General features: G+C 42.5%; 1 protein-coding gene across 3 annotated transcripts; it reads left to right on the top strand.

Moving 5' to 3' along the window:
• The first annotated feature begins 32,918 nt into the window (after positions 1-32,918).
• slc39a10 (solute carrier family 39 member 10) lies at positions 32,919-69,560 on the top strand. 3 transcript variants are annotated; one of them, XM_008289781.1, is made up of 11 exons: positions 32,919-32,983; positions 45,456-45,537; positions 49,964-51,319; positions 51,819-51,996; positions 58,568-58,743; positions 62,220-62,384; positions 62,580-62,688; positions 62,787-63,095; positions 64,221-64,301; positions 66,478-66,668; positions 66,863-69,560. In XM_008289781.1, exons 3-11 carry the CDS (start codon positions 49,985-49,987, stop codon positions 67,013-67,015), a joined length of 2,697 nt encoding a protein of 898 aa, XP_008288003.1. In that variant the 5' UTR covers positions 32,919-32,983; positions 45,456-45,537; positions 49,964-49,984; the 3' UTR covers positions 67,016-69,560. The 3 variants fall into 3 exon arrangements, with proteins under 3 accessions (XP_008288003.1, XP_008288005.1, XP_008288004.1); XM_008289783.1 differs by lacking the exon at positions 32,919-32,983 and adding an exon at positions 40,719-40,785; XM_008289782.1 differs by lacking the exons at positions 32,919-32,983; positions 45,456-45,537 and adding an exon at positions 45,964-46,088.
• Positions 69,561-72,089: the final 2,529 nt, after the last annotated feature.

Below are 72,089 nucleotides of genomic sequence, written 5' to 3'. Positions count from 1 at the left end.
GTAAAGAGTTCTTTCTCTCCACTGTTGCCAATAAACTGCTCACAGGAGTAGAGGATATATCATTTTGTAGAGTCTGAACTTCAGGTTTTAAATTGGTACAGCAATTTGTTAGAGTACACATTGTTGTTCAAACTTAACAAGTTAGTCAGATTATTTGTATTATATATTATACTGCAATGTCTTAACATCCATCCATCCATCCATTATCTATACACCGCTTAATCCTCACTAGGGTCATGGGGGACTGGAGTCTATCCCAGCTGACTCAGGGTGAAGACAGGGGACACCCTGGACAGGTCACCAGTCTATCACAGGGCTACACTTAGAGACAGACAACCAAGCACACTCACATTCACACCTACGGACAATTTAGAATCACTAATTAACCTCAACATGTTTTTGGAGAGAACCCACGCTACACGGGGAGAACACGCAAACTCCACGCAGAAAGATCCTGGGTGTCCTCACTGGGGCGTGAACCGAGCCACCTTGCAGCCCGGATGTCTTAGCAATAATATTTAATTTAATCAGTTAAAAGAGTTCAACATAGTACTATAGTATTACATATTTCAGTTTATTAGGTAATTTCGCTCTGCCAGTTTCATCTCTCTACTGGAAAGCCCATTGGTTCGATTGCTGTTGTTTTGACGTGACTTGTCTTAATGAATAATGAAAACTATTATATAAAGGGACAACTACAGAACATAGCTGAACAGCTGTTGTTGAATAGATCCAACAACAGGGTGCGAGTTCGTGGAAAATCCCATTATGAGTTCCATCTTTAAAGACTGCAGTCACGTACACGTTTAAAGATACTGAATGACAACCATCGAGTAATGATGTTTTCCTCTGATAGACAGTGTTTTGTAAATAGCAGCCCGTCTCACCATCTGACACGCTGTTTATCTATGTGGAATTTTGATTTGACAGCCCATAAAACACATAATTGTGTCTGCCAGTGTGTACCGATTGTAAATCAGTTTTTATCAACTAGACCTCGTGCATTTTTATTCCTCTCGCCCCCTACCCCACATCTTCATCCCTGTTATGCTTAATCAGACACCAGTATACATTGTTAGAGCCAGACAGTTGCATACATTTGCTTCATTTATTGTTTCATTATTTTTCTCTGTTTATTTACATTCAGTTTTTTTTTTTGCATTTTCATTATCTTTGTCCTTTTCCTGCTGAATCCTATTACTGCCGCCGCAGCCATCTAAATCCCCACAGGGCTCAAATTAAGTTTCGTCTTATCTGACGTTTCACACTTCATCTCATTTGTTAAAGCCATGTGTCACCTCTGCAGGAGCGACGCCGCAATGTGCAACATGTAAGCAGAATACAGCTGCACCGCTAGACTTTGATAAACAGGAGTCTCGGTGGCTTCATATGCACTGAAATGAAGTGAGCTTCATTTTAGCGATTGGCGTTAATGTGGTTCTGCGCAGGTGGTATGCAGTAAGTCAAACCAAGGGCGACAGAAAGTGCCCTCTAAAAATCTATTGTTTCAGACAGCACAACAAGCTTTGACTGGGTCAGGGTTTGTGATTAATCACTATGGCAACACTATTAATGGTCGCATTACTGCCGTGGTCAGCTGGGAGGCATCATCACGCAAAGCTACGGGAGGATGGAGAGGGTTTGGGGGATTGAGGTTGAAGAAAATTAAGTCTCTAGACAGTGGTCCGCAATGCATTAAAGGAGCCCCGGTCACCACGCAAGACGAGACAAGGCATTAATCAAAGAGATGCCAGAGACCAGGAGAGCTCTCTTTGTTGCCACATATGCCCACCTTCCCCACCGGTGATTGATCGGTATTCATTATCCATTGATTTGAGCTTTTTCCTCCGTTATCCCTCGTCTCCAGTCCTGTCGCGGCCTCAAAGGAGATCATTGTTGTGAGCCACCAGACGGGGAATCATGAGAGTGTAGCGTAACAACCTCGTGAGAAAGATGAATGTGACAAACGAAGCCGCTCTCACCAATCATTTACCTGCAGACCTCCTAATGTACCGAATAGTACAATTTACGAAGCGGGAATTTGTTGTTTTTGTTGTTTCTTGCTTAACATGTGGTCGGAGGAGGAACCGAACGTGAAGCGGCGACAGAGCGTTGATTGATGGTGGCTCAGACTCACAACTTAATGGACCTAGAGAGTCTGTTGTTAGTGCCTCTGAAGGTCACACAGGGCACCTTCGAAGGCCTTGCAGTGGTCCTATTGTCCTGACTCATTAGTGTATGTATAGATGTATACAGAAGAAGTCATATTATAGCGCTGACTGACATTTTTGCTGAGTTCACTCGTCTTTTCATCGCTATAAAAAAAAAAAAACCTGTCAGTTTTATATCCTCCAAGTCGATTCAATAAAAGCAGCTCAAGGTAACTTATGCTGCACAGTTAACCTGGTCTGGAGCAGGTTCTGTTGAGAGTTTCTGATTAAAATAGGCTGTAAGGAGAATCTCTTCTTTGCCAGTTTTTTGTACTTGAAGTACTCTCTGTGAGCGATACTGATTCTCAGCTGAGCGAATTTGTTATATCTGAAGTTGAGCTGCACATTATTAACTGTAAAAAGTCGTGCTGTTATAGTTGGCAAACTGTATGAGTTGTGTTGCCATGGGAACCTATATGTATTGTTGATGCAAAAAAATGTAAAAAATATGTTTCTAGGTTTGGTCCTAAATTGCCTACTGCAGCTAGCAGAACACAAATTAGAAAATTCATCAGTGTATTGGCATTTATCACATAGAATGTTCAGTCAGTAACATTAATTTCACTTTGGTTTATTTAAATCAACCAGAATTCTCCTTTAATGTGAATTTTATTGGCCCGATCACCATCCGATTGCTCTTGTCTCATTCTTTTCGTTTTATGAATCACATTAATTCAACAATCACCACAAAATAAAATCCGGTAAAAACCCCTTTAACAGCCATTTGAGGCACTGGATCCATTACAGTTCAAAACTGTGGAGTTTTCATGCCATGAATGGTATGAAAATACGTGTATATTCCCCCGCTGAGCAGCTTACATACACCTGTGCTTATGCCTACGCAAACCTATAGTCTAATGTGTTTTCAGTGCGTTAACATTTTATGTTGCAAATTATTGAAAGCAGTGTTGTTTAAAAGTTTTTCTGTCATGCTCCACTTTCATGCCTGTTTTTTTCCACCAATGTTTATCATTATGTTCTGGTGTAGGAATTAAAAATTGCAGCTTCTTTTGCAGTCTGGTAATGTTTGAGTCCAAGAACAAGACAGGTTTTGTAATATTTTGGTTTGTGTTTGGTGGATGATGGTGACCTTTCTTTCTCTCCTCGTTTGTTCCTCTTGGACTGTTCATGTCATTTGGCTGTCTGAATTAATCTTAAATCTTGTTCTTTTTGTTATTGTTGCTGTTCATTCATGCATGAGATTCATTGAATTTTACATGTGGGTCACATTTTTCCACATTTTATTTTATTTTTTTAATGTGTGCTAGCTCTGCAAATATGCCGATGCTCCCCAGTTAGGTGAGCACTGAATTAGAGCGTAAAATGTTCACACTTGATTTACACATAAAGTATGTACAAATCCTGACTTGTTCCTGAGTCACCTATGTGTATTAATACAGTCATTTACATTCATCGGGACGACATCTGGGCCTGGATGTCTCAAATCTCTAATCGCGTGTAAGGAAATTATCCATTAGATACACAGAGGATTAATTTAATTTTAGGATGAACATCACCCGAAAGGTAAAAGGATTCTGTGTGACTAAAGTCAGCTAATGTAGGCAACAGGATTTTCCTCTGTACTTCTGTGTAATCATGATGTTTGGGTGCTTGGGGGAATTTTTTATTTTTTTTATATTAGCTCCACATCTGTCAGTGTTTTGGTTCTAGTTACAGACTAATCTTGTAAAAAAAAAAAAAAAAATGCAACTTTGGACACTTTTAGATAAATTCAATCACATTTCCATTAAGCAGAGAAAATGATTTCTTTGTGCAGCTGCTTCTAGTGAATGAGTTCAGAGGAAATGGTTGCACAGGTCAGAGAAAATGTAGGATTTAATGAGAATACTAAACGCTCATACCAGCCAATTAAACGTGGGGAGGAAAAAGAAGCTCTGTTTTCTCTTTAAATTACTTAAAAATCTTTAAATGAATCCGGTTTTTACTCCTTGCCAAACATCTGTGCTGAACACAATACATATTTTAAAATTAATTTTTGTCCTGTGCGGGAAAAAAATCATTGTTTACTTTTCCTTCTTGTTAAGTTTTAAATGCCAATTGTGACCGATGTTGCATTATAGCAGATCTAATAGATTGTGATGACAAAAGAAATTGCTGCGAGCATCGCTTAGATCTGCTTTGATTACTAGAAAGCACGGCCAAGGCTCGAATCATGGAGGGGGTTTTAACCAGGATTTATTTTTCCTCTCATTCCCAATTTTATAGCATCCTTTCATCTAAGATAAGATCACAACTTTAAGAAAGCTCCGCTCTCGAGACAGCTGTTTGGTACTCGACACAGCCCACCGTGGCTTTATAGTTATTTACTCAATGTGCCTCTGTCAGTTGATTATCATTTTTATTGCCACAGAACTCCCCCAACTCCATTATGTGACAGCCACTGTCACAGTCTTACCTGGAATGGAACGAGCGGAGCACACAGACATGAATTAAACATTGCAGCTGCACACCGAGTTAGCTATGAGATGTCGCCTGTGAAACCATGTATTTTAAGTGTGTGACTGAACGGGCCGCGTCTCAAAGAGTGCATCGTAATTGTTTTTAAAACACTGTGAAAGGATCGCGCGCTTAACACACCTGACACCTTCGCTTCACGGGCGAACGTGCACTCGGAGGGCCGGAGCGACGCTTCTGTGCGGTAGCTCTGCAGCGCTTTACGGCAGGAAGTAACTAAGTACGTTTAAACTCGGGCAATGTAGTTATGGAAAGTTATAATTCGATTTATTTCAGTGTTATTTATATAGTGGTAAATTATAACGTCACAAGTCATCTCAGGGCACTTAGTTAGGTCAAGACCTTACAGAATTAGATTAGAGAGATGAGATTGTCATAAGATTATTTGTAATTATATTTTGTGCTCCTGTTTAAAAAGGCTATTTAAAAATTAACAGGCTTCTGCACAATGATATGTCATATTTATTTAAAACTATGCTTTGTTGTTAATATATCTGTTTGGGGTCATTTTTTGATGATCAAACCTTTACGTTTATTTGTAATTTTTTAGGGCGCAGTTGGGTAGCACTGTTGTCTCGCAGCAAGAAGGTTGCCGGTTCGTGTCCCGGTGGGGGCACTGGAATCTTTCTGTGTGGAGTTTGCATGTTCTCCCCGTGCAGCGTGGGTTCTCTCCGGGTTCTCCGGCTTCCTCCCACACAGTCCAAAAACATGTTGAGGTTAATTGGTGATTCTAAATTGTCTGTAGGTGTGAATGTGAGTGTGCTTGGTTGTCTGTCTCTAAGTGTAGCCCTGTGATAGACTGGCGACCTGTCCAGGGTGTCCCCTGCCTTAAGTCAGCTGGGATAGACTCCAGCCCCCCATGACCCTAGTGAGGATTAAGGAGTGTATAGATAATGGATGGATGGATGTAATTTTTTACATTGCAGCGTATTAACTTGTACTATAGATGAGAATTTTAAAACTTCCTCCATTTCTGGTGATAAACAGTGCACATGGAGCTGTCATAAGCATTAAATGGAAAGCTCCATTAGTAAATACAGTGTTTCTATGTTGACTCTTTATTAGGTGGGATATGTGAAAACCGTGACAACCATTCCAGAGACCCGTTTATGTGGAGCATTTTAGCGTCTTTCAGCTCATTATTCTGGTTTTGCGTCACACCACCTGTTACGGTTTAGTCTCCCCCACTCTCAAATATCCTAACCGGATCTCATTCTCTGAGCACCAAGTACTGCTATTTTGTCAAAACCACTGGTGTTTCAGTGATATATCTAAGAGGTCCTTGGATGTTGGTGCTACCTTGACGCAAACACATGAATGGAGGTTTTTGTGGTTTAAAAGAGACTCAAAAGGAGGTTGAAGGAGCGGAGATGGTCCAAGTCAGAGGACATTTCATTTAGTTTCATTTTAATTTGTGAGCTCAGTCCTGTTTTTTACTAGCTGACGAGTTTATTCTTCATTTGCTCTTTGGTCCACTTTAAAGAAAAAGGTTTAGAAACATATTGTGGGTTGGGTTAAAATACTGTCCCAATATGAAGTACATGTAACAGGACAAACTACTCATTACCTGAAAGGAAACCACACATTTATTTCTATCAGATGCTGAGGAGTAGCCTCTGTATTCAGATGTGATGCTGAGGGATCTTGATAAAGCAGCAGCAGCATATAATAGGCTAGAAGTATACCTCCAATAGCTGCAGCTGTTACTGTAAAACCTCTAATGAAGCCAGTGTATGCAGCTGCCCAGCACGTAGTGACACAAAGCTTAGCAAGACTTTGTGTCAATGACATCAGTAAGCTTGTTCATATTTACTAGTTAGGTGTTTTGTCTTCTTGTAAGAAAAATACGCCTTATTGATGTTATAAATATATTATCCCAAGAGCTTCCTCTACAGTGGTGCAGCAGAGTGTTTTACAGTTTCTTATGCTTAATGATTTCTTCAGGGACGTATTCGGACTGCTTTAATGTTCAGCTCAAGAAACCAAATTCTTCTTCTTACCAGAGTGTTTCCAAAGCAGAAGTATGTATATTACAAAAAAAAAAAAACAAAGTGGAGGAGTGTTTTCTCTTCATGTATGTCTCCGTCTCTGATGTCAGAAATCCTCCCCATGAGGTGTTAAATCACCAGCGTGGACCCAGTTGCTCTTATAAATTGTTGCTCTGAATCACATTGTGCAATAAAAGCATACCATGTTGTTAGCCTGGACTAATCTGTTTCCCACGTAATTTAATACTTTCATAGATGGCAAACGATGAAATATAGCCAAGACGGGAAGGCAAAGTGCGTTACACAGGCCCTGGGTGGCGATTTGTTGCCTAATGAAGCCATTAACCTCACACTACCAAATTTGATACAGGCAAAATAATGGCTTCATTAGAGGAAAAAATTGCAGCCCTGTAAGGAAGAATTTCAATGCGCATGTGTTGTGGGTGCAAATTATCTTGCAACCCAAGAGAACAAAGCTCTCAGTAGCAAACACAAATCTTAGTTTCCGTTAATAGCAAAACATGAATGAACACGCGGCGGAAAAACAGAACGTTAAAGAACAGCTGTTTGGAATAATGATCCATTTCTGTTCACTGATTCATTCAGGATGATTCATCCCTCTGTTGTGCATAGAAGTCACAACCATTATTATTGGGAATTATTAAGTTTATCTGCAGAGAAAATTGGGTTTGTGCACACAATGCTCATTACGGATACAGCTGTGCGACTGTTGTGCGCCGCGGTTCAAAGAGCAACAACTGACGGCATCAAGTGTTATCCATCTTCTCCTCTCTTCTTTCTAATATGCATGGCCCGTCACTCAGTTCATTATAATTAAGAGGTGTTAATTAGCAGGAGACAGAGTTGGCCTTTGCATTCCAATGACAGACAATCACACACACACAAAAAATAGAAAAACCCCTCTTAGCACCCGAGTCCCCGTTCGGCTCGACCAGAGGTGGCGAGGTGACGGCGTGCAGCCTCCTTCCCTCCCTCGCTGCACCCGCACAGGTCAAGAGTTTCCCAAGTAAATTACGGGCGGTGACTTTTGTTTGTATCTCCCAGCTCGCGCCTCCAGTTCGCCAAGGTTCCCAACTCAGTTTAATACATCATTCATTAAATTATGGAAAGCCATTAGTGTCAAGATTGGAAACTTGCAAATTATTTGTGGCGTCTCGCTTAGCATATAAAGCAGAGCGTGCCGGCTTTTATGCCCAACTAAATATCGATGACGGTCCTTGTTACAGTTGATGGATGAGCTTCGTAATTAGATGGTGCCACTGCTTTCGACTATTAATGAGGGCTGTGAATCCAGCCCTCCCCCTTGCACTGCCAATATTTGAGGCGGCTCATATTTGCCCGTCAGAGCCGACCTGCACACAACAGTCTTTCTTTGCAGGAGGCATGAATAAACATCATGGTGGTCGCCGAAAACAGAAACACTTGAGTCATTACCGCACATTGTCTCTGGTGTTTTTTTCTTTTTTTTTGTTTCCTGGCACTCGGTCAAAGTAATTAAAGCCCATTAAGAAGACTTATCTTTAATAAATAACCCATCTAATCATGTGAATTAAATTTGATTATACTTTATATTAACTGACCAAAACAGTGGATCTTAAGAGGTGCAGGTGGTTGAGAGAATTCAACTCTGGGATGTACAGAGTTTGTTGAAAGCAGTTGTAGAAAAAAAATCACATTTGCAATTATGCGCCACTAAACGCTGCAAAAACACTCCCAAAAAAAAATCCCTCTATGGAACATAACCTTAATGGGAATTCAGAGCAGAAACAGCCCTGCAGTCAAATAAAACAAAATAAAATCACAGAGCTCTGGAAGTGGGAAGACGAAGTATGAAATGTGATTCGAGGCGTCCACTTTGAGCCAGAGAGGCTTGAGTTTGAAGGCTATAAGATGACACTGCACAGCCATCTATAATCGTAGCAGAAAGCTGTTACGCTGCTACGAAGTTATCACATCACAAGAGCCCAAAGTAACAGATGAATCTTTGGAGAAAGTGCACTTGGCCATTTGACTTTGTGCTGTATCGCAGCAAAAGTTGAGACACTTTCTACTTTTTTTTTTTTTTTTTAACTAGACAGCTTTATTTTCCCTGCTTGAATTCAGTGTAATAGATTCAGTGAAGGGAGAGGGGAGGTCTTGTGTCTTCTGCAGTGCAGCATGACTTAAAAGTTGGTAACTTTCGCCACAGAGCTTGCTCAGAGGGAATCTCTGGATTTGTTGGCTTTTCACTGTTATATTATTATCTTTGCGCTAATGTACATATACCTTTTTCTACTAGATGTGTAAATTCTTGTATATATTTGTCTTATTATCTTGTTTTATTGTTTTATTAATATTTATTGTATTTTATTCTTTTCTTTCTTTAGTTATTTTACTTTATTTTATTTTTTAATTTTCCTATTTCTATCATTCGTGCAAATTCCTAGGGCGACACCAACAGCCAAAACAAAATTCCTTGTATGTTGTGTACGTACTTGGCCATTAAAGCTGATTCTGATTCTGATCATAAGGTCTTTTTGCGAGTAGGTAAAAGTCCCTGAGATGACTTATATAGTGAAATGGCGCTATATAAATGATACTTGATTGAACTGAATTAAATAATGTTGTGTGGTTGGCTCTATTTGTGTAGATAAGGATGTTTATTTAAAAGAGAAGTCGAGTATAACCACCTGACACTTTGTGAGCCCAGGGGGCAACCTGAGGCCCTTTCAATATGTAGGTAACAGCAGGATGAAGAGGCCAGATAGGGCATGTTTTTTTTTTATAGCAGAGATTACAAATACACTAGAAGAGAGCACTTGTAATAATTTGAAGAACCAAAGTAACGAGAGAACATGTACGTGTGTTTTTCAAGTCAGTTTTTGCTAACAGTAATCATTACAGGTTGGAATGAAAATGGTTTGAACTTCGAAAAGTGCTCCAGCAGATACACATTGACCTTTCAGTATGGATAGTTTACCCAAAGAAAACATGCTTTACACAAGTGTGAAGACAGATAAGAGAAATATTGAATGAGAGATTGCAGTGACTGAGTTGAAAACAGTTGGCTTGAGTGCTTTTTAGGGATGAATATGTTAAAGTCTCTCTCAGGTCATTTATTGAACCTCTTAAAATTCATCATATTTAGCAGCTTTTCCCATAAAAACAATCCCTTCCTGCCTTAAAATGGCTTAGATGTAGCTCTACAAAGTTACCTTCATTCAGAATGTGCAACTCTTTTTTTTTTCTCCAACCACCTTGAGCACACCAGCTCACCTACAAGTGTGCTCAAGCACTGTGAGATTACTCTATTCTTCACAGCAACCAATGGTTATATTACAGTCACTCAGCCAGAGGGTCCCACTGTGTCATCGATATGCTGCAGTCATAGCGTCGACTGTCTGTTTCTTTCATGGTGTGTCTTCCAGCATGTAAAACAAACCACATGGACGTGCTAACAAGCTACAAAAAATAGATTTTCACTGAGGGGGCCTTTCACTGATTTTGTGAGCAACACTAAAATCAGTTTTCATGATCAAGTGCTAAGCATCTACATTCATCAGATTACTTTCCGTGTGTGACTCCCCTGCCTCTCTGCCTGCAGCTCGTATGGCTGATTTGGCTTAATGACTGAGAAGTCAATGGACAGAGTTGGCAGCGATATCAGAAAACACCATGAGTTATTTAGGGTTCAGCCTATGCTAATCTCTAACCACTTTTTTTTTTGTTAACTTCCTCCCGCTTCCTGTTTCTTCTCTTTTATGTTTGGTTTGACTGTGAAACTTTTTGATGATTAGCCTGGTAAGTTCTCTTTCTCATTCAACTGACAGAAGCTGTCCTCTTCTAGAATAAAAGGAAAACTACAGCAGTCGGTGGCTGCTAACAGAGGCCCTCGGCTCCACCAACAACAAGACCGCAATCACTCACTTCAGCCAATTTTACGTGTTTCAAAGCTCAAAATATTGAAAACCATCTCTCTTCTGGGTACATCAGCGTTTTCTTATTTGAAGATGGTGCTGTCAGTTTGTCAAGTTAAACATGTAGAGCTCTGTCCTCTGCTCTGCACATGAAACACGTCTCAGTTCCTGCACCGAGATGTGACAACTACTGTACAGACGTTCATCTTTTCTTCTTTTTAATCCTTTTTGAAGTCAGCATTGTCTTTTTGACAGATGAGTTGTAGTTGCATAGCAACACGATTTATTATTCCTACAGCACAAATTCAGTCTTTACAGCTTTATTCTTCCAGCAGTGTGTCTTCTGTCTGATATAGTTCTCATTGTTCATTTCCTCATCCTAATTGCCCCTCAAGTGAACCTGAATGACGCAGGTCTAGATCCATCACTCACTGTCTACTGTATACAGTACGTCAATCAGTTTATCTGTTTAACATCATTGAAAGATTTAACGTACGAAACTGACATTAAAAATAACATGAAAGCGTCCACTGCTTTCTGTCACATACTCTGACAGACAAGGACCACAGGCTGCAGTCGAATCATACTGTGGCTGTCGAATCGCTCTGACTCATGTTGAAAGGATTAACATGATTCTGGAGACCCTGAGCGTAGAAGGTTAGTGATGTCTGCACTGGGCAGGAATAGTTTTACAAGCATCAAAGAACGCAAAAGCACATTGGGACTGCAGCAAACTGTGTGCTGGTACAAAATATGGACGTTGAGATGAAGCATCTCGCACTGATGAAGAGTATTTTCTATTTTGTTCACGTTGTGTTGAACGACACAAAAAAAGAGCTTTAAGCTGGACTTGACTTGATGGTCACTTCATTCGTCAATTATGACCTGAAATTGTTGTAGGAGCATAAAATTAGACAATATTGGAACATATTTTAGGTAAAACAAATCTGATGGTAATGTGAGGAAAATGAGAAAAGCATCAGTCTGCTCATTAAAGTCCAAAAGAACCCAAGCAGATGTCATCATTACATGCTTTCCAAAATGTTCTGCCTTGTATAAAAAGCATCTCCCGCTAATAGGAACCGCAGCACCTGCCGCCGATTTCACTACAACAGTGACCACAGGTGAATGGAGAAGCCTTAAAACAGACGATTTGCCTCGTATTAAAGAGTTAGACTGAGCGGAATATTAATGTTTGCTGCATTAAAAATGTGCGTCGCTGCCTCGAGCCATTACAGTGGGAACCATTTCCACACTAGTGGGAACAGTTTCATTTATTTTCATGATCTTTTAGAATTGCCACTAGTAGTGTTGTTGGAGTCCCAATTTTAGGTCACAGAACAGGGCTGCAGGGATGAAATATTCAGCCAGCTTGTTCTTGCTTTACTCTGTGTCCCATTACTTATTCATTCTGGCCCAAAATGCTTCCACGACTTACAATATGCACAGAGGAGTGTTACTTCCCAAAGGGCCAAAGCATGTGGGTTAGAGAAGGCTTCTCTTCCTGCCTTGCTCTATTCACCAGAGACGCACTGGAGCTATTCTTTGCCAAACTTAGTTTATACATAATAAATAGAGAATATCTTTATCAGAAATTAGCATTTATCAAGTTGGAGCCACTTATTTCATCTCCTGCCACATAAATAAGTGAACTAGGGAGGTCAAGGAACATCCGGTGCTGGATAACATACTTGAACAAATGCAATCAATAACTTTTCACCATCTGAAAAAGTGATCATATAACCGGAGAAATTATTGGATTTGTTTGGGTTTTTGTTTTTTTTTTCCAAAACTTTTGGACCCATACATGTGATTTTTAGTCAATCTAGCATTATAGCCCTCGGTCTGTAGGTCAGTTCAACACTTCCACCCGCTAGAATATTTAAACAGCTCTCTCAGGCGTTGTTACTACATATTGCACCAACATGCGTGGGTCCACAATGAAATATCTTGTACACTTTATTGATGCCCTGACCTCTGCTCTAGTGCTAACATGAGCTTGATGTTTGTGTTTCCGCTGTTGGATGGATTGGCATGAAATTAGCGAACATCAGTGTCCCTCTGTGGATAAATTAAGCAACAAAACAACTTCAACCTTTTATTAGGCGACAGGTGGCAAAAATATTTATAGGGACAGCCTGGTAATCTTTGTGTTTGTGTTGCAGTGCGGGGTCCGACAGCCTCGACCATGAGATTTACTCCAAGTGCACCAAAACCGTGATAAATTTTATAGCTCCTGGATGTAGCTCCAGTTCTATGCAGAGAGTCTGTTATGCTAGCCTATATGGCAAATTTTGCAAAGACGATGGTGCCGTTTGAAGGGAGAAGACCACAAAGCAGAAATATAGTGTGTGAGTCCTCTCTGACTTTAGCCAATCAGCATTTGTCTTTCCAAGTTTTACCGATTAGCATTAAGACCATGAAGTAGGTACTAGGTATGGCCCTGAAGGAGGTTCTGTAGGGGCCGTTCGTACGTAAGAATGCCCAAAGTTTCAACAGGTTCTACGACTGAGCGTAAATTTGTACAATGGAAAAGGGGCTATTTTCAAAATTGGGCCAAAATTTAAAATGTTTGTTTATGACCAAATGCTTGTAAAACTAATGGCAGTAGCCTCATTTGTTCTTTGTGTGTTATGCTAATTAACGAGTCACCTCGTCAACATGTGATAAACATGGTTAACATGATAGCTGCTCCTCCGTCAACAATTATCCGTATACCTCGCTAAAGCCTTTCTTTAAAAATGGACCCCATAGGGGCGCCTCTATAGCTCACCTGGTTGAGCTGACATCCCATGTGCAGGGCTACAGTCCCAATGTGGAGGTCATGAATTCGAATCCCGCTCATGACCCTTTCCCACATGTCCTCCCCCCATTCTTCTCCCCTACTTTCATGTCTCTCTCTGACTGTGCTATCCAATAAAGGCACAAAGGCCAAAAAAAAACTATATATATATATATATATATATAAAAAAAAATGGACCCCATAGTGATGCCATTTATCTGGAACTATAAACTCCATAGGATAGGATTAGGAAGGGTCATCTGTGAAGGTGTAAAACAAGTGGACTGCTGGGTTTACTGTATTATATGTGTTGTTACTGGATGGATAATACCTGCTGTATGTCCTGTTGGCTGCATGAGGTGATTGTGTTCAGCAGCTGGTTGGATATGATATGCGAGAACTGTTTATTCTAGTCACTTGCATTGTCCCCCAAGTCAAAAAAAAAAAAAAATCATGTTACAATTACAGCCCTATTATTCCCAGGACTATACAGATCTGGAGACGAGTAGAAAAACAATTTAAGCTTAGAGCTCTCTGGTATCAACAAATCCTCCTTCACCTGTGGATGGAGCGTTCAATCAATGGAGGGAATTAGGGTTATATAGCGTTGGGGATTTATATATCACTGGTGCATTTGTATCATTTTGGCATCTTCAGAAAAATAGTAAAACATTTTTTAGATGCCTCCAGATTAGACACTTCTGAAGGTGCAGGACAGGAGTAGTGTCTGAGTGGCTATGTAGACGGACAACAAGAAATTTCCTATACACTACATATTGCAAGGCCACAGACAAGTAAATTTGAACTATATAAAAAAAAGATGTCTGGGGAAAAAATAGAGCTGGAGATAGCAGATGACATCAGGGACAAGGGTTGAACGTATCATAATATGTGAATGCCAGGCATTGTTCAATACAGTTGTACTGCTCAAGAGTAAAACTACATAAAACCTTCCCAGAAATGTCAGCAGTTTATAGGAAGTGTAACCAAGTAAAAGCAGACTTTCTCTGCCGCATGTCCTTCTCACAAGAATTCTAGCTTGTTGAGTCTAAGAAAACCAGATCTGGACTTGGTTACACTGGGTTTGTCTGAAAAGTCTACCTGTGGAGCACCCAGCATCATCTCCTGTTGCCTCTATGTGCAAAAAAAAAAAAACACAACATTGTCTTTTGTTCTGGAAAAGGTGCAAACTTTTAGACTCTGGATAACAAGTGTGACTGATACCCTCCACTTGGAGAGAATCTCACATACCCACAATGACAGACTGTCAGAGTTTGACAGGAGGCTGGTGGGTTTTTTTTATATGGAAGGAATGGATGAACGGTTTTCTTTAACCCTTCAGATAGGACTGATTTATATGCACTGTGGTGTTTCTTGTTTTTTATTTTCTGTCTCTCCCTCTGGTACTGTTTGTCTCTGTTTTTTTTGAGGGTTTTTTTTGTTTGTTTGTTTATTTGTTTGAACAGAAGCCTTCTATTCATTCCAGGAAGTTATGTGCTCTCTCTCTGCTCATATGATTTACATGTGAGCAAAAAGCTGGCATGTTTGCTTGTTGTTGATTCCCAGAACAGAGTCTAAAGTGTGTGTGTGTGTGTGGGTGTTTCCATGGAGGATGTGAACCTGGTCTCCTGGGTCAAAGTCCTTTTGCAGACTTATGTTTCCATTCTCAACTTTTCCTGGACGTTATGATAAATTACATTTATCACAAAACATACATGACAACGCAATTTACTTTGACTGGAATATCATCTTTAGAAGACTCTCCAGAAAAGTTTCCTGCATTGTTAAAACATATCTGTCAAAATGTTACTCACAGTTCAGATATGAGGAATAGATATCAGGAAAACAACAATGACAATAAGTGCTTGGACACCGTGTGACCATTTTGCAGTAGTGAAGTCTGCTCTGTGTCCAGTATAAATGTTTCCTTGTTATTGCATTGCGCTGCATTTTCTTTCAAAAACACACTTGCTATTTCAAATCAATTGGACATGAATGTTATTTTTAATCGACGTGCTTTAGTCCTAGTATCCGTTCTATGTGTTCCGGATGACAACCTGAGAATGCCTGCAGGAACACTGGCGTGAGCTTGCAACAAGCCACTAGTAGGAGACTTTGATGGGTCTTGACAGCGTGCCAGTAACAGTGGCGGCGACGACAGTTCATTACCACCCTGCTGACGGAAACTGCACCCCGTGATATGTCCTTATTCACCAACATGACATTATATACAGTAGAGAGCTGCTTCAGTCCCATCAAATGTTCAAAAGAGAAGGTGCGTGCTTCATGAAGAGAAAAAAAAAGAACACTAGAGCAGGTCAAAATGAATGTTAAAAGACTTTTATTAGGAATTCATATGTGGCAAGCGTGAGGTGATTTTTTTTATTGCGTGAATAAAAGCCACGCTTCATGCTGCATGAGCGCCATTCTTTTGATAAAGACAGAACGATGTGAGCGACTCCTAAGAAGGTCATAGGGAACTGTTCCCTATTAAACAATAGCACATTAATTCAGTAGCAGCTACGCTTTTATTGCGGGACCACTGACTTGCTGTCTCATTGTCATGTCTGTGCTGGAGGTGTCAGAATCTGCAATATAACACAGAGTCCCATGGTGCTGGATGACTGGTAAAAGTTCTCCGTGCTCCGACACCAGAGAGCTGCTGGTGGATGGAGGATAATGAGAGGGAGAAAGAAAGAGAGTCAGAAAAAGAGACCGAGAAAAGACTCGAGTGTGAGATTCAGCCACTTAATATTTTCACCGAGATAAAAGTGAGGCCTTACAAAAAAGGTTCCTCATAAATAGACACAGATCGTAAATTAAGGGGTTTGCTTGTTATGAAGGGTGTACGTCTGACCCGGGGAGAGCTTAATCATGAACCGCTCTTTTCTCCTTCACACTGTCTCCTCCTCTCTCTTTCATACGGCACAACAGAATAATCAAATAGGTCACATAACACACTCAGCCATGTCTGCAAAACAGAAAGCAGAGGGGTCATGAAGAAGCCACTGGAACACTGAGCACAAACAAAAACTGTCAACTACTCCACTTCATATTGAACATTTAAATGCCAAGCTGTATTGATGTGGTGTAAATGGCCCAATAATAACATCAGTGTGTGTGTGTGTGTGTGTGTGTGTGTGTGTGTGTTGAAAGGCTCCATGTCTGCCTGTACAGTATGTGGTGGCTGCCAACGTGAGCTTCAAAATGAAATTGCCCTGATTTATGTGATAGAAGTAATAATGGGAATAATGGTATAAACGGACTACATTTATGTCGCACTTTTAACCAAACTGCTGTACAGTTTCCTCTTCATTCACCCACTCACTCTCAGACACTCAGGACAAACAGGAAAGAAAAACACATTCTTAACAGTTGCTAGTATAAAAAGCTTCATGAGGTAATTGCTTACCAGCCGATAATACACAAGACAATGGCATGTTAATGGTTTCTGAGGGTGCACTAAGGCGCAGAGGTGTTTAAAGCTACATTAACCGCATGCAAAATAGGTTCACAATGACAATACTAACAGGGTGCTGTTCAACTGGTCTGATGTTTGCTATGTTTTACCATCTGAGATTAGAAAATCTGTATTCTAAAATTTGCCAAATTGCCATCTGACACAGGTATAGCAGAGGTTTATGTCATTGGTTTTGCGAGTATTTGGTTGTAAACCAAAGTGCGAGAGAAATTCCAATTGTCACCTGGAGATGGTGCTAAGTTTGTAATTAAGAGACTAGAAAAGTTGATATAATTTATTCTAAAGGAGATGTGAATGGGCTGCAGGGTGGTGCAGTTGGTAGCACTGTTGCCTCGCAGCAAGAAGGTTGCCGGTTCACGTCCTGGTGGGGCCACCGGGATCTTCTGCGTGGAGTTTTCATGTTCTCCCCGTGCAGCGTGGGTTCTCTCCGGGTTCTCCGGCTTCCTCCCACACAGTTCAAAAACATGTTGAGGTTAAATGGTGATTCTAACTTGTCTGTAGGTGTGAATGTGAGTGTGCTTGGTTGTCTGTCTCTAAGTGTGTCCCCCGCCTTCGCCCTAAGTCGGCTGGGATAGACTCCAACCCCCCCATGACCCTAGTGAGGATCAAGCGGTGTATAGATGATGGATGGATGGATGGATGGATGGATGGATGGATGGATGGATGGATGGATGGATGGATGGATAGTTTTCAAAGTCTGGCACTCTGTATGACTGCTACCTTCAAAGCTTTGAATAAAACAAGACAAAGACAACTCAGACTACTGGACTTTATTAAGATCATAGCAAAAATTTCCACAACAGATGGAACAAGTCAGATTCACAGAGGCCTCACCCTGCAACACACAGGACACAAAGGGTCCAACATCCCAAAGCTACACACCAACAGGACATTACAGAACACCGGCAGAGTTTATGTGTCAATGCCCTGAAAGGTCAGAGGTGTTTGGCCGGCATGAGGGTGGAAACATAGGTGGTTTTAACGCTGTGATTAATCAATGTATGCAACACATTTCACTCAAAACCGCAGATGCCAACCTGCTGACGCTGCTTAAGAAAGTCGAGGAACCTTAGAGTCCTTAGAATTCATACTCCTATGAAAATCTGTAGCCGGTTCATCTAATAGGTATTGACATATTTCATATTTGTGAGAACTTTCACCTGCTGGTGTGGCCAAGAGGAAAAGTCAGATCATCACCATAGTCAGGCAGTTTCCTCTCACGGGACCAGGTCTGTCTTTTAAATGTGTCACGGCAATCCATTCAACAGTTGTAATAGAATTTTTTTTCCATCCAAACCAAAGCCTGGCCAACACTGCTGTACGTGGAACCTCGTTGTGTTTACAATGTGCAAAGCTAGCTTTTGCTGAAATTAGCAAATACACCAAATATTCAAAGGTGCACAAAGAATCCACACACAGTTGATTTATAGTTTACAAAACCGAGTATAAGCACTTCTTTTCTTTTCTGTCTTTTTCAATTAATTCCAGCGCATTCTGGATTTGGCCTGTCACTCAGTAATTGCACGAGATTCACTTGACCTTTAGAGGGAATAACTCCAAGTTATCTGCCTTCACGTTGTGTTTTAGACTTTTATTAATGAACTCAAACAGAGAGCCCTTTGCCTCCTATCTAAATGTCATCGGACATCATGAAACACTGGGGAAACTCGATCCCACGCTTGAGGACTTTTAAAGCAAGTTTTTGTTTTCTTTTTTTTTTGTTTTCTTTTTTTTTTGCCTTCCCCAGCTGTGATGAAGTCGACTTTGCTTTGGAGGATACCCTGGCACAGTCTGCCTCAGACATAAGCCAACTAAAGCTGCTGCTGAGGGCCAGCATGCAAATAACAATGTGAGCTCTCTTTGGCTTTTTCTGTTAATTTTTGGGCCTGTTTCCAGAGCAGGGATTAGGCCTGGCACTAAAAAAAATAAATAAATAAAAAAAAGTGGCCTTTGAAACCAGATTAACAAAAATTAGCTTTCTTGGAGATGGTTTAAATTAGTCCTGAGTTTAGCCTATTATTACATTAACTGTCTTGATTCCCTGAAGGAAGATTAGAATAATTCTGTGAGAAAACGAAGGTTTAAAATAAACCTAAATTAAAAGGTTGCAAGAATGAAATTAATACTGTCTGACGGTGGATTATTTGCTCTACGAGGACCAAGTGCTCAGTGACAAAAGCAACCTGCCAGTAGTTTTACTTCAGTTTTCAAGAAGAAAACGCAGTGAAGGTCGCTTCGCTGCTGCCGTCCAGACTGAAAACAGTTTGCTGCTAAAAGAACCTTAGAATAAAGTTAATATTAATAGAGAGATTCATTTATGAGTTGACATCCCGATGACACCTACTTGAGCTTGATTCAGTCCTTGATTACGGTTCTTTTGTGTCTTTTTGTATTCTGTAGTGTCGCCTGCATGCATGGATAGACTCTGATCATTTTTCATTCTGCAACATTCTTCTCTCACGCCTTAAGACAGTGTTCAACATAATGTGTTGAAAGACGCACGTGTGTCATGAAGGTAACCTTTTAACATTTAGAAAACTGTCAGCATTCCCTTGACCTCATAGCCACAGATCTCTGAGTGGCAGGTCGCGTGAGGTAGTCGAGTCTGCTCAGGATAAAGAAAGGGAAGATGCATTCCTCTTGCACTTTTCTCGCTGTTTCCCTGACGGATGAAGAATGAATCATGGCCGTCTTATTGAATAACAGCATCGATGCTTGTGGCTAAGTACGCTTGTGATCTTTCAAATTAAACTGATGGATCATGACAGCACGTGGAAAAACGGATTTGGGATGTCAGGGTAGCGGCACGGCACGGCCATCAGACGAACAGTTTCCATAACAAATGTGACGGAAAACTCGTAAAATTATGATAATGATTGGGTAGTGTAATAAAATCTGTATATATCAAATCACCTTTTCAATTGCTATGCTGAGCTGTGGGCTATCTGCAACTATGGAAGACTGCGGAATGGGAGAGACTGTGCATTAGCAGCACTGTGTTTTAGGGGTTTTATTCCGGAAGAAAAGAAAGGATAAAAGGGAAGAATTCCCATGCAAGTGAAATGCATATGCCGGCTATTATTTCTGTCATGGGGTGTAAGTCACAATCTGTCCTCCATGGGCTGACTGGCATACCTGGAAGATATAAAAGGCAAAAGAGAAGGTTTGTGTCTTACATAAGCTTTTTTTTAGTTTTTATTTTTTTATTATTTTTTTGTGGCACTAATGGAAAACTACCACGTGTCTGATCGCATATAACAATGCTGCAAAACGTGTGCATTGCATACAATGAGCGGGAAGACTTCTCAGTCTTTTGTGTGTGGACACGCAGGAGATGAAGAGAGACGACAAGAAAAGGAAAAAATAGTGCAAATCAGAAAAGAAGGAATGAAAGAAAGAGAGGCAGATGAATAGGGGATAAAGAATGATACCCAGAACAAATGCTTCATCTGAGTGACAGGTCTCATAAATTTTTCTTTGTGATCTCCCGAGAAACCAAGTCTAGGCAGGTGGCAAAAAATAAGTGCCAGAGATGGAAAGTGGAAAGGTGACGGAAAAGAGCTGAATTCTAGTAGAAACGTCCCAGCGGTTTAACTATTGTCAGCTAACAGACCCGAGGTTTTCTGATGGTTGCCAAACTTGCTCATGGAACAAATCAGTTAAAGTCAGCTGTTGTTATTTTGCACTTTAGTAAGTGATTCGATCAATTTGTGCAATTACCGCATTTCAAATGATTGCAGTATGGCAGTGTTTTGAGACACCAATTTTAAAATGTTTTGCCTTGGAACTCTAAATGCCAGACAAGTGAAAAATGTCAAAGACAAATACACACATCAGCCATTAGCATTACAAACACCTGCATAATATTCAGTAGGTTCCCCTCACGCTGTGAAAGCAGCTCTGGCACGTTGCGGCATCGACATGGGACCTCTGAGGGCGTTCTGGGGTAACTGTCACTACGGGCTTTGGCTCCCGTGGGTTGCAGACTGAGGCCTGTGTAAATCTGGATTGTTCCATTGTATCATGCAGATGCTTTATCAGTTAGGGATCTGGAGAGGTTTTGGTTCTTGATTGTGTTCCTTAAACTATTCCTCAGCAGTTTTTTGCAGGGTGACGAGGGGGGGGGTTAGTCCTGCTGAGGGAGGAGTGCTGTTGGCATGGTGCACAACAATGGTTAGGTTCATGATACATGTAAAAATAACACCCACATGATCGCCTTGACTCAAGGTTTGCCAGCAGAACATTGCACTGAAACAAAATAATCAGTGTTGGTGTTTTAAATGTTGTGCCCGATCAGTGAAAATCTGTTGACTCATGAATGTAAATCTCTGGAATGTCTCATGATCCATCCATCCATTGTCTATACACCGCTTAATCCTCACTAGGGTCATGGGGGGCTGGAGTCTATCCCAGCTGACTCAGAGTGAAGCCAGGGGACACCCTGGACAGGTCACCAGTCTATCACAGGGCTACACTTAGAGACAGACAACCAAGCACACTCACATTCACACCTACGGACAATTTAGAATCACCAGTTAGTTTTGGGGGAGGAGAGAGCCCACGCTGAACAGGGGAGATCATGCAAACTCTGTGCAGAAAGATCCCAGGCATCCTAACTGGGTCGTGAACCGGGGATCATCTAGGTGCGAGGCGACGGTGCTAACCACAGAGCTACCATGTGACACAAAACTGTGAACGTTACCGTGAAAAGTCAAACAACAAAATACAGGGTTAGTCCACGTCTTTCGGAACAACACAAGACACTATCGATAGAACATCACTGTGGGTGGGTCTAAGTGACAGACGAGGCTTCGGTGGTCACTCAAAATAGTGGAGCTGCTGTGATGGAACATTTTGCATGTAAGGACACAAGCCCGAAAAAGAAAAGCCCTACCAAACAATAACAGTTACACACAGATAGCAGAAGGGAAGAACTAAATCAGCTGAAATGAGCAGTCAGTGGCAGGCTTGGGGGTCACGTGGTGGTTGACTTCCTAAGCTCTCATGCTACATCTTTTTTTAATGACATGACAGTGACAGAAATCAGATGAAATGATACAACTCTGACTTAAGCTACAGTTTCTGGGATATACATTCTATGTTTCTATGATGTGAACTTTCAGGGGAAGCATTTGAAATTGATGTAATGTTCAGTTGAGTGGGAGTTAGTTAGTGTTGACATCCAGTACATCTCTACCGAGTCTAGTTTTCATAGTAGGCACTTCACCAATCTAGTTCTTGAGTTACTAATCTATGTACTTCCTTAAGTCTTCTCATACATCTATGTGGCCAGTATGCCCGTGTTAATTACATTTTTAAGATGAATGTATATCATTTACAGGGCAGCCTTTAGCTACACTCCTGTAATACACTGCTATAGATCAATACTTTAGCTCACCTGGTGCATCAACCTGTTCAGTCAAAGTTTAAAGGAAAACCTAAATCTGTATATTTGATATTGTTTATCGAATGCTCTTATAGTTGATGTTGGGGAAACACCTGGTAATTGGTTGCATCCGATCGCAATCATCTAGGTATCCAAACTAATGATCTGGGCAGTTATCTCTCATTTACCACAGCACCTCAAGACCTCATAAGGTTGGTAATTTCATCAGCTCGGAATCAGATTTACCTCTCGGCTATTAACTGGGGCTCCACTGGAGTGAGGAGTAAGACGACTGAGGAAAAACATTAGAAGCAGTGCAATTAATGGCTGCACTGCAGCAGATCATCAAAATGTTCCACTGACTTATTATATCAGTTTAACAACCGTATAATGTGTGCATTCTACAACAAGTACAAATGGCACGGGCAGAGCGCTTTCTTTTTTTTTTCTTTTTTTACAGACAGTACAGTGTTGTGAATTGCTTCTCCTCATCTCTGTCATGTTATTAAAGCAAATGAAATACATTGTACTGTGATTGGCCCTGGTATGTAGACATGAAATTTTGAGCATCTTTGAAATTATGTTTCACGGCGGGGAGCCTTTGAACATGCCCGACTCCTTCCCTGTAAGATCTCACACGGGGAGAAATAGCACCACAGCTGCTATTGACAGGACGAGCTGTGGCTGGATTTAAGAAAATGTCAGAGCTGTCAGCAATCAAACACGCTCCTCTGTGTGTGGAAAAAGACGAGGTTTGGCTTGAAAGAATGATTTTCTTTTATTGTGAACACTTGATCTTGCACAAAAATCAGCTCTTGCTGCTCGTGAAAGGAATAACACTTCATATAGCATACCTTAGAGACCTTGGAGACAGATCGGTGTATTTAGGAGAATATAAAAAGCTGTAAACAAAAACGGCTTCTCTTCTTACCCTTAAGGGAATCTGAATCTAAACCTCTATTTGTCATTTAGGGGATGCGTCAAGATGTAAGTGATGTGTAAATTAATGCGCATATGAATAATAAAAATCAATGCATGCAATCATTTGAGAGCAGTTTACCTATCAACCACGCTAACATAATATCTATTAACATGCGGCCTTCCAAAGCCTTCATGAATATACATAATAATAATGGCATCAACAGACAATTACAGTAAACAATGGACACTTTATTTAATTTAAGTCTATTGTGTCGCACGATAATGATTCATTGATGGTATGCAACTCTAAAAATAGCCGATTTATATACCGCCGAATATAACTATAAGATGCTAGCTGGGTATAAGAAACACATACAAGTAAGAGATTCCACCTCGGCAGAAGAGAGGACTCCTCCACAGTCTCTGATAGCTTGTTGTAAATTTTAACCCTGCTGTTTCGTGAAAGTGTAAGTATAAATCAAATGACTGTGTTTAATGTGAAAGTGGTCAATCATAGTCATGATCCCCACAGAGAATTATGATCCAACTCTGCAGCTCTGCAGGGCTTTTTAGCCTCAGTAACACCCAGCTCTTCATTTTAATTATAGCCAGCTCTCATCAACCTTGGTTTCAGCAGCAAAGCAGCACTTCATAAAGCTACCTGCACACGGATGAAGTTAGTGACTAGCTGGGAAGAAAAACTAGTATCTAGCTGCTACGAAGCCCAGAGCTGAAAGAATCAGACTAATTTTATCATACGACTAGCTTGAGCTTATAATATAATATAATATAATATAATATAATATAACTGAACTGCAGGTTAAGGTTGAAATTTTCAGCCATTGGTTTATTTTGATGTGAAGAAAACAAGAAGAAAACATATTTTCCCAAGTCTTTCAATGAAATACTTTGTAAGATTGATGAAATTTGAAATTCTCACCTCGAGAGCGAACAGTTTTGAGGCTCGTACGTGTTGTTGCATCACACCAGAAAATTAAAGGGAATGTGTGAGCTCACCTAACCCCGGCTCTACGCTGAATGCAGACATAATTCAGAGTTGTAGTTTGCATTGCAGCTGGTCAAAGTGACGAGCAAAGCAGAACATTAGAAGGATTACTAATTACTTAACAGCTAAATGGTCTACACATAGCCTTCCAGAGAATGAGGATTTACATCTTTAAAGTTCTTCAAACACCTACAATGTGTCTGTGTTAGCAGCATGCGATGCTAATGCAAAGGCAACAATCGCCCCAAGAAATACTTTAAGTTGGACACTGTCTTATCACGCTGAAATCCTGTTACAGTCTCTACTGCATGTTCTACCACTACTAATTTAGGACCAAACTCCGGTTTTAAACCTCCTGCAAACAATGGCCCATGATGTTATTTAAAATCCTGTGCACAGGGAAAAGATTTAGAAAAGAATATTTTCATTAAAAAAAAAACAAAAAAAAAAACCTTCTCATCCACTTCTCAAAAATTACTTCAAAGAAACTAACCAACATGGTGCACACACGCCCCAAAACTTAATACATATGCTGGTAAAACCTGATCTGACCTCTGTAAAAAAAAAAAAATCATCTATCTTTCCTTGATCTTCTGTGTTGATCCATCGTGAATCCAAATACTTTGGGTGAAGCAAAGAACAATAGTTTCCAGATGTGTAGGTGCAATCACAGTTTTGATTTAACATGTGAAATAAATTAAGATTATTTGCTATTTATCCCGTTAAACAGTCATGTGACGTTGAAAATTCTGTGTTTTGACTCACAAAACTACACTTATCATGAAATGGGAGGTCACCCAACATATTCTGGACACATTTCTGAGTGTGTTTGAGATGAGTCAGTCTTAGAAAACGTGCTAACATTGTCATTTTTTTAAAGGATTGACAAAAAAAGAAAATAACCTCCAGTGACCCCTGATGATTAAAACCGCCAAGTAGTCAATCATCAGTGGATATTCCATTATAGACCAACTGCAGCCTAATGGAGCTCGCTGGCCGCTCTTCTCCCGCTTGCATCGATCGAGGATGTGTGAGTCGGGGGAGGCCGGTGCTGGTTGGCTTTCAGAGTGGTACGTGTGTGCATTATAGCCTTGGCAAGTACAACAAACCTGAGGGGAAAACAGGCATGTGCCCTCGCCTTTCTTCAACCTCTACCCGATTAAAGGGAATGAAAAATCCATGAGTGCTCATTAGATTGGTTTACAGGTGGCTAATGAGCTGATATTTAAAACTTGTCACTTGTCGTATCTCCCCCTCTCTTCCCACTCTCGCTCCCCTTTTCTCTCTTTTTCTTTCGGTCTTTGGCTGCCCTCCAGAACACAGATCCAGCAGGTCTGCAGGGGTGCCAGCATTGCTCTGTATCAGCAAAATGTCAGCCAGGAACATGCACACACACACACACACACACAGACTGCATATCCCCAATGCTTATTTCCATCAAGTGGAAGGACACGTTCAAGATGGATGACCTTAGTTTGACTCTGGTAATATAGGTTTATAATGGGTTATATAACTCGAATTTCACTCGGGTCCGTAACTGTGCACGGTCGCTGTTCAACCCCTTACGGCCGCAGGTTGGTGTGAAAAGTTATACTAGTTGTGCTCATTAAAAATCACCTCACTTTTTAACCACTGGGTGATAAAAAGGGCAATTCCACCACGAGTCAACGCCTCGTCTTTCATGCCAGTCGTAGCTCCATGGGCAAAAGCTGCGTCAGGTAGATTGCCTGCAGACCATAACCACTCTTGTTGCAGTGCAGGAAATATTACCTCAGTAATCTGCAGCAAGAGGCATTTCAGCAGGAAATGGCTCCCTGTGCTGGGTTGTATATATGGCCGGGGCTGAGTCGAGCTCATAATTCAATACGGTCGTTGGCACTTTTCATCCTCTGTCTGCTGGGGCTGGGTACTGGCTAAATGACAGTGAAAGCCACAATGGCACTTCCACCATTGCTTTACGACTGGCAGAGACCCTGGGGCGCCATGACTGGAGTGCTAAGTGAGAACATGGCTGCCAATCACTTGATATTAATCTCCCTCTGATCACGAGAGACAGCCGACATGAGAGGAGAAACCTGGGACGGGGAGGAGCCGGGAAGTGGACCCAGCTGGTGCAAGGCTGACAGAAATTAGCTGCGTGTTCTCTCAGAGTGTCCAAATGCCTCACACTCACCTGCACACACACACACACACACACATCCACCTACACACAGACGGTGAAGGTCAGCTGTGCCTACACCAGACTATATGGTGAGAGGTAACATTTCGGAGCGTATCACTTCGGCGGATTCCTTGAAGCGCTACATGTGGAGTTGCTGATTGCTTAGAAACACCGTAGGAGAAGTCCAGTGTAAATAAATGTGAGGCCCAGAGGAATGGTCAAAGGTAAAATCAGCACAGGGCTGTAAACCCACTCAGTTTTCATTATATAAATATACTTTCCATACCCATCCTGACATAACATAACGCTCTTGTACAGTTATGTTAATGAGCGGTAGTGACAAATCCAAGCATATTTTTACTCCCCCAGACTGTGTCCAGATTTAATTCCTCTTTACTATAAAATGCAGCATATTAAAGTCTACTCTGCCTACGGAGGACCTGCCACTATCAGTAAAAGGCGGTGGATGTGAGAAGAATCCTGCTGAGAGTGAATAAGAGTAAAGCTGCTGGGCCTGATAACATCCCCGTGTGTGTGTGTGTATTAAAAACATGTGCCAATCGGGTAGCTGATGTTATTACTGACATTTGAAACGTCGCTGTCGGAGGAGAGCGTTCACGCCTGCTTCGAGGCGTCTACCTTCGTCCCCGCGTCTGAAAAAGTCTGCAGGGTCTCCGCTAAATGATTGGTCTGCTCACCTCCGTCCTGATGAAATACTTGCAGAATTTCCACTTCGTCAAAGACAGCCAGCCGCCCGTTTGCATTGAGAACCAACAGACGCACAAAGAATCACCGCTGCCTTCTACTCCATCGGCACACAGCTAGAAAATAACACTGGATGCTGTTTGTTGTTTGATTTCAGCTCAGCATTCAATACAATCTCCCTCAACGCAACTAAATGGTAAATGCACTTATACGGCACTTTTCTACCTTAATGGTAGCCAAAGCACTTTACAGCTTCACACATATGCAAGGTGCTCGCCTGGTATCGGGTGCAACTGGGTTCAATGTCTTGCCCACACTTTTCCACGCGGAGCAAGCGGGGATCAAACAGCCAACCCTGTGATTAGTGGACAACCTGCTCGACCTCACTGATCGGCAGATTTAGCACTCTGGGCTTGAAAACCGGCCTCTGCAATTGGATATTGGACTTCCTCACAAGCACACCCCAGACAGTTTGGATGGAGTTTTGCGGAAGTCATCGCCATCTGAAGCCAGATTACCAACAATAATGATGTTATGATCCAGCCTCTAGGGTCAGCTGGATGTAACAAAAAAAAACAGATGGAAATGGTTCAGGCAATGCAATTTATTGCTCAGTAACGTGAATGAACATAACAGAACTGTGACGATACAAAAGAAGATGGTGGAGGTTGTTAAAAATCAAAACAACCAAACGAAGGCTAGCAGAGTGTCGAAAGCTAGCAAACACAACTAAACTCCTTAGCCAAACTTTAATAGCAAGATCCACATATAACAAAAGAAACTGTAACAAACTAGTGCCTCAAAACACGAGTAACTTCTTCATGAAGTTGGGCAGCTGCTAACGGGAGTCGGTCTTCACTAAGACTCTTTCAAAACTCCCACACCGAGTTAGCAGCTGCCAACAGAAGCTATATTACCAAAAACACAAACCGAGAAGCACCAGGACGGACTGTTCACACTAAATCCCGGCCGGCCTTGACTGAAAGGTTGCTGGTTGGTTTTGTCACAAGGTGTGGTGTTTGCTGAGGCGGAGGAGGAGTGGTGGTCCAATCAGATGTAACTGGAGGCGGGAAGAGCAAGGCTGAGAGTAGGGCTGTGTCCGAAATCACCCACTCACTCCCCATGCCTTATATAGTCATCACTATATAGTGCACTATGTAGGGAGCACCTCGGCAAAGTATCATTTCGGACACTACTCGAGCTGTTAATTACGCCGCTCGCCAGCCGCGATTTGTGCTGCAACAGCGTAGTACAAACACATCAAATTGACAGTTTATTGCGTAGCTAAGAAATCAAATTAAATCAAGTTTATTGTCATTTTGCTACATACCAGATGAGAGAGCGTTTCTTCAGGATCCAGTAACTTAAAGCAATTTAAATAAAGTGGTGTAGTCTGTCCAAATCACAACCGAGCGCCGCAATTTTAGCGACGTTCACTGTCCGGGTAAAATAAAATTTAACAAAACAAACATTTCCATTTCCTTTCGCGCAATGCATGACGGTCCATATTGCTCGGCTAGTGACCATCGGCTGTACACTACTTTTTACGGTGCATTGTGGGATATTTTGAGTGCACTATATAGGGTGTAACATTCGGACACCCCTACAAAATGGCGTACACCCTATATAGTGCACTATATAGGGCATAGGGAGTGATTTCGGACACAGCCTAGGTCAGGAGCTCCAGAGCCATCATCACTGACGTCTGTGGCAGGTGTGGTTCTGGAGCACCGTCTTCAGCTGGACCATCTTCACACACAATGATCACAAGTCCACATATCCAAAACGGCACGAACACAAATGAGAATTTATCAAAACCAAAAGAGCTGATTATTGAGTTTAGAAAAAAGGAGCACCTTTGTTGACATCAGTGAAGCTGAGGCAGTTTTAGGTTCCTGGTAAGGAACGCCACAGATAACCTGTCATGGTCGTCACAGATTTTATTTTATTTTTTTAAATCTCCACCCCGGTAGAAAGCTCAGGACTGATTGTACTTCTTAGGTGAGCTAAAATTCCCCTGACAATTTCTCGTTAACCTTTACAGAGCATCCTAACTGGAAGCATCACAGACTGGTATGAAATATGCATGGCCCGAGACGGGAGGGCTCTGCAGCGGATGATAAAAAAAAAAAAAAGGCACAGAAAAATACCCCTGTATCGAGCATCAGCGATGTCGGTGAGACGAGCCCACAGGACACTCAGAGATAATACCCGCCTCGGCTATAGCCTCTTCGCCCTGCCGCTGTCTGGCGAGTGATACAGAAGCATCTGCTTGCCGTACCACCAGACTCAGAAGCAGTATCTTTCCTCTGGCTGTAAGATCACTGAATTCCTCCTCCACACGTCTCCACAAAAAGTAGTTTGATTATTTATTCTTTAAATAATTTATTCTTTTTTTTTTTGTGAGTAGCATCCAGGATCTGCACCTGCAATTTCATTATACAACCGGCTGTTCCGTGTTGATTATTAAAGTGAATTTTGAAACTACATTTACCTTCCACCACTCTGAACTCTGGGTGTGTGAATTTATGCATCCTCAAAAGCACGGTCCGAGTCATGCTTAGATGTGAAAACCACAGTCATGAGACACTACACTTACCAATAATGACACAAAATGATGATGATTCATGAGTGTCCGCAGTCTCTATTCACCGGGGGAAACTCAGCGCGTGGTATATAGGGATTAGCGAATGACTCAAGGGATGGATTTCAGAAACACAGCGTCACTATGAGGTGAAGGCCTGCGCTCTGACTCCTGAAGCCAGATTTCCTTTTATGAAGTCATTCTGTAGTAGATTTACTTCCGTTTTTACGGGTCGTTGTCTCGCTGCGTCACCCAGCGTCTGAGGAGCCGCAGCTGGCAGACGGCCACTCTGACATTATTCTATAAGACACAATGTTAAACTTGAGAATTCATTTTCATGCAGTTCCCCCTTTTTTTTTTTACACCGTACGTAGCCGTGTGTGTAGCAATCAAACAGTCCACTAAATATCTGTAGAGATCTGTGCACGGTGGGGTGTCAGAAACTTATTTGGCAAAATCTTCATTTTTTTTGGCAGTAAATCTTCTGAGATTGTCTTGTTCTGTGTGTTTTTAATTTAGTTTTTTTTGTGAGGTGCACATCAACAAATGTGTATTATACCTAGCTGATTGTAAATCCTAAATGCCAGCATTATTGAAAGTTGTTTTATTGATTGAACTCATAGACTGTATAAAAGATGGACGTAGCAACCGGCCCTGAAAAATGAAGCCAACCCGGAAGTGTCAAAAACCTACGTCTGCCAGTTGCTGGCTCCAAAAAGCCCTGGCTCCCATAGACTTGAATTGGAAAAGAAGTGATCACAGATCATGAAATACCGCATTCCTCCAGCTCAGAATTTTTTTCTTATTAGTTTTCATGGTCAAATCCAGAGATCAGGTGGTCAATCTGAAAATAAATCAATACTGAATTTTTTAAAAATCGTCAACATTTTGCGGGGCAAGGGGCGTGGCTGGCTTGATTGACAGTCGGCAGCGACCATACAGACGAAGCGAGCAGAAGGCGGTAAATGTGGGCGGGGCAGAGAGGGCCCGCCTCTCAATCCGTCTGACCAATCGCTGCTCCTATGGCTCCGCCCCCCTCCTCCGAGGATTTTTGCGTCACTGGCTCCAAAAATCCAAGATGTCAACCAGGAAGTAGCAAAACCCTGGCTTCATTTTCTCAGTGCAGAAACCAACGGGTGACGTCACGGTAGCTACGTCCATCTTTTATACAGTCTATGATTGAACTCCAGGTTTGTTGACTCCGGTTAGCTGTTTTTGAAGGTAGAAGTCTTTGGTTTTACACACTTTTTCCTGTCTTGTTTGAAAGCAGTGAACAAGAACAATTCAATGACGTAATTTAGACCATCACAATTTGGATCATAATCAAATCATATTCAAAACTAATTCATACATATATGCAGATAAATCCAATTTCATTACTTGATTTTTTTTTTGCCACTGTACTAATTATGATCAGTAAATCTCAAATCCATCTATTGAATCTAAACAGTCCACGTTGAGTGTAAAAAGCACCGCCATCAGCTGTACAACCGCACTGCGTGGAATCTGTGCGTAAATGTAGAATGTAAAGCTCTCCCAGGGTAATTAAAATCCCCACATTCCCAGACTCTGCTGAGGACATGACCTCTGTGTCTTCAGTGGCGGCTAAGACTCGCCACTGGTCATGTGTTTGTATGCCCTGGTGGTAATCCACACATAGACTGGGAAGAGGCCTAATTAGCAATAATAATAATAAAAAACCCTGTCAATCTGGTTAATATGGAGCCCGTCTGGTGGCATCGATGAGGAATTAAAATAACTCATTCCCATGCATTAGTATATCGTGGCCACAAGTTACTAATGCGTGGGAATGACATAGTTAAGTCATGACCACGAGGTATCAGTGCGTGGGAACGACAAAATGATCACACGGTGTTTCATCGCAAGAGATCACAGGTTATCGGTGTAGTTCATTCCAAGGTTAAAATCAAATCAAATCAAATCAAAATATTCCATGTTTCATGTAAGTCCGCCCGTTATCCTTAATCTACAGCTGGTATGACCGTACTGTGAAATTTGCTCCACAACTTCTCTTGTTTCTTCATATTAGTAATGCGAGGCCACGACTTAACTATGTCGTTCCCACGCATTAGTAAATCGTGGCCACGACTTATTTTTATTTCTTATCGATGTCACCAGACGGGCTCCATAGTTTAACATGTAGCAAATGTTAACCTTAAAAAAAAGTATTCAGGTATGTTATGAAGAAATGTTATTGTCTTTATTGTAGGCTGACTTTTTAAATGCACTATCCAGAGGTTTGTGTTTTCAACTGCACATTCAGCTTCTGTAATGTCTGATAGATTGTATTGTTTTGTAGACTTGCTTTTATGTGAAGTTTACCTTTAGCTTGGATTGGTTTTAGTGTTAATTCTAGTTTTTATGCACTATCTACATGTTTATTTTATATGCTATTTTATTATTATTAATAATAATAATAATAATAATAATAATAATAATAATAATAAATGCATGTGGATGCCAGGTCTTAAGAGGTTATTATTGTTATTGTTATTATTATTATTATTATTATTATTATTATTATTATTATTATTATTATTATTTGGATCTTCATACAATCTGCACCTTAACTGCATATATGTGTAAATATTTTAGTTTTTTTTGTAGAGGTTGATATTTTTTGTACTTTGATATTTATTTATAGATTACGTTTTATTAATCTTTTAATTCTATATCTTTTATTTTGCTTACTATATTTCTATCTTTTTTCTTGGGCGGGAAACGTGCATGTAACGAAAAAGAATTTCCCGTCGGAGATAAATAAAGTATTTCTGATTCTCATTATTATTATGTTCTTTTTCCAAACACATTATATAATATAAAATTCTACAACATATAACTTTGACTGTCATGGTCAGATTTTTTTAAAGGTGTGCCAAAACGTTGACTGACACAATTAAATATTTGCTTTTCCCACTTTGTGAAACTTTGTGTCCACCCTGTAATTAAGTTTACTGTCAGAGAAACAGCTGATGACCTCATCTCACAAACACAACCTGTTCAGTGTGTACGTGGACTAAAACAACAGGGTGGATTCTCCTGATCCCCGCTTGTGTTGACTGTGGTTGTGGCCCTGACTCTGTGAGAACACATCATTTCCTCAGATGGTCATATGACGCTCCAGACACACTTCGGCGGAAAGGAACGTCAGCGCTTTCTTCAGGGCGTTGCGCACATTGCGCAGACTGGCAAGCGGCTCTTTGGCGGGCTCCGCGGATATTCCGTAAGAGCCGTTGGTGAATGAAAGGACCTGGTGCGTTGACGTAAAGCACACGGTGGGGTTTTTTTTTTTTTTTTTTTTTTTTGGTACCGAGCGGAGAGGAGATGCACACGGCACTCGAGTGAGGTAACTATATAAAAAAAAAAACCCATTTGTTATCATTCACTCCCACAACATGGACCCGGGCAGCGTCTGCCACAACGTGTACTTGTTGTTAACCACCGCGGTGAACATTCGTAGCCGACTTATCGACACCGTATTTTAGTTTTTCTCTTTGTACGCGGCGAGCTAATTTCCCCGCCAGTCGTGTGCTAGCTAACGTTAGCTCGTGTAGTTGTTGCCTCCGTTTCTCCGGCTAGCGTTAGCATTAGCCTGTCCGGTGGGGCCACGCGGCTCTGAAAACAAAAGGAGCCGGGCGGCTTTCACGGCGGACAACTCCACAGGGGGCTTGTGGATATATTTGCGACTAGTTTTATTCTTGGGTGGGATGTGTATTTTAATTGTGTCGGTTTCCACGCCGCTGTGTTGGAGTCACGTTTCAATGACGCGGAAGAGAGCAGAGCTTAGCGTGGTATTATGCGCACCACGTGCAGCTCAGTCCAGTGAGCTGCGATGGGCGGCATCGATGCTCTGCTGCTCTGAGGGCGAAGCTAGCTCACATCAAAAGGCTGTTTTTTACAAATTCCATATTCTTCTACCTTACCGTGTTGTCAACCATCTTTCTGGGAGGACGCTGCATGAGTGGGACCCTTCCTTATGAAGTGATTGCTTGTGCAGATTTGGCATTTCAGGGTTACATGCCCCACTGATATATATTCAGCTGTTGTACTGTGATATAATTTATTCTTCAGTGTGAACAGTTCTGCTTAGAGAAGTATGAAGCACCTGCAGCTTGGTGACAAATTACAGTGAAGAGGATCCGGTTTCTCGGTGATGCTGTTCGGGGCGTTTTGCAGGCGTAGACGGGGAGGATCACTGCAGATCAATACACGTTTGTCCCCTGTGATCACCTTTGTGATTGCACGAAACGCTGATATGATGAAATATTTCTCTCCTGGAGGAAGTGGTCTTATCCAGGATGACAGTGGCCCACATGGATTTGGCAGGAAGGATCACTGAGTAGTCTAGAATGGAAAAGGATGTCAGTCATGTGATGCAGACCTGCAGCGATTAATTGTTTGGTCATGAGATGTTAAATTCTCTGATTCCAGCTACTTTTAAGGGGATTGTTTAATCGTCTATGTTATGAAGAAGTCATCTTGGACATTAGGGAACACTGATCAGTATTTTTCAGACTTTTCTGACTTTCAATACATCAACAAATGGAAAAAAATGGATAAATTAGCAAAAACAATAGTTGTTAGTTGCAGCTGTTACGCTGTGGATGATACAATCACCAGATCTCATCCCAGCTAAACGGCTATGGGAGGTTTTGGAGTAATTTGCTCTCTACCACCATCATCAACACAAGAAATCTGTGGGGAATGCTGTTCATCCTGCCAGTACGGTTCAGTGCCCTGAAGATTTAAAATCCAGGTGCATTGAAGCTGTCGTGGCAGTAATGTGGTGGCTCAACACATTCCTAGAGACACTTGATGATGGTTTTTTTCCTCTAATTTGTCACCAATCTGCATATAGCGTGCTGACAGTGGAGTGTGTGGTGCAAAGTAAGCGCTGTTAGAAGCAGGTGTTGGTTCACACGCAATGAATGTACGTCTGCGTTTTAGCATGAAGCCAGAAATTAATCTTGTATGTGCGTTTATCTAAAAAAGCAACAGGAAAACACATCCTCAAAATGTTCTCAAATCATCCTTAATGACCTTTATGAACATTAACTGTTACATTTGGAGAAATAAGTTCATAAGACTCGCTTACTTGTCTTTACTGTAGTAAAGTACGATCCCATCCTGTAACGTTTTGTTTTATTCTCTAAAAATAATATCTCCCAGTTTTTAAGGCTGGCTACGATAGAAATGTTGGCACGGGGAACACATTGTTGTTACTTTCCACTTTCAGTCTGCCTGCATTTTTTTTCTGTAGAGAAACTGGTTACCTGCTGCCGCTCACCATAACATGAACCCGTACAACCAGAAAGACCAAAGATAATAAAGAAATATGCGTGTTTAAAGGAAGTCCCCCAACCCCTTCCCGACAGTTTGTAGACGGCGGCCTTACCGGTGCTTCATCAAATCACACGTCAGCCATATAAATGTCACCTTAAATGGGTCGTTACTGAATCACATTTTCATTAGCCGTTGACATGTATGCAGCATTTGGATGGAAACCTGTAGACACATATGACTGATTAAGGATGTACAGTAAATTTTTGTAGCTTCACTATGGTCTGGCCTAAAGAAGTCAACTGAATTGCATTCATTCATTCAAGCTAGCTAATATTGGTAGTCTCTCAGAAGCCCCAGTTAAATGACAAGGGTGACAAAAGATGTATATGTGGTGCATGTCAGTGTGATTTAAATGGATTTGTGAGATACATATACAGCCTGTTTCTAAAAGTGGAGGATAATTCAGGTCTCCTATATCTGCTTACCATTGCACGACCTTAATTATGCTTTGAGGACTGTAGAATGCTCACTCAACATGTGTAGTACGGCTTCTAACAGGTGCTTCAGAAAACAAATGAGCTGGAGAGGTTTGCTCATTTCCATTACGCCCCCCGTGCCCTCAGCCACGTTCTGAACCGACCGGCGTTGAGTGAGGGTGGGTAATAAAGCCCTCCAACACAGTCTGCATCCATGCAGGCTTATAGGCTGCACTTCCACACGAGTGCAGCACCTGTGTTGTGTCTGCAACGAAACAAACTCCAGACAAATATGAGTTCCATCCACTTACTGACGACTGCCTCAGTAATCAATGTGCCCAGTGAAAATGTTCTCTAGAAAGATGCTGGCAGTGGTTTGTGTGCTGTTGCAAAACGTGCTAATAACTATAAACGCATATGTCTTGTCAGAGGCAGAAAAGGGTAATTATCGCTTCGTTGTGGCCAAGATGCATATAGAATTTATAGCTTGTTGGTCTTGTAATGTGTCGAGAGAAGAGAACAAGGTACAAGATAGCATCCAGTAAAATAAACCCCTCATCTGTTCTCTGTGCTTCACAGTCGTGATCTGATTTTGTAAATTATTATTGTCAGAAATTCTTTAGTGCAGTTGGAACAGAACAGCAGACATCTTCCGGCATACGTCGATGGAGATAGCAGTTTAAATCACCACAGATGCAGATGGGGGGGGATTCCTGTTTCTGTTGGAGGAAGGAGAGGACTTCCCAAAGCTTTGCCAGCGTGTTCATACCAGACCCCTTAATTAGGAGACCCTCCACAGTCATGAGTGTCACTCCACAGGGTTTTATTTCATGACGAAGTGGGAGGGAGGGGAGATTGGAATGGAAAAAAGATGCTGAGATATCCTTACTTCTATTGCCTAATATGATTCAAGCTAATGACGTGCTAGAACCTACAATTCTAATAATGTGTGAGACTTGTCTTGTCTTGTGCATACCCAGTTTGTTGTAGCTCCATGCCTTCAGTATGCAGCACAGGCTTTGTGTAATAAATTAACAGTCTTACAACCTGGCTGGGCTAACCCTAAATTATGTCACTTGTGCTTCTTTCTCAGACTTAACAAAGCTCCCCCTCAGCAATAGAAAACATTAGCCGTTTACTCAGGCTAAGAAGTAGTAAAACAGGAAATGAAAACTGGAATTCCCCTTTAAAGTATTAAGCAAGCCTTATTTACAACCTCCATGTACAAGTACCACTTTTAACGATTGTGGTGTCCGGTTTGAAAGTGTAGCTTATGGATATTGTGTAGAGACTTCCATTGTGCACATTAAAGGAGCCAAGTGTTGCTTTTTTGGTACAGTAAACAGCCTCTGAAGTTCATCAGATGTATATCTCAAGAGGCGCAGCGGTATTGCGGTGTGGGGAAAGCCTATCGGCAAACACAGATGAGCCCCTATAAGTTCATCTGTCCTCCGCGTTACTACGCGACCAAATTTGTTCTTCGCATCGTATACGCACACTGGCTTGAACGCCGTTGCTGAAATTGTGTTTTGGTCTCAGCTTTGCTTGCTCAACTTCTGAAGTAGGCTTAACTGTATGCGGGGGGAAAAAATACAGTCTTGTATATGTAAATGTTTGCAGATGATTTTGTTGCTTATTTATGGATTACACTGGGATACAAAGAAAGCAAACACAGCGAACACAGGTCATGTCACGGACGGCTTGGGAGTTTTTGTTGGATGGCGTGCAGTCCAAGTGTCCTTGAATTTTCTGTTGTTTAGGACACAGTACAAGGCCATTTTACTGAGCCACATTTATGCTCAAATAAAATGGCTAAAATAGGAATAACCTCCCAACCAGTCGTGTGCTTAACAAGCCATGAGATGGTGATTTTATTTTGTATGTGGGTGAAATTTATTTGCAGCTTATGTTTTATCAATATGTCACTTTTTTGTGTAAAGGATTGTATTGCAATGCTAAAATAGCCTTTAGCATTTTGTGACACTCAGTACCATGTAGCCTCCACACCCTTGTTTTTTGTCTATCTAGTCATAGTAATTATTTACTTTTCATGTTTACTGAAATTAAAATAGTGAGGAGGATTATGGAAAGCTTGTAGAAACCAGTGGAACCACCCTAAAGCGTTGGAGTCTCCTTCCACATTTCCATTAAAGGCTCTCGGTGCAGCCTTTCAGAACTGCTGGATGTCGTTAGAGATCCAGCATTTTGGAACAAAGCATATGTACATCTCGGCCACACCTCTCCAGTCCCGTCACGTTTCATTTACAACCAGAGAGGTTATCTAGAGGAGAGCTAACAGAAGGGCATCCAGCCACAGCCGTTATCCCGTGCTAGCATTGTAAATTCCTTGAATGGCTGCAGCGAGCTGTTGTCAACTCGAGTAACGTTACCTAACCTTTACCTGTCGCTCCGTCTCTCCGTTCATGTTTGTTCTGCTCCATGCGTTTCATTTTTTTCGTGGCACACTGGACCTGTGTTTGGACACAGAAAATCCAGACACAAGCCTCAAAACAGCAGCAGCAGCAGAGACTCTCACAGTGAGCTGAAAAGAAACACATAAATGATGTCGATAACGTAAATTTAATAGATTGGTTTGGATGTTTAGGTGAATAGGGCAACAGCTGAACACATTAGACTGCACTTTGGCTTCTCCAGTGTGGTGTGGGAGGTCACTGTTGGTCTGTTTGTGAGTGCAGGAAGAGCCAACAGTTTCAAAGAGTGGGACTCACATGCATTAATATGCACACATACCCATACCAGCTGCTAAAACATCGAATAGAGACGGTCAGATTATAGCACACGCAGAGGCAGTGTGGCTTCACTCGGATCCCTTTGCTCCACTTTGTCTTTACATAGTTATTTGATGCTATATTAAAGCTAACTTTTTTTTCAAAACCATGCATATTGAGATTCAAGAGTGTTTATTTGTCACACATGTGGGAAGTGACATGCAACGTGACTGTTCTACAAGGCTGTGCACTTACAACGAAACAGTAAAACACATTACTTTGAAACAGAGGAAAGAGTTGCCATAAATAATGAGTAGTAAAGAGACTGTGAAACTAAAGTGCAGTGTGCGTTTTGCAAGAGTTGCAGTCTTCATGTGTGTGTTATGCTGATTCATAGTAACGCGTGTGCATACTTTCGCGTGTTATGTAGAGACTTAGACTTTGCCAGCGTGCTGTTGCTGCTCCTTTATTACACCTTTAACCACATCTTTGTTGAGGTAAATTAAATGTTTTGTTCTGCGGCGGCGTCCTCACGTCTTAAAGCTAAAACGACCATTAATTAGAAGTCCCAAATTAATGATCCACTTTAACTTCCCTTAAAAACCAAAAGCATTTTTAAGAATTTGAGTTTGGTAAACTTTCTCTACTTTAAAAACGAAAATCCAACCCATTTTTTATGCCTTCCAGTGCGGCCCCTCGCTGAAAGTCACTGTTGTTGCCAGCTGCTGGCTTCTAATAAGAATTTTGTAAACACAGACCTGACTGGTGTGTTTGTTTTACTGCTCGCAGTGTCCACAACCTGCCCTTCATGTAGCACCATTCCCACACTAATGCTGCGTATTAGACAGCCTTTATGCAGACACGGAATTGTGAACTGGACCATAATGCTGTCGTAAATTAAAATTTTCTGATATTTTTAAGAATAATGTTGTTATATTCTTCATAGACTTGGCAGATTTTGTGTCATTTTGTGCTGAAAATAATAATTGATTAGATCTATATAGCGCTTTTCTTACTCACAATCGATTATTCATTCACACACATTCCTTCCGGTGGTGGTAGCTACGATTTTAGCCACAGCTGGGGCAGACTGACAGAGGCGTGGCTGCCATTCTGTGCCTACGGCCCCTCTTAACCACCACCTCAAACAATCCATTCACACCAAGGTAGGTGAATGCGTAAGGACACAATGACCATGACACAGGTTACAGGGTGGAATCGAACCGCCGACCAGCCGATCATTGACCGACCCGCTCCACCACCTGAGCCGCAGCCGTCCAAATAAATGTTTGAAGACAACCAGTAGAAACTAGTTCAGGTGATAAACACTCCTGTGACAGCTTTTCCCTTTTCAGTGTCTGGAGTAGAACCAACACTAGTGAAGCAACACCTGGCGTAAGAGCAAAGTTTAGACATTTGGTTACAGTAAGATCAGTATTTCAAAAGCTTTCCTGTCCGCTTTGAATTTAGCCATGTTGTAACTGTGAGAAGCGTCCAAATGCAAATGCTGGTAGTCCTTCATTTCACCGTCATAGACTTGAGGTGGTCGTAGCCTCGGGTCTAGAAAGGGAAGCCAGTGTAGAAATGCCTGAAACCTACATTCTCTTAGATGGACAGCAGGGAGTGACTTCACCGGCTCCAAAAATGACCCAACTAGTTAAATCAGAAAACATTCTCCTAATGGGTTTATGGTCTCCATTGCTAGTTTCGAGTTTCCTTCAGTACAGCAGGGTGTTCGTTCAGTAAATTGTTGTCCTAGTTAGAGTAAAACAAACAATGAAGCAGGATGTGTTACGGGACATGTTCACCTTCAGACTAACAAGTTTCCACCATGTGGGCACGTGTTGCGTTCTCGGGTTCTTACCCAGATCCACCTCGTACACGTCTGTTCTGGCTCCAAAAAAAAAAAAACAAACGCTGACAGCCAAACGCCAATAATTAGCTTCACCAGTTCACTTACTGCAACTTCTGTTGTCTTCTTAGTGAACATTCAGTTACTGATAGTTATTCTAACCTTGTTTCCGTAGGACTTGAGTGGGTGTAACCTAAACAGAAAGCCTCATCGATTCAAACTTGTAGGATAAAGCCTGGTTCAGTGCTGACATTAGGAGGTGGCTGAGCTTAAAAAGGTTTCAATAGATTTAGTTTGGATGTTTAGCAGGTAGCACTGTTGCCTCGCAGCAAGAAGGTCGCCGGTTCACGTCCCGGTGGGGGATCTTTTTGCGTGGGCTGGGATGGGCTCCAGCCCCCCCGTGACCCTAGTGAGGATCAAGCGGTGTATAGATAATGGATGGATGGATGTTTAGCAGGTCATTTCAGTGTTTTTGTGAACATTAATGTCTTGGATAACACTGTCATGAAGCATTTTGGTACATATTTTCGCTTTTTATCATCAAGATATGCCCTGACAATAGTACGCATGGAGCTCCACATGCACACACGTGTACACCATGTGTTGTCGGTCAGGTGCTTGATCTTGAACTCAGCTCCCTGACTGCTCAAACATGCAGACACACACATTCCCTCCCTGCGCCTCCCCGCCTCCCTGTACAAATTAGTTAAGTCACTGGACTCAAAAACCTTACAACATCCAACCTGTTAAGATATGTAAGTGCCGCCGTGAACGTCTGTCCTTCTCAGGCTTTCCTTTCTGCTTACAGGTAAGTATCCCTCTGTGTTTTTTTTTTTTTGCCAAGGTGTTTCTGCTTTGACATCTGCACGGTGTATTCCTCAGCTGATTGTTGTGTTTTTACTTGCCTCGCGGTCTTAAACTCTTTTGCACTGTGATGAACACGTTTCCAGGCCACAGAGCATCAGCCGTGCACCTGCGTCTCGCCACAGCAATCTTGCGTCATTTTGCATTCTTCTGCAAAAAATTCAGGGCTACCACAATCAGCAACCCTGTGTAAGTGTGTTGTTGTGGTATTTGTTGTCACACAAGGAGCAGTCTTAAGACGTTAAGGGTAGCTGCAGCTTCTTCACATCGATTTTTTGTTTGAACTTGCATGTGTCATCGTAGCCCACAGCCTAATTTTAAACCCCCAGAGGGATGCTGGGTATTTGCTTAACCATATGTATTCAGCCTTGTTTTCTCAGTAGATTAGTTTGACTCGCACACTTAGACAGTGTCATGGACTTTTAAGGCGGTTTGGTCGAGCTGGAACCAGAACGCTGTGGAGGTAGGTGTGGCTGCGCAAGACAAATTTGCTTTGTAGCTCAGCGGATGACAAACACCTCGGGATCTCCTGAAACATATGTGTCTTCACCTACCACCTGCGCTTGAATCTGCTATATTGAGCGCTGATATCAGGCTGACTGCTAATGTGAATATGTGAAGTGTTTGCGGGAGACCTACCGCAAAGCTTGTGACAGATTCCACAGAGTAGCCAGCTTTGATCAGAGGATTGCTGGTTTGACTTGTAAAGATGATGATCAGTGTTGTCCATCTCTTGACAAAGGAACCGTGTCCGTAACTGTTAAGCGTATAGCAGCTGTGACGGTCGTGGGCAGATGAGCTAAATAATAATTCCCCCATTATTGCTGGAGTTGTAATGTTCCACTGTGCAGCTCCACCACTGTTGAATGAATGCTTAGGATGCGTAAGAGCTGAGTCTTCTTGCAGAGATGTGTCAGTCAAGCTCAGGTGTGTCGTACGTTTCTTCCCGTCTTGAATCTCATCACATGACGGCAGATTGCGGTCTTTCAAGATTTCCGCAGACCATCTGCTGGGAGTTGGGTCCATGTGGCAGCTGACATCTGCCCTCTCTCTTGCGAGCCTCCGGCCCTACTAAGAAAACCTCCACTGACTTTTTTTTATTTTTTCTTTCTGATGAACGAGTTGTGTCCTCGCTCCCCACTTAGTGCAAGCTTTTGGTTGTATAGCTTTCTGGCTTAGCGGTGTGGATCAAAGAAGTGGAGGCCTAATCCTTCCTGATGTAACAATCACAGGTCTGGGAAACTGCCATGCCTTTTTTTTTGAGAATTTATCACATTTCAGGAGCTCGCAATATTACAATTCTTGGGGAACCATATGCACATTTATTGCATTTTAAGTCGAACTGAAATTCTTTAGGGTTGCAGTTAAGCTCATAAGGTTTCAAAATACTCATGTGAGACTCCCAGAGTTACAAATCTCTTCATTAAATCTTTTTTTGTCTTTCAATGCTTTTGTTTTATTGGCAAAAAACCCCCAGAACGTGTACTTGTTTGAAAACCGTCGACACAAGCTGTTTGGCTGCATAACTTGAATACTAGAATAGATTTATTTTTTAGCCCGTTCCTCTGCCTGCCTCCCTGCAGACACCGGCCTGATGCCGAGATGAGACGGATGTTTATGGTCGTGTGATAATCATATGAAGCAGCTAAGAGGTCAGAGGCTGTTTTTTTCTTTTCCCCCCATCAGAGGAGTAACAGTGGTCCTTTTGTCGACAACAACTTGGGAACAATATTATGAGGGAATGCTGTTTAGGAGTAGGGATCGGTGTCAAATGAGCCCAGGAGCAAAATGTTTAATCGATGACCTCTGACGTTAGCGGTATTGCTAACTGTACTTTAGAAAGAAGAAGATCATTGTGTTGCATATTCTAGCTCATCACCGTGAGACGCGTGTCTGATGTGGATGTGTCTATGATGCACTTTCACTTCCTGAATCCATCTGTCTGTCGGAGCCACAGACTCCCAACAGACAGAACTCGGGTGGGTTTTTTTTGGGGTCCGAGCAGCTCTGTCACTCACCTCAAAGTTACTGATTTTCAGCCATTTGTTAAACTGTGATTTCAGTCTGTTATTCGGAGCATTATGTAAACTGATCAGAGTTTCAGTTTAACTTTTGGAGCCCAGAGCAGCAGGATTTAGTGATTTAACAGCTTAGTTTTTCTCTAACTGAATGTTGGTGTTAGTGGTAGAACTGTTTTCTTCACTGAACTATTAAAATCATACTGTCAAAGTCCTGCATTCATTTTATCTTCAAAAGTGAAGAGTGACATATGTCTTATCAGGCCAGTGTACTGACATTTACTTAATATCTGTTCACAGTGGAGCTTTTAATTCTGGTACGATGCTGGAGTTTAATGAAACACAATGAACCCTTATTTTTGACGAGTACAACCCGTGACACTGTCCACAGTCAACACAACACAGCATTTACATTAATTTGGATTTCTATACAGTATTTATGAGAAAATAAATCAATTTTTATTCTGTTCTTAAAACAAAAACAAGTTAAAAATTTGCAATAAGAATACTGTTAACATACTGGGCCGATAAGTAGCATCAGTAAAAGTAGTCGTATCGTTAAAATCCCAACGATACCCATTCCCATGTAGGACAAGTTCCAGAAATGTCAAATCATTTGTTTTGAAGTTGTTTACAGTTCGGTTTTCCAGCGGTACAGTTTGTCAAATTAACAATGACACAGCACATTCATGGTCATGTAACAGTTGTAGCTTGCAAAAAAATAACCCGGGGACTTTTAGATCAGCTGATAGTAGACTGACCTGATAAGATTCCTCCATTCTTTTTGTGCAAATGCTCACACTGGTTTGTGTGTACTGGATGTTTGTTTTTTTTTTCCACCCTTATCTTTTTAGAGTTATTTGAATACTTTGTCAAAACAGCCATTCGTTGACACACTGAGCCACGTATTCCCTGATTCACTCTGACATTTTGTTTGCAGGGGAAACGAACCCTAACGTACGGTTTCTCAAGTTTTATCAAGTCTTGCTGTGAGTGAATCCACTTCCAGTAGAACGCAATGATATTGTGCAAGTATATGGGATTGACGAGAACGTTTTTTTTTCTCCCCTTGTTTGTTGTTGCACACTTTCACTGTTGTTTTGTAGTGTTGCGGTTTCCAGCATGTTGCCAGATCTGACATAGGGCTGAATGATTTGTGGAAAATAGCTAATTGCGAGTTGATTTAGGATATCTTTTTTCAAATTTAGAATTCACCGTTTGATACCTTTAAAATGTTCTGCAGCATTATTACATGTGATGAAGGAAGGCAGGAATGTGTAAAGCCAGTAACAGTTCAAACCCTGGTTCAGAAGCACTGTGAAATGCTGTAGGTGTGGATTTTAAAAACACTGTCTGTATATACAGTGATCAATGGATGAGTTTCAACATTTGTCCTATTCTTTAGCAGCCACGCCTTATATATTCCAATATTAAATTGTATGTTGTCTCAAATGACACTCTTGATATGCAGCCCTACTGTGGCATCACACCTGTAACATCAATACAACTTGTTTTCCCTGTAATATGACTTCGCTAGCTGCTCATACAGAATCCTCGCATGCTGGTACGGAGTCATCGTCATGCTTTCTAGCTTTTAGTGAGCGTCAGAGCTGTACTACGAAGCAAGTTTGACATAGCCAGGCTTTCTTTGTGTAAGCCAGCTCGACACAAACTGAAGCCCCAGTCAGAGATCACTGAACTTTCTCTTTCAGCTCAGACTTTCTGCTTCAGACTCTGCACGCGTTGACATGAAAAGGAGGCGTTTTAACGCGTCACGTGACTCTTCTTCTGCACTAAGCGAAACGATCGTGTGCAGCTGCTTCAGTTGTTGTTATGGAGAACAATGAGGAATATAAAAATGCGTGACGGTAAAAAGCGTCGCTTTTGCAACACAGGAGTGCAGGTAGAAAACTGTCGAACATGTTAATATGTAATGTTTTACAGATGCAGTCGCTTATTCCCAACTGATAGTTAAACTTAACATATGTAAACAAAATGTTGTATAGAAGTGCATCTAGGTCCGACACTGTCCCACAATGCAGGAAATCACTTTAGTTTTTGGCCAAATCAAAGCCAAATCAGTGTTATTGATTGAATATTCTCTGTGATAAATACCAGTAGAGTAATCCATTTTCGCGGCAGTGTAAACGGACTTGACAGCAAATCAGAGCCAAACATAAAAACATATTTGTGTGATTTCTGCATTGCGAAATAAATACTTATGACTGTATAATAGTCAGTAAACGGTTTGGTTCAAGGGAGACTCTCTTTCCAGCCAATTCAAATCAGAAACTCTGAACGTAACCTGCTCCAGACCATCAGGTGAAAAGAGAGCCTCCTTCCTGACACTGAAAACCTTAAACATACCTCACAAACCCACTATCTCACTTTGTAGTACAGCCCTCGAGTGTTTCACACGTTGCTGCGTCATTTACATTGACTCCTCTTTTCAGAATTGATTGTTCAGGACACTTAAGTACAGGAAAGTCCACAACCTGCTGTGATAACACACTGGTTACATTACTGACCTCTTGACAACCTGATTTCTGGTTCTCACAACCACTTTTTTTCACTTCCACTTCATTATTTTTTCCAGAGTACAAGTTTCAGAAGAGTTTGTTAGAAGTCCCGTAAAGAGCTGAACCAGGACTGGGGGCCACGCAGGAGGAAACGTTTTGGTAAGTGATCAAGTTAATGTGTCATGATGGGATTATTTGCTTGCCTTGTGCTTGTGATTAAATCTCTTGGCAACTACAGTGAGATCAGTTGTTTTCATGTATTAGAATATTGTCTTGTGTGCAAACTAGGTTCACACTCAGTTTCAATTCAGAGGAAAAAAAAAGGGAAAGAAAAAAAACTCCCTTAAAATGAATTTCTTATGCTTACTTTTTACATTAGCTTGTGTAACACACAATAAAACTCTCCAGTTAAATAAGAGATTCCTTTGTTTTCATTAAAGAGCAAGCACAACAAAGACTGTGATTAGAAAACACTGCAGGCTCTGTTGCTGCTTGGAGGGTGTGCTCTTAAAAATAGGTCCTGGTTTTGCCCCAACCTATCTGCTGTGAGGTTCATAGGTCACTGCTGTCTCATGTTAATAAACACTGTCTTGTCGGCAGCGTTGAAGTAGGCTTGTAACCACACTTCACGTCCACAGCTTTGAGTCAGAGCGCTATCATTCACTTCTTGGCCAAATCTAATTTGACACACCACTCATTCAAGAGCAGTGGTAAGTAGACATGCTTCTAGCTTCTGGTTTTAAACGAGAATGAAGTCAGTGTCAAGTGTTTTGCTTTTAATGCAGTTGAAGTCTCTTTGCTGTGTTTAAGGCATTTTCGAAGATGTTGTTTAAGTGTGAACACGTTGCTAGCGGGGCTCCTCGGCATTTGTTTTCCTGTGATTTGTGCAGAAATATCCGTAATCTTTTTGAATTAAAAAAAAAAAAGTGCCCATTGTATAACCCGGCATTACATTACTGAGCTACTGATGAGACTCTCTGCTTGTACACAAGCTTTTGATCTTGTTATATGGGCAGAGGGAACTCTATTATGAGCTAATAGTCATCAGCTGATTAGCTATTGATGTCGTCGGGACAGTGATCAACCTTTGATGAATAAACTGAGGCTTTGTTTTTTGTTTTTTTTTCTCCTCTGATGAATCTTATCTCAGTGTTTCCTCTGTGTAGAAGCCGGGTAGATAGAAATACTGTGTTCATATTCATTCACAAGGACTCAGTGGCTGGAATAAGTTATCATCTGCTCTGTGTTAAATACATACGTGTAGGTATATTCTGTGCATCTTGTGTGCGAACAAACTTTTCCGCCAAGACAATAAATTCTTCCATATTGTCGGATAAGTTGAAAGTTTTAGTTGAATAGATCAGTGAAGATTGGTAGATTTGTTTGCTGTTTTTTTTCCCCACACTTAACCAAAAAAAACAACTTTAAAGCTTTAAAGTAAAGCTACTTTTAAGTGAGTCATCTTTTGTGCCCTTTCCTCTGGGTTTTTGTTTTGAATTTTTTTTAGGGGTATCCAGAAAGAAATCGCTGTAGTCATATTGTTTTTTTGTTGTTTTTGCTGCTCACATAAGCCTACAGTTTGCAATCTGTTCTTTCTAGCCTTGACAGCTGTGAGGAGGATCTATCACCCTCTTTGTTTTGTAGCAGTATCTGTGGCCTGCACAACACAAATCTATTCCCTTATGATGTGCATGCTGTAAATCCAGTATAAACTTTACTAACAAGCTGGCTGCCAAAGGCATGTGTGTCCGTCTGTGTGTGTGTGCGTACATGCGTTCGTCTGCTGTGTGTCATCTTGCCATTTTCCAGCACTGTTCCTCCTCTGACCCTCTTTACTCCTCTCCACCACCCCCCACCCCACCCCTCATGCATCAGCCACCCACGGGCTTCACAAGAGACCTTATGAGGATCATTTGACTGGAATGATATTGCTGCTTCAGGCTTTTTAAAGTAGGGGGGGGGAAACAAGCAATTTGTTACACAATTCTCAGTAGAGTTTATTGTGCTCCAGAAGGCTCTCTGATTCAGTTATTAGATCTGTTATTCTAAGCTAAAGGTAGCAGCTTTGAACGTTGTGTTTATCCGTGACTCGCAGGGTTATTATCCAAATCAGTTGGTTTCTTCAAAATTCTACATAACCTGCATGTGTGTCAGTGAATTATTGACGTGGCCTGATCTGATTCAGTCGGCTCAGTATTGATCGCTGATTTAATCAGGACTGTTTATCACTCTGATATGAGTAGTTCCTAGTCATGGTGATAATTATTGTAGGTTATTTGTATACAGGGTTCCCCATATGAGTCAAGGTGACATCCATCGTGAGTGTGGACTCCAGAGAGTTTGTGTTTTTTTTTTTATATTTAACCGGACCATAATTTGCTGTTACTTTTCAGTTACTGTATGATTTAATCATTGTGATTCTGTTGCACAACTCAGCCACTCGGGGAAAAAAAGCAAACAAAAAAAACAAAGTTAGCTGAGTTTAGTTTGACAGAAAGAGAGATATATTGTTATGAAGGTCAGTGAAAACATAACACATTGTGTGATATTTTCATTTTATTTAACAATTTCCACATTTCCTATATTAACATATGAGTGAATATTGCAATATTTAAGCTCAATCTTAAATAAAGTGAGCATTCAGATGATGACATAGACGTTTAAGTTCTTTAAATTTAAAATTACGCTTTATTGTTCAGCCAAAAGAAAAAAAAAATTCTTTTGTTTCAAAAATTAATAATAATTCAAGAAACTAAAAGGCACTCTCCTTGCAAAACAGTTTAAAAACCTTTATGCAAATGACAAAATTACACAAACATTGACGATGCTTTTACAACCCACGGATAGCGACATGAAGAAGCTCCTTCTTCCGTTTATTTTACGAAGTTTAAAATTATTTGTTGTAGCTCCAGAAATTGTCAGTCTGCCAGCCTACTGGACAACAATAATCCAAACGCCTGCCACTACTCACTACTTTAGAATTCTCAGATTGTCGAACCCCACATGCTGTAACAACACATCGTATGGAGTCTGTGAAACGATATTCAGAAACTCGAACCCACCAGGAAAAACAGCCTGACTGATGTTGTTTAAGTTGTTTTCCTTATTTATCTGTTATACACTGAACAAAAATATAAACGCCCCATGTCAAATATTGTTGCCATGTGGAGTTAACAACTGTAAATGAGCATTTGCTGACATTTTATTGTACAAAAGTTGTATTTCTCTTGATTTGTGTATAATTTTTAATCCAACTTGCTGACAGTGAGCATTACTCAGTGAGTTGTTTCTTTACTCAGTACATGGGTGGGGCATGTCCAGTGGGTGATCAGATGTCCATCAGAGCAGTCGCTGCACGGCTCAACGTCTGTTATCGGACCATAGGCCGTTTAAGAGTTTGTTTCCAACAGACTGGCACTACTGCAAATCGACCTCATCCTCGTCGGCCACGTGTGACCACTCCAGCACAAGATCGCCACATCCGGCTCGTCCATCTGCGGGATCGGCTAAGACCAGCGACACACACGGCTGATGAGACTATTGGTCTGCACAACAGACACATCACACCTCAGACTGTCCGTAACCGCCTACGAGAAGCCAACTTGCATGCTCGGCTCGTTCTAGATCTCACTGCTGTCCGGTGTAGGAACCAGCTCGCATGGGCGAATGCACATGTCCGATGGCCCTTGGCACGCTGGAGAAGAGTGATGTTCACGGATGAATCCAGGTTCCAGTTGTATCGTGCAGATGGAAGATAGCATGTCTGGCGACGCGTGGGTGAACGGTTTGCAGATGCAAGTGTTATGCCCAGGGTTGCCCATGGAGGTGGTGTCATTATGGTGTGGTCAGGCATCACATACGGGCATAGAACACCATTGCACTTCATTGAAGGGAACCTTAATGCACAAAGATATCAGGACGAGATTCTCACACCAATTGTTGTGCCGTTTGTGCGCTAGCATGACATCACCTTTCAACATGACGATGCCCGACCTCATGTTGCCTGCATCTGCATGGAATTCCTTCAAACAGAGGACACTGAAGTTCTGGACTGGCCTGCATATTCACCAGACAGAGCATCTTTGGGATGTTCTGGATAGGCGTGTCCGGGACCGTGTTCCAGTTCCAGGCAATGTGGGTCAGCTCCATGTGGCACTCCAGGAGGAATGGAATAACATTCCTCAGGCCACCATAGACAGTCTGATCAACTCCATGCGAAGAAGATGTGTTGCTCTGAGAGATGCAGCTGGCGGACACACAAGATGCTGAAAAATTAAATTCCTCAACCTGAACATGTTTAAAGGACTGTCAATCCACTACAAATGGCCATACCACGATGTTATCAATGCCGATATGAAGATCAGTAATTACTGAAAATATATTTTGAGTTTCTCTATATATTGCGTAACCCAAATGCTCATAAAACTCTTATATTTGACATGGGGCGTTCATGTTTTTGTTCAGTATATGTAGTAAAATTAGACTCTAACAGTGCACACAAGTGTTTGAAAATCCCTGTTCATTCTCACCAAGACAAAAGAAAAGTGGTACAAATTCTAAAGCTGTTGTTGTCTTCTTTCTGCAGGGGACCAGAAGTTAGGGGACAATGCGAGTCCACGTGCACACGAAGTTCTGTTTCCTATGTGTGCTCACCTTCCTCTTCCATCAGTGCAACCACTGCCATGGAGACGGACATGGCCATGGCCATAGCCACGGTGGTGGACATCACCATGATGACCACACAAACGCACACAGCGACCTGCAGATTTCTGAGGCTCCATACGTGAGAGGTACCACGGTGTCCCCGGCGTCCGATAGTCCTCAAGGGGACAGCCTAGAGGAGGAGCAGCGCTTTTATATCCAGCAGTTGTTCAGGCGCTACGGCCAGAAGGACCGCTTAGATTTCCAGGGATTTCAGAGTCTGCTGATGAGCTTGGGTTTGGGAGAAGTAAAGGTGGTAAGTGTTGATCATGAGGATCTGGGTCACGACCACGTAGCCCACCTCGACCTGCTGGATGTGCAGGAGGGGCTGCATTCACATTCATCCACCAGTGAAGACCCCAACCATGGCCACCGGCACGGCCACGGTCATTCTCACCACAGGCCAGGCTCCCACCACTCACACACAGAACGAGCTCCCACAAAGTGCAGCCAGACTACTGTTGCCAGTCCGGCTGCTGGTGCTCCCACAAAACACGATCACGACCATGACCACGACCACGCTAAGGTAGAGGATAGCCAACATAAACATTCTGAAGGACATGTGCAGGATACACATGTCCACGACCACAGCGATCACAGCAGTGGGGATCATGGACACGACCACAATCATACTCATGAAGCGCACGCCGGCACAGACAGCGCTCCTGTCGACCAGGAGCAGCTGCCCTCTGCTCATCTGGAGCCGTCCCAAGTACCTCAGGAGCTGCGGTCCTCTCCCGCCCCGACACAAAGCCGCCCCAAGAGGCCCAGGAAGACAACAAGGGGCAGAGGACAGCGAGGTCGAAACAAACCTTCTCCTTCTGTCACACCTCCATCTAATGGACACGACCATGGACACGACCATGGACACGACCATGGACACGACCATGGGCACGACCATGGACACGACCATGGACACGACCATGGACACGACCATGGGCACGACCATGGACACGACCATGGACACGACCATGGTCATGACCATGGACACGACCATGGACACGAGCCTGGACACGACCATGGACACGACCATGACCACGACCATGGACACGACCATGACCACGACCATGACCATGGACATGACCATGGACATGAAGATGGACATGATTCTAATCACAAACATGACCATCCGCATTCTAATAAAGATAAGAGAGAAGCACCAGGAGAACCTGCTGCACCCACTTTGCCGGCCCCCGCGCTGCCTGGACATCCAGGGGGACTGTCGCATCAGCATGAGGAGGTAGGAGTTTTGTTAGGTTTCAGGGCAATTCAAGAACTTGTTTGTCTCGTTTCTATAAACAAAGCAATAGCTCCGTGGTTCCTTGTCCTAGCTACCTGGTAATACTTCTGGCCAGTTCAGGTCAAATGTAAGTCAGATGTATAGTGTAGAGCATTAGTCTTGGATATTTTATTAGTCTGTACCTCCCTGCCACAAAACCTGTCTTAACTACAACACTCATTCTCTGATGGGTTACAGTGTAGCTTTCCAAGAAGAAAACTTTTTTTTTAAATTTGAAAGATAGACAAATTAATTCCAGTGTTGAAAAGCGTTCAGATTTCCCTTCCCCCATCTATATGTTCTAGTCAGTCTGATGACTAGCTGACACTTTTCCACTTTACAGGAGCTGAGTGTTCTTTCTTTCGTGGCAGATCACAGCCTAATAGTTCTGATGTTCTTATACGGTCAGAGGTTTTGTCCCCCTAATGTTTGCTTTTGTACTACATCCTTCTGCTTTCAGTGTTTGAACCTCACCCAGCTCCTCACCTACTACGGCCTGAATCCCGACGCGCTCATCTCCCCGAGCCAGTTCACCTATCTGTGTCCTGCCTTGCTCTACCAGATAGACAGCCGCGTCTGCATCCGCCATTACCACCAGATGGACGTGGAGCAGGAAGCCTTGGAGCCCGTTAGCTCCGGTAAGAGCTAAATATCCCGTTGATCTGGTAATGGAGAAGGCAGCGAAGTTCAGTTTTTTTAATTGTGTCAACCACGTAGAGTCAGTCAGGAATACTTGAGATATAGGATCACCCAACATGTAAAGGTAAAGAGACTGTTTGCCTGCCGGGTAGTCGTTCTTGTTTAGTCATTGGAAAGCATGTGCTTATCCTTACTATGGGGTGTAAGGTTTTCCCAGTGTGCATTGAGAGCCTCTTGACCGAACCAGTTTTCTGCAAAAGATAACAACCATCAGTGCCTTTTAACTCGTTGGCATATCACCACATTTTACTTACAGTCCACTCAGCGCGTTTGATCTGTTGTATGAGAAAACCTTAATTGGCCAGTGATAGCATCATCTCCGTGAGCGTACCTCAGACCACACCTTTATCTCTAAAACCTAAATGGCAGAAGATAGGTTTTAAAAAAACAGGACAAAAAATCACTGAGAACATAAGATTATTGAAACACAGAATGTAATTAAAATTAAATTGAAATAATGGGGTATCTTATAGTAAAGTGATAGGGATTTGTGGCCAACTGTTATGGTCTTTATCTGGTGCCATCAGCCAGAAGGAAAATCTTCATAAGTGGGGAACCACTGGGACGCCACCATAAAGGGTTTGTAAACGTGATGATGATATCAGGACGTATAACCTGGAGCTCCTCTCTTGGGGGAAGAGTGGCGAGCCCGCATAATAGAGTGTTTACTTGGAATAATCAAGCTGTATTTTACACTAATAAGAACTGAAGCCAACCAGGAATTATAACCACCGTCCCCTGGGTACGGCCACTATTGTTGCCTTCATCCGTTCTCATTTTCAGTTCACTGATAGGGCAGTCCCTCTGCGGGTGAGGATCGCTTTTCTTCTCATTTGTGCCATCCAGAACTGCGGAGTGAGCGCTCACAAGAGGGCCATGAGCACTGACATTAGTCTGGAAAACAGGATATTGAAAGTCAGCACAAGCTTGTTTAATTTGAGAGCACATCTAAAGCTGTCCCACGTCTCACCCGATGAATAGGCTGCTGCGAACTTATCCCGTGTTTCTTGTATTTCTACAACGCCGGCGCTTAATTAACTTTTATTTACAGATAAAAGAAGAGCAAACGAATGTAAGACTGTAGAATGGGAGAAGTTCTAGTTGGAGCATTGTTTGTTTAAGCCTCCACGGTGTCACAGGTGTAGCACAGGCATGGCTGTTTAACAGTCACACAACACTGAACTGTTATCATATCACAAGCGGGCCTTTTTTTTTTTCCTCCCCGTTTGCTGTAAACGGTGCTCTTTGATCTTGATAACACAATCACACTTCCACGAAACTATCTCAGTCCACTCGCGCATGTGTAACCTTTATTCGTGCTCAGAAGTTTCGCAAAATCACATGGCATGCAGTTCGTTTTTTTTCAAAAAAGGAAATCCTGTTTCACATTATCACTTTAGGTAAATTGTAGTTAAATGGCCTTTGAGGTGTGGATAAAAAAACAAGCATGGCTCTGTTGGTGAAAGCATCTTGATTCATTTACATGTGACGCTTGATGCAGCGAGCGTTTAACATAATTATTAGTTAATTGATTCTTTCAGTCAATCACCAGTCCCAGTGAGCATACGCATGACTAATGGCCATCAGCGCCAGTTGATGGACAGCAGACGTATTAGGAGAGCTGATAGGTGTGAAAACTGATGTGGATGCGACGCTCAGGTACCCAGAAAGTTTCCGAAGCAAAACTCGTGTTCAGAAAAGTGCAGCTGGAATGACAAAGCTGTCGGTTTGCCGGGTCACGCGCCGCCGTCGTTAAAACCGTACATCATGTGCTAAACGCTCAGGATCGTCTCTTCATGTAATCGCTCGTGATTTATTTTTGAAGCTTTGTGTTTGTGCCCTTGTTATTAAATTATGTTAGTTGCCATGGCAGTGAAAGAGCGATCCCATCATGTGCTGACCATTTTTTTTTTGAAATCGCAAAAAGAACATGTTTGTGTCCTTCCGACTCTGTTAAAACTTTCCTTCAGTGAGCTCTTGTCGTCTCCGTTAGCATTCTGATCACATCCCTGAAACAGTAATATTCAAAAAAAAGAGGGAGAGGAAAAAAAAAGCTGAAATGAAAGAGACTGAAAGAGGAGCTATAAAGCACGAAGGTCAGTGTTAAGTCCTGCTCGGGGACCTCGCACTGTTTCTAGGTTTATGAGAATGCAAATTCTACACTCACACTTGTTTTAGGGTTAATGAGTTACAGGGCATGGCAGGAAAACTCATAAAGCCATAAAAGCTTCAATACAAACCAAAGCAGGACCAGTAATCTCACTTTTCTGCGCGCAAAAATGCAAACCGTAGCACATGCTGCAAGTCTGAGGGGCTTTGTGTTTTGTGCTACATTAGGTTTTGTGTATAAGTGGGATGAGCATGGAAATCTTTCACTATAGATAACACAGCTTGAGATGTATCGTGAACCTGTGTGGTCATGTTGCATTCATACCTGTTTATGTTCTGTATCATGCCTGCAGTGTTTTAGTTTTAATTTATGTTGTGCGAGATAGAAGTTAGGGAGCTACACCTGCACACAACGTAGTAACTTCTGCAAAAACTAGGATTTATTTTTTTACTCTAAATATCGAGTAATGCTTTTATTTTATTTTTTTAGCTGCAAAAAAGACTCACACCTTACAGCTGTGCACGTAATGTGTAGCAGCACAAGCAGCAGGCACTTAAGTTCAATTGTGCGGCTGGAAGAATTCCCTAAATGTACGCCCTCTTCAATCTTTAATTATTAAACACACACACTCCCCTCTGGAGAAACCTGCATCACATGTGCCTGAGGCTGCAGCGTGCCATCGCCGCAAACGGTCATAAAACGGTAATGACGGCGGCGAGGAAGACGGCGCAAACAAGGCAAAAGGGCAGGAATGGCGCCTCATTAGTGCAAAAACTAGAGGCGCTAGATTTGAAAAAAAAAAAAAAGATGCACCAAGACCCAACCGTAGACATCGCCACACGCTGCAGAGCTACCTCTCATTTACCTCCCGCTCGCGTCCATGGGGGGAACTCGGAAAATTCGCAGTTCATTTCTTTCTGGTCCCCCACCCCTCTCTCTCTTTTTGCGCTGTGCCAATTAAGAGAGCCTGAGCAACACCCTGGGCCATTTTTCTGAGCCATGGCTCACAGGAGATGTGTAATTGGAGAGAAGACACAGGCCAGTTGGTCTCCTTCTCCTCTCTTCTGTTCCCTCATCACCGGCTTCAATCGCCCTGCTGCAACCCCCTCCCTGCCTACCTCCACATCTACATACACACACACAAAGCCACGACTGCATAAAGGTAATGAGATAGAGAAGTAGATGAGCTGCGTGACTGTGAAGGACCTGCAGTGGTGCGCTGATGGACTGTCTTGACTGATATACAGCTTCCTCTCAGGCTTACGCCGTGTTCCGCCTGGTGGCGACAAATAAGAAAGCAGTCGGCTGTAAAACCTTTACTTTTGTAAGGCACTTTGAAAACGGAGGTAGCTAAACGAAAAAGGGAAGGCTTCTTAAAAGACACAACGACGAGGAAGTGAATTCAGCCCTGATGATGAGTCTCTCCTCATAATGTGGACATTCAGTAAACTGGAGCTTTCCAAACAGTCTGCTGCTTAACATAAGAGTTGTTTTTTTTTTGAGAAATGGGCAGAGCCTCAAAAAAAAGAAGAGTACAAGGTTCACATGAAGACAGGCCGGCTCATTGTTCTTACCGAGACACGTGGCTTAAAATATTTAACCTTTACACTCAGTCAAAAAACTGGACTGTCACTTGTCCCTTTAAAGCCTCTTCAAAGACAGAAATCAGCACTCTTGACTTTTCTAATCAACACAAAGTCTGTGTATGTTGCGATTGAACAAAATGCTAAGAGTGTTAGCGGCAACGCACCAAAGAGATGCACGAAAACACTTGCCAACAGATATTAAATATAGACCGATGACTCTATTGTGCGATCACAGTTGAGTACGCGTTGGTATTTTTGTCGGCTGATTCACCTGCCGTGCACGTGGAAGCCGGGTGAGCGGAGCAGCACGGCGTTGTCATTCATTATAATAGCGATCAGCTGCTGTTTCCGTCCCCTTTAAACACACACACAGCGGTTTTTTTCCCCCTCAGAGGTATTGTCAGGGTCACGCTGAGTGTCAAATACAAAAAAGGGAAGAAAAAAAAAGCTCAAGTGTACTGTATGGCCAGGAGCAGAGGAGGACTCTTTGTCTTGAAGTTTTTTAAAAACACTCTGAAGAGCCTGTTGTGGCTTCAGTTCTTTTTAAAGTCGTTGCAATGATCCACAACCATCTGCAGTTTAATACCACCATTCGCTCTTCGGTTTTTCACATTTAATGTTGCATTTATTTGTTTTGTAAGCTGGCCTCTGGTGAAAATCTGTTATTTTACAGTGTTAGTGTGTCCATATTGTGGTTTTTTTTTCATATGCTGGAAGACAAGTCATGAACGGAATAAGCAGTCAGCATAACGGCTGAACATTTCCACCTGGAATCTGCAGTGCATTGGTGATGTTAAAAAAAACATAGCATGACGCTTACAGGTTTCTTACAGAACTCAGGAGAAAGTTGACATTTTCATTTAGTTACACTTGAAAACTAATCATCAGAACAAAAATAGTTCTAATCTATGAATTCGTAAACTGTGATCTAACCGTGATCCTGGTAGTCATCAACAAATACATTACGATTTTTAATTAGCTACACGTTTTATCTGACCAGTTTCAATCGCATCGGGGTGCTTCATCACGAGAGTTGGCCTTGGTTTAAAAAGTAAACAGAGAGAGAAGGTGCTCGCAGAGAAAGAAGCTTTAATTGATCCGTGAGTTTTCATGAGGCGACGTGAACTGTTTCCATAGCATCCAACCTCCCCGTTGATTTGCAGCAGAAACTGAAGTTTAATTAATCAAGCCGACAAGTTTGATGTGCACAGAAGCGAAGGGGTTTCTGAGGCTTTTCACCTTTTGATCTCGCCCGGTTAAGTGAGTGTAAATAAAGAGGCTGTCAATACTTGTAAATATGATGCACCTTATGAGCTCAGAGTGCTCAGTTTTGGCCCGTACGCTAACTTCAACTGCACCATCAAAGCTGCTGTCTTTTAAAAAAAAAGCAGCGTCAACAAGTAAATTCATCACATTCGACAAATTAAAGAAAAGCCTGAATAACCGAGCGCAGATGCTGTTTGACGACGTGTTAGACTGTACTCCCCAACATCATTATCAGAAACAACAAATGCCTCCTGTTTTTTGTCAAGACTTCAGAGAACACATGTAAAATCACAACGAGTGTCAGGGTTTGGGAAACGAGCATCCCAAAAGCTAATGACAAGTGGCTGTGTATTCAGCACTCCAGCATCAGGCCCCTTCCTCTTTAGTTAGAATCGGTCCCCCAGGAGGAACTCCAGCCTCCTGTTTTGTGAGTGGCTGCTGCCTGGGGAGAGTTTTTTTTTTGTTATGTTTTTTTAATCCTGCAGCTGGGTAATGGTACAGTAACAGCTTGATTCAGTCTCTCTAAAGACCACTCTGTCAGGCACAAGACATGTTTCAGATCATCTCTTCAAAAGCTGCACCACCTGGGGCCGATTAGACGAGGAGAGGAAGTGTCTCTGCTGCTGTAATTTTACTGTTATTAGTCGTTTTTTTTAATCCCCCTCTGGCTACGCGTCACCTGTGGTGCTTTTGTTTATATGAATTAAGCTCTATCGGAGTTCAATTGTTCGTCGCACGTTGACCAGTAGAATCAGAAGTCGTACATCTGTGTGTTTTGCTGTAGCTTCCAGTGCAGTGTTTGCTGAGCAGTGGCTGAGTGCAGCACTGAGACATGCTCCTGAAACGCCTCGCTGAAGTCAATTGTCTGTAAGATGTGCATTACATGCGCACAGTATTTTAGTCAATAGATGTCCTTTAGCTGAATGTCAGGCAGCGAAGGAGCCGGCGTCGCTTTAGCAAACACAGCAGCAGCTTTGGTGTGACATTGAATTTCATACTACATTAAGCATTTTGTCATCTTTGACGAAAGAATCACAAACTTTTTCTCACTCGGTCTTGTGCTGTTTTGAAATGCGTCCCGGACTGACAGCTGGACTGACACTTTAAATGATAGTGTACCTTTCTCACTTTTTCTCTTGTGCTTCACGTCTCATGACTGCGGCCTTGAATGAAAAATGAGGCGAGCAGAATTCTGCTGAAATGTCACATCATGTTTTTTGCTTTAGGCGTCATGTGTCATCACAAGGACACATGGATTGAAAACCTCTGGAGGATAGTTTCCTTCACATGCGAACAGGATGGGGAAAAATACCTTCAGCCGGCAGCCAAACGATGATAAAGCAGCGACTGTTAGCGCGCGGTGTTTCCTAGACGTCTTGGCTGGCTAAAATTGTGACAGCATTTGATTCAGCCGTGCAAGTCTTGTGTCTTTTTTTTAATGGAAGCCACACTACTCATATAAAGCGTCATGCAGCTAACAAGCACTGGTCTCCTGACGCTAACACTCCTGTTTCATCCATTCCCTTACCTTTGTTTTTCCTCCTCCAGTGTGGGTCTGGATGTGGGGCTTCGTGTCCATCACCATCATCAGCCTGCTGTCCCTGCTGGGCGTCGTACTCGTGCCAATCCTCAACCAATCCTGCTTTAAGTTCCTGCTCACCTTCCTGGTAGCGCTGGCGGTGGGCACGCTCAGTGGTGACGCTCTGCTTCACCTGCTGCCTCACGTGAGTACACCACACTATACCGACACATCTGATGTAAATCTTTGGAGGAGGTTGTGTCTCCTGCAAAAACAATGTTCCCACCAACACCCCAGCATGAAGCAGGAAACCATTTACAAGTCTACAACTGGTGTAGAACACAGTCTTTACAATTCTGCACAGAAAAAAGAAATGAAACTGAAAACTACAGAGTTCCAAAGCCTCATTTTGTTTGTTTACACTTCTTTCGGCATCATCTTGAAGCAGCCGGACACTTTACCAGCGATGTTTCTCATATAAGTTGTTGTGGGTCTTTCAGCATCACACACATCCTCCCTCAGGTGACACAGCTGGAGTGGATCAAGTCCCCAGTGTGTGTCCAGGCAGCGCTACCTAAACCCCAGCTATCCGTTACATAACACGCAGCCGGATCTGTCACAATACGGCTGTTATTGTGACTCAGGCAGATCTGAAGCATCTCAGATTAAAGTCTGAATCCGACAGTAATGTTTTTCAGGTGTCACTGTATGAAATTCGGCACCTACTGACGTCCTCTTTGTTGCCCACAGCTGGCTGAGTGTCAGATTCTTTTCTTTGACTTTAATAAGTACCTACAGCATCACGCCACCTCAGGAACCACGAGTCCCTCTAAAAATAAGACTCGATGTGTGCAGGTGGCACAGCTGCCGTTAGTTCACCAACACGGGATCAGTCGGGATCCGACGGTAAATAATGTCCTGTGTTCCTCTACACCTCCGACAGGCCAGCTGTTGCACAGATTTCAGGTCTACATGGTGGAGCTGGTTTGTCCTGTCCAACACTGAGGCTACGTTCAGACTGCAGGACTTAATGCTCAGTTGTTTTGTTTTCGCGAGTTCGTTCACATTTCCAATTAAATGTATGTGATCTCCTGTGTGAACGTCATACGACCCAAAAGTGTGATGCATGTACAGAAGAGGACACGACGACGTCACACACAGCGAGCTCAGCGTTTGTGGAAGTAAACACGTGTGGTAACTGTGGAGCGTGTCTGGCGAGTTTCAAGTTGTTGTCCAACTGTAGCCAGCACATTTACAACGTTTTAAGAAGAGGATTAAACAGGAAGAGGAAAAAGATCCTGTCAGATTTAGGACCACATATCCAAGTGGCCTGAGGCGCATTGGAAAAAAAAAACAGATCTGTTTTGTTCAGACTGTCATGAAAAGATCAGATACAGGTCACATAGGGGCAAAAAAAGAATTTGGGTCACTTTAGACCAGAGGTGTCCAATCCTGCATGTTTTAGATGTTTCCCTCTTCCAACACACCTGATTCAGATGATCAGCTCATCATCAAGCTCTGCAGAAGCCTGATAGCGATCCTGAGCGTTTGAATCAGGTGTGTTGGAAGAGGGAAACATCTAAAACATGCAGGATTGGACACCACTGCTTTAGACACTACAGTATTGGCAACTTTGTCAGGTTTACATAAACAGTCTATTGCAGTTCCACATAACAAAGCTGGCGTAAGTCCTCCCATTACAAATGCATCTAAAGTTTTTGTTGACATAAATTAATAACTTCAGGAAGTGTTTCTAAATTTTTTTACCCTCCCTGTTTACATATACGAAGGGTAGGGGAACAAAATAAAGTGCCGTCCTACACCATCGCTATGACCTCAAGTGCTAAACTGTAAAATTGAATTACCAACTGTGACAGTGTTAATAACCTGAGTACTACAGGCGTCATAAAAACAGACCTTGTGCGAGGAGAGGGAGCCCTTGTCCAATGAGGTTTAGGCAGGTATCGTGGGACGAGTGACAGACCGCCCAGTTAATAGGCGCCGTTTCTTTAGTGGAAGCTGTAGACATGGTGTTCTATGGGTTGTTCAGAGGAACAAACTCAGTTATGCTGGAGTGAAATACTGCTGCTGGGTAAACGTTATTTTTTAATGCTGAACCAGAAACCTACTCTCCATTTACATCCATTGAGACAGATGGGCCTATTTCAAATAGAATTTAACTGTCTAAAAAGAAGAAAGACCACTGGAGAGAAGCAGAGACGTTCTCACGTTTGTTCTATTTATCGACTTTTTTTTTTGGTGGAAATTTGGGTGAGACTGTATTTTAAATAAATTTGAAAGGGGGAAAAAAGTTTTGCACTGTGAGGACCCAGAGGATAAAAATACAACATTTCAACAGTACAGGCCTGTACCTGTACACACTGCAGTGGCTTTTTTTTGTTTTGTTTAATCTCTAGTTCAGGAAATAAAACAAATCAAACACTGACACATCTCTGCTCTGAGACAGCGACAGTATCTGCTGTAACCTACAGGCAGAGCACGGTGGACTGTCTGAGGCCTCTTCATTTAACATCCGTTACATTCAAGCCAAATGATTTCACAAAGTGCTGATTAAAGCCATCAGGTAGAACCGTGTGGCGAGATCCCTGCCCGGGCACACTAGCAGCTAGAAAGCAGCACTGATTGTTTTGAAGAGCAGGGCATCCATAGCGATGGGGACAGATTAGGCTGCAGCAAAAAAAAACCTGGGAAGCATTTAAAAAAAAAAAAGGTTTCTGATGCTCCAGATAGTAAATAAACTCAAATTTGCATCGCAGGTTTAATCGTTTACAGAATGTCCCCGATGTCTTTGCGTTTAAGTGATAAAATTGTAATGATCCACATGACACAGATAATAATTCGACAATATTTTGCTCAAGATAAAAATACAACAACAACCCCGGTGTGCTGGATTATTGCACTGAAGAAGCTGTGAATGTGTACCGACACCTTACTACCTGTTTGCTGTGAAAATAGAAACACTTTGGCTACTGTAGGATCACAACGACACGTCAGAAAGATAAAAACATTGAATGAAATTGTGCTGCTGGGCCTCCTGTGTTAGCTCTCAGTCTGGAGACACGTGTTGATCCTGCTGCTGCTGTGTGAAGGCCTCCAACATTTAACAGAGTCAAAGAGAAGGAGAGAGCTTCCTAGATTTGTTAAATGAGGAGAACCAAGTCACATCTCCCAGAGACGCCAGGTTTCATAAGACTCAGGAAACTTCTCGTCTTCTGAGTAAAACCAGGTGCTTCAATTCTGAGTTTAACACTGAAGGTCTGATGTGGATTAGCAGTAGAAGACTCTGGACCAGAAACCCGGGACCTACATTTAACAGCTTCAACATTTGTGCTGCTTCAGAAGAAAACGTTTGTAGGATTCTGACACACTTCACACTTATTGGTGTTAAGTTTGTGACTAATAAAGAAAACTAAATAGCCCTTACATAATTTGTACAGAAGTGCCGCATTTGTCATTTGGGAACCTTGTGATGGCCAGTAATGAGCAATGACCTAGTTCTTTTTAATGATGCTGAGACTCCCAAGTCCCTCTTTCACTGACCAGTTTCCAGCGAACTATGTTGCTCATCAACTCACAGTCAGAGAATTTCCTCCGCTTCAAGGAAAGCATTCGACTCTTATCTGTGTCTCAGTCGTCCTCTGTTCTTCTTCCTATGTGCAGTCACAAGGGCAGCATGACCACAGCCAACCGGGGAGCAGCCACGACGCTGATCTGGTGACAGAATTTGACGGTGTGTGGAAGGGGCTAACGGCGTTGGCTGGCATCTACCTCCTCTTTATCATCGAACACTGTATCGGCATGTTTAAGCACTACAAAGACCAAAGGGTAAGATAAACATGACCCAGCTGTAGGTTATGGATTAGGCTGAACGCTGCAGTTACAAGATTATTTTCATAAATATTTGATTTTGTGTGCTTTGTTCCTTGAGTTTGGACTGTTTTAAGTTCACAAAGTGTAAGAAATTGCTGACATGCAGTGAAAGCTTGTGGATGGAGTATAAAGTTGTTCCGTTGCTCACAGGGCATGAAGAAGGCGAGTGAGGAGGGCAAGATCGGCAGGAAGTTGTCAGATCACAAGTTAAATCGTCGCTCAGATGCAGAGTGGCTGCACCTGAAGCCACTCAGTGACGGTACGAAGTGTTCAGTCATGAAATCTTTACGGCCAGTTGTGACCCACGCTGGCTTTTTGGTCTGTTTCTGTCACAGTGACATTACTTCTCTTATCCAGATCCTGACAACTCAGCCGTCTCCTGCGACAACGGTCACAATGACACACAGCTCTCAGAGCTCCAGACACCCGACTCTCCCACCACCAAGACCCCGCTGGCACCCACAAACCCCCAACAAGACCAGCAGTCGCCCACCAAGGAGAACGGTCGCAAAGCCAAGCAGCACAGACACTCGCACGGACATGGTCACTCTCATGGAGGGAACTGCCACTCAGACCAGGAGATGAAGGATGCTGGTATAGCCAGCATCGCCTGGATGGTCATCATGGGAGACGGCATGCATAACTTCAGTGATGGCCTTGCCATAGGTAACAAGTTCAGAGTTTGTAACTCATCTGTAGGTCTATAAACCAGGACAAAAAACATGCTGGATTCTCTGTGTAAACTTGCCAATGGAAAGGATTCAGTTGTTTTTTTGTGTTAGAAATGTAGAATTTCAATCCTGTGAAAATGGAAACAGGAAGTAACCTTTAAAGTCCATGAATGTATGAGTCCTTGTGTCTGAGGGATGTTAACATCCAGCACAATGTTCCAAACCAAGGTCCCATTATTGTGCCCTTTTTAAGCAAAAATGAAACTCACACAGGTCTTCAGGATGTCTGCTGGTTTTCAGCTCAAAATACTGCATAGATAGTTTATTCTGCCATAACTGTATATCTACTGGCTTTAGCCCGGCGCTAAATGGGCTGTTTGAGTGTCTGTAGCTGTAAAAACAGCTGAGCTGCTGCCGTTCACGCCTCCTTCAGGAAAAAGACTCTCTCTGCATCTGTGATTCACAGCTCAGAGCAAAACAGCTGACTGCACAGCCGCTGACACAGATGTGAATGAGCGCGGGAGTGAGAGGTTCTGTTGCTTCTCATTTTCTCTTGGAGCAATCATTTAACATGGAAGTGTCGTCGGATTCACAGCACAGCTGTTGTTTTTAACTCGTGTGTCAGACAACGTTGTGGTAGTTTAGCGGTGCAAAGCAGCTGCTTGGAAATGGCTCTGAAGTGACTGCTGGTTCACATGTAGTCCTAATAGGCTGCATTTCAATCACAGTTTCATACTTGTTCCTTTGTCTAACAACAAAAGACATGTAAATGAGAACAGCTTTATTTGATAGCAGTCCTTGTTTATTGGTTTCAAATCAGTCTTAAAGTTTCCACCATCTGTGAATGTCCCTCAGCTTTAGACCAACATAAGGATTTTCCTGTTGTTGTGGGGACATTGCCTTCAAAATAAAAGCAATCCACTGGATCTTCAGGTCCTCACATGCTGGGAGTGCATGAAGACTCTTGTGTTCACTCCTGTGGCCAACAGCAAATGATGCGGCTATCTTCCTCAAATGAATAAAAGCCCAGTATCTGCTTTCTATGAGAGTGGTATCTGTCCTCTCATCTAACTCGTGCTTTCTCTCTTCTCTTTCTCACACTTTGAACTTGTCTTTACAGGGGCAGCGTTCAGTGCAAACCTGACAGGCGGCATCAGTACATCAGTGGCTGTTTTCTGCCACGAATTACCTCATGAGCTTGGTAAGTACATCAAGAGAAAGTATTAAAGAAGTAAAAAAACAAACACCCAAAACAAGTCAGTTATTCATTACACACTAGAGACACTGCACACTTCATTTATTCAACAAGTTGAACAAAGCTGCATTGTGACGGCTTTGCAGTTGGTTCACATAATGATAATCAGCGGCTAAGTCACTGCACTCATGCAAAGCAGCTCTTGTCCTTCTTGAACTGAAACTTTCATCAGAGCGAGTCTCTGTCCCCCGAAACTTGTTAAAAACCCAGCACTGTCAATAATCATCACTCTTCTCTTCACTCCAGAAAAATGCACTTTTTTTTCCAAATTAATGGCTTTTGTCTGACAGCAGCGAGATGACTTGTCATTGTCTGTCAGTAGAGATGATGTACTGTGCCTGGCGCACGTTGTTCAATACAGTCAGACTGGAAGACGGTGCAGCTGCCGGTGCTCTCATTTGCATTCAGTCTGTCCTCTCTGAGGACCCTTTTGATTCAGTTTGATTCAGCAACAGTGAACAGTTTTGTTCAGAGTTGTACTTTTTTCCCACTCTGCAGTGCTCTCCTCTGCCTGTTTGTTTATAGTGAGAGAAGAGGTGGTGAGATAGGGGCGAAAAACACAGACAATGGGCCCATCCACAGCAGATCAGTGCTGATGATGTGTCTGATCCTGCTGCAGTTTCATTGCGTCTTTTGTGTGCTTGATGAATAGAGGAGTGTCAATTACCACAGTGGGTGAACCAGTGAATAATAGCCCGGGTTTGTCTGGCTGCTCCCCCTCGTGCTGATCAACAGGGTCCTGTCCTTCCCTTATTGTTGTGTTTTGGGGTAGAATAAGAAACTGTGGGGGGATGAAACACATTTGGGTTTAACTAATGCTGCAGAAAGCTGCTTTAAACTCTGTAATTTTTAGCCATGCCAAAAACTCTGCAGTTGTTGGTTGTGTTTGCCAGACATCAGCATCATATAGAACAAGACGGTGCACCGCTTTGATTCACGTCCAACTCCCCCCCCCCATTATTGCTATTTCCACTCAGTCGTACTTGAGTTTCCAGATGGCTAACTGCATCACCAAGTCCCGTCTCAAGCGGGCATGTGAAGATGTGCAAGATAAGTCTTTTTGTCCCCATGTAATTTCACATTTCCTGTTGATTCTGCGCCCGTGCTTCAGCAGCACTTTGCTGTCGTGCTCTCGCCCCCATCGGGCCGCTTGTCAGACAAACCCAGCAGTTTGACAAGTGCACCTCTCAGCTCCTCCTGAACACAAAAGCCGTCCCCTGACTGGCAGCTGGATGGAAAAAGATGATGATTATGAGGGTTCTTTAACCACCCAGAGTGAAGCTAATTGGCAGTGATGGGTGTGTTAATTGCGGTATATGAGGCGGCAGCAGGCGTGTCTGAGTGTCTGACGGATTGGAACCGGGGAGGCAGGAAACGCCAGAGTGAGTCGAAGAGCGGGGAGAGAAAAAAAAAAAAAAACATGCCATTGAAGTGAGGTGTGTGCGGACCATCTCTCTTTAACTTCTCCCCTCTTTTTACTGGGCTTGATTGATGGATGAGAGCAGAGTGGTAATATATTCATTGTGGTAATTAGCGAGGAAAAGAGGCCGCTTGTTACACGGTGCAGGAAATGTAGGCCACCCCCCTTCTCAGTAATCATCTCTCTCTCCAAATCCAGGGCGTTTCCGCTGAGACTTGGGCCTCTCCCCGCATTTGGCCCGGCGATGATTGAAGAGGGTAGAGAGGCTACGGCATGCATATGTAATCATAAAGTGTATCAGAGGGGAGTTCAAGATACATTTCTTAGAAAGTGCGGCTCTTGTTTTTCACCTTCGCGGAGACCCACAGCGGCAGCCGACGCGTGGAGGGAGTTTGTTTAGAACAGGTACACATCATCACCGAAGGCAGAGACGAGATAGAGCGGAGAAATCTACTGTTTCTAAAGCACAGCGTGACATGTGCCACGCGTTTCACCGACGAGTTTATATGCTGCAGAGTGCATGTCAGTTTGCAAACACAACTTGGACGTCCTGGTGTCACTGCGGCAGCTTTACCTTTCAGAAACACCTTGTGGGGAAAAAAAACAACAGATTCATTCCTACCTCAGAAGCAGGATGTGTGTTGGAATAAGCTCGGGAGTTGTCGTAATGCTGTTTAAATGAGTGTGTCTTCTGGCCGACAGGTGACTTTGCGGTGCTGCTGAAAGCCGGGATGTCAGTGAAGCAGGCCATTGTCTACAATCTGCTGTCCGCCCTCATGGCCTACGTTGGCATGCTGATTGGCACAGCTGTGGGCCAGTACACGCACAATGTCACCAGCTGGATCTTCGCCATCACAGCTGGCATGTTCCTTTATGTGGCTCTGGTGGATATGGTAAGTTGGCACGGTGCACTCCACAGCCCCAAAGTGATAATTGTCCCTGAACAGCATCAAGCTTAACTTTCACTGTCTCCTCTCCCACACGGGCAGTCGGTCCACTCCTCACTGCTTCCTGATCTGCATTGCTAATTCCAAAAAAAAAAAAAGTCTGTCTCTGATCCCAACTGGTTACTTTGTCTCTTTCATAGCTGCCAGAAATGCTTCATGGGGACAGCGAGGACCACAAGCGCTGCCAGCTGGGACACTTTATCCTGCAGAACCTGGGCATGCTGACCGGGTTCGGCATCATGCTGCTCATCGCCATCTTCGAAGACCGCATTGTTTTCGATTTTGGCTTTTAGTGGAGGAGGAGGAGAGAGGACGCGAAGGAGGGGGAGAGCTGGATGTATCAGTGTTGTTCTTCTTGGCCTTAACATGCTTTGTTTGCAATGTGACGGCCCAGTTTTGCATGCAGTGTGAGTCTCGTTCATGGCCTCCATTCCAAACATGCAGCGGTAGCTTATGCATATCTCATGACTCTGCTAGTGATGTTTACACTCTGCTCCTCCATCACCTCTCTCGTGTCAGCTCCAATCTGTCTGCTCCCTGGGAAGCAAAAAAAGAGGCTGAATGACAGAAGAGCAAAAGCTGCGGCCCAACCAGAAAGCGCCTCCTCTGCTCTGAAACGCCACCTTTAAAAAAAAAAAAAAAAGAAAAAAAAAAAGCTGTAGATAGCGAGGTGGTGCGGGGTATGTGTTCCCGCGGAGAGGCAGCTATCACGGCCCAGCAGCTCGCCGCCTATCCATCATCACCTGTTGTTAATGTGTTGTCGTCGTACTCCCCCCACCCCCTCCTTCCTCGCCTCTCATCCACTCTGTGCTGTGTCCCGTCATCCATACCGCATACATCTGTGGCGTGTGTTCCACCTGCCATCCATCACCACCCTTCGATGTCATCAGGCTGTTTATGAAACGCCTCTGTGCCAAGCCCCGGCCACTGGAGCAGCTCTAGAGCCACACCGCACACCGTCACAGTGTCCTTAAAGAGACCCTCGCTGCTACATCTGGAACAAACCCTTTAACTCGTGTCGCTTCACCGGCGGAACGTTGACGGTGTCTGAGCTGCAGTGTCAAAATAGAAAAGCGTTCCCCTTATGGTACGTGGGAAATGGCCTGGATACTTCTTCTTTTTTTTTCTCTCTCCTGCAGTTTTCTTTAGTTATTCCTTCAAAGTTGTGTTTTATTGTCTAATTACAGTTTTTGGGACCTTCTTACTTAATAGTGATGACTGCTGCTAACAAAGCTGCCAAAGTCTTTACAAATTAGCATTTACAGTGATCAGTGTTTTTTTTGTTTGTTTGTTCGTTTGTGTCTTTGGTAGCTACACAAATGTCGGACCAATTTTTTTTCTTCTGGTACGGGTTCGACGATCTGTAGCCAAATGAGACATATTCTTGTTAGACCTTTTTTTTATTTTACTTTTCTTTGTCAACTTCAAAATGTGAAGTCAGATAAACTAGCTCTATTTGTCATCAGAAGTGTTGTAGTTTACTAGATTTACTAGGGTGCCTCTTTGAGTTCCTAGAAGGTGTTTTGTCCAATCGGAGCGCCCTGCAACGGAAGTTGAATTACAGTAGGAGGTTTAGGTGTCACAGGTATCAGTGCAGATCTCTTTTTTTTTTTTGGTACGAGGTCCATATAGTGTCAGTAGTTGTGGAAATAACACATTTTTGTTCCTGCTAATATTTTTTTTTTTCTAGTACTTTTGTCCAAGAATGATTTCACTTCTTGACAATCGGAGACAGACAAAGCAAAATCAGTAAACTTAATGTCCCAGCAGAGCAATAAACGTTCTGCTGCCTAAAGCTCCCTGCACTTGTAATGGATGATTATGATTAACGATTGGACAAAGATTATTTATTGTGAATATGTTTTACAAGCATTCCTGCGTGTTTCTGGGGGTGTATGTGACAGTCACTCTGTTGACTGTTGATTTTCCGTGGCTGGTGCTTGACACCACCTCTCCTCCTGCCCCCCCCCCCCTGCCCCCCCACCCCCCAACATTCCATTGGCTGTTCTGCGGCTCACATGCTAAGCTACCTAACCTAGCTTCAGCTGCTAGAGCACACAGATAAAGTGTGCCTTCATTTATCCGGTCACTGTGTGACATCCATCGTCTGTGTCTTAACTGGCTGTAAACCATCGTCAGTCGACTCATGTCATTGTTCTGACTGAATCATGCATGAAGCATGAGTAAAACGGTACAGACATTGTGTTGAGTGTAATTTTTATTTTTTTTTCTTTCTTTGTACTGCAAAGTTAAACTATTGATGACCTTTGTTACTTTTTAAATTAACTGTGTGAAGATCATGGGAGGTTCTTTGGGGTGTAGTGTAACTGGTGCGAGCCTTTGAGACGAGTGACGCTGGTGTGAGAGCACGCGGCTCATCATCTGTATGCTGTATCTTTTTACAGGCGTGTTATTATTTCATCTTAGGTTCATTTTTCATGCGAGCGCACCGAAACCTGAATGTATTTGTATTCTAACATCAAACGAAGCTCATCGTTTGCCCTCTTTCAAATATGAATTCAGTTGTATCTTACAATATGAATAATGAATGTTTAAAAGGAGTTTTTTTTTTTGAAATCCTGCATTACTTGTGTAATTTAAATCTAAACTGCCCTGTCGAGTGTTCAGTAAGAGCTGATGACACTTAAGACACTATGCCCCAAAGATAAAAGTTTCCTCAGTGTTTATTGGGCACAGACAGCCCATGATCATTTTTTTCTTTGTTATATGTGTATTTGTTTAGTAATCTGGATATAAAATGCAAAATGTGACATCCTTGCTGTCTGCCTGTCTGTGCATTCTCCCCATTATGGAAGGAAAATAAACTCTTGAAAAGAAGCCAAACTCCTGATGTTTTTGTTCTAATCTTACAGAGACGACTGGTGTGCAGCTGCAAAACCACAACAGCATAACACCTCTATCAGCGACACTCCCACTGCTCCTCTCCTCACTCGTCTCCTGTTTGCGTTCCCAGATCGGGAGGTTTGGTGAAGCTGATGCGTAAATAAATAAGAAGGCTCACCTAAAGACGCATCAACTTACAAACCAAATATAGGTGCAGCTGAGTTACTGTACCGTGCTGCTGTAAGAGCTGTCAGACTGTGGAACGCCAGCTGTGAATCCTCAGTATCATCTACAGCAAAAAGAAAAAAGGCCAAAGAGCCTTTGTGTGTGCTTATCATTTTTTTTTTTTTTTGGCATTCTTTTTAATTAAATGTTGGAACATATAACGAGCGCAGGCGTAAAACAAACCAGAGACTAAGAGCTGAGCTGGCACAGCAGTGCGACCCCTCGTCTGATCCAGTGCTCAGCAGGAACGTTGGAGTTGAGCGTCATGGCGATGACGTAGTTAGTGGAGTGTCCGGTGGTGGACAGAGTGCCGCGGCGCTCGCTTGTCTTGTAGACAGGCGCCACGTAGCACATCCTCTGGGGAACGTCCTGTCGCTTCATGGGCTTCAACCACATCTGACAGAGAGAGACGTACGAGGAGAGAGAGGCGTTACAGAGGGGCAGGCGGGGAGCAACCGGGTCAAAGGATGTGACCTGAAATTCTAATGATGATGTATCCTCTGTCTTGAGTAGCCATCAGGGCAGTCACTGTTATTTAGAGGTTGTTTTCCTCTTCAAGTGTTTGACTGGTGGAGTAATTAAGGCTCGTGTGCTTCTACTGAAGAGCAACGAAAGTGAGCAGTCCTGACGGCAGGATCAATGCCTGGTGAAAGGGGTGGGACTGAAGGTTCAAAGGTCAGGACGGAGCGATGTACCACGGCGGAAACTAACCTGGATCTCCATTTGTTATCCAAACATTAACTTACAAATTGGAACTTTGGGGACATAAACTTATAAAACAATGGCATTAACAAGGAAAAGCCCCCTTGGGCTATTAAGCAGTCTTGGTTATGCAAAAGGGATAAACTGGGCCACTCAAAAAAAAAACATCTTAAAAACGAAAAAACAAAAACAGTTTGTAGAGTTGCAGCCTGAGAACTACTCATCTGGTTCCATAACGGGCGCCTCAGTGAGGATTTGCATTTCAAAGCCAGCGACCGCAGCCTCTGTTGTGTTTTTTTCCCCCCACAAATAATAAACACATTTTTAATTAAGTTCCGCTCTTGTCAAAAACTGATTCTGTTAATAACTTGCCGCGAAATGTCTGAATATTTAAAAAGTCAGTCTTGTGCATTATTCATAGTCACTGAAAGCATTGTGAAGAAGAGAGAACAGAGGGGGGAAAGAATTTAAAAAAAAAAAAAAAAAGAAGGAAAACTTGATCAGTCGGCACTCTCAGCCACTGGCACTTGTTTCCATCACGCTGTCAGTCTACTTTCATATACCACATCAAGCTCTGTTAATTAATAAAGGGATGGGAAGCAAAGGAGACAGGCATCCTGCAGGCAGAATGTAAAATAGTGCTGAAGCTGTGGTTGTGTTGAGTCCAGAGAACAAGGAGCTGTGAACATCCTCCTGGGTGAAACTGGAGCTACAGTACGCTTTCTCGTTGTACTGGTCTCTGGTTAACAAGAGGGGGGAAAAAAACAGCTTCCTCGTAGCGGTTTACATTCCACATAACTATGGAATCGGCCCCATTTTCATAATCTGCTACAACGAAAGATACAATCTTCCCTCTTTTCTGACACCCAGTGGGATTCACAGGAGCTGAATCAATAAACCGCCTCTCCTCAAACTTTATGTAAGAATAGGTTATGCAACAAGGGTTCTTTTTGACTCGCTGCCTGCAGTGATTTTTGCTATACACTGCACATTCATCTTACACTAAGGCTTAATAGTGCCCACATTGAGGTGTCAAATGCTAAAGCAGGTAGTAGTATTACAATGAAGTGCAAACCCACATTTCTCTCTGCATTTTTTTACTTTCACACTCAAGAATCAGTTCAAAACTGCAATTGAAAATGCACCCGATAAGCCCAAGGCTACTCTCATCAGTCATTATGAGTGCTAACCATACATCCTGAATCTGGTTTTCATTCACAACAGTCGGAGCTATTGTGGTATTCTGATGTAACCTCGCCTTTTTATCAAGGGAAGAGTATTGCATGGAATAAAACTGTTAGGATTTTACATGTATCTAACCGTTAAGGATGGCAGTAGAGATATCTTCCTTTATCTGTGTAGAGGAGATTGTCTGGGATCTGAACATTGGAATCACGATGGTGGGATATTGTATGACCTAGAGCCAAACCCCATCCCACCCCCAAACATATTGCCACTAATGACATCTTTGCCTCGGAGCCTCCAGTGTCAGGAATCATCTCTGCTATCTTGCACATACGTGATCTGCAATCTGCAAAAAACTTTTTTATTTCAGGCCAAAACTCAAAATGACTTTTCTTTGTGAAATACTTTCCT

This window comes from Stegastes partitus, unplaced genomic scaffold, assembly GCF_000690725.1.
Source record: "Stegastes partitus isolate 25-593 unplaced genomic scaffold, Stegastes_partitus-1.0.2 Scaffold636, whole genome shotgun sequence".
Taxonomy (NCBI): Eukaryota; Metazoa; Chordata; class Actinopteri; family Pomacentridae; genus Stegastes; species Stegastes partitus.
The sequence above is the reverse complement of the archived record's forward strand: the minus strand, read 5'-3'. Positions and strand labels throughout refer to the sequence as shown.

What these genes read in the sequence shown, in the direction of transcription:
- slc39a10 (XM_008289781.1), top strand. Translation starts at nt 49,985, where the DNA reads ATGCGAGTCCACGTGCACACGAAGTTCTGTTTCCTATGTGTGCTCACC. An exon ending in TGTCGCATCAGCATGAGGAG is followed by an intron (nt 51,320 to 51,818) that starts GTAGGAGTTTTG and finishes TTCTGCTTTCAG; the next exon opens with TGTTTGAACCTCACCCAGCT. An exon ending in AGCACTACAAAGACCAAAGG is followed by an intron (nt 62,385 to 62,579) that starts GTAAGATAAACA and finishes CGTTGCTCACAG; the next exon opens with GGCATGAAGAAGGCGAGTGA.